The 72,089-nt window shown below is 41.7% G+C and overlaps 1 protein-coding gene across 3 annotated transcripts; it reads right to left on the bottom strand.

Moving 5' to 3' along the window:
* Positions 1-38,087: 38,087 nt before the first annotated feature.
* Positions 38,088-53,522, bottom strand: TDRD15 (tudor domain containing 15). Of its 3 annotated transcripts, none has more exons than XM_081856660.1 (4): positions 53,081-53,522; positions 48,134-48,204; positions 40,760-46,995; positions 38,088-39,799 (listed from the first exon to the last, which is right to left on the bottom strand). In XM_081856660.1, exons 2-3 carry the CDS (start codon positions 48,138-48,140, stop codon positions 40,784-40,786), a joined length of 6,219 nt encoding a protein of 2,072 aa, XP_081712786.1. In that variant the 5' UTR covers positions 48,141-48,204; positions 53,081-53,522; the 3' UTR covers positions 38,088-39,799; positions 40,760-40,783. The 3 variants fall into 3 exon arrangements, with proteins under 3 accessions (XP_081712786.1, XP_081712787.1, XP_081712785.1); XM_081856661.1 differs by lacking the exon at positions 53,081-53,522 and adding an exon at positions 52,726-53,013; XM_081856659.1 differs by lacking the exon at positions 53,081-53,522 and adding an exon at positions 52,523-52,600.
* Between the last annotated feature and the right edge of the window lie 18,567 nt (positions 53,523-72,089).

Raw genomic sequence — 72,089 nt, 5'->3', positions numbered from 1 at the left:
GATTATCCAAACGGTTCTTCCTCAGCAGGAAGATTCTAGAGCACATGCCGATTTAGTCTGCATGCAGCTGGCATCTGGATGTAGTCCTAATTATCTAAGGGCCTAACAACACATCACAAGAAATGTGCTTGTTGCCATTCCTGCTTGCACAAATAGGTGCAAATTCCACATAGAGAACTATGCAATTATAACTGAAATACCGTGAATAAGAAATCTTAGCATCCAAGTTACTAGGAAGGGAAGGGATTGGGTGGGTGTCGGTAATGGCTGCGAGGTGGTCTCATAAATAATCAAGATTTGTTTATCTATATTCTTATTTTTCTTAGGAGGAATAGTTTAAAATTAAATTATCCCAAAATAATAAATGCTCATTATTGAGGGTCAGTATGGTATAGCATTTAGAGCAGGGAAGAGGAATTTGTGGCCCTCCAACTGCCTTTGGACTGCAACTCACATTTTCCTTAACCGTTGGCCATCCTAGCAGGGGTTGATGGGACCTGGAGACCAATAACATCTCAAGATACAGGTAGGTACCCATGTTGGTCTGCCGTAGCCAAAACAAAATTTAAAAAATCCTTCCAGTAGCACCTTAGAGACCAACTAAGTTTGTTATTGGTATGAGCTTTCGTGTATCTGAAGAAGTATACATGCACATGAAAGCTCATACCAATAACAAACTTAGTTGGTCTCTAAGGTGCTACTGGAAGGAATTTTTTTATTTTGTTTCAACATCTCAAGAGTCACACTGAACCCAGCTGAGGAGGCCTGGATTCAAATCTCAATTTAAAACTCGAAGTTAATTGTGCCAGCCATCCTCTCGCAGCCTAACTTCACACAACTGTGAAGAGAAAATGGCAGGTGGGGATGTATGCTTCCATGAGCTTATATATGAAAAGTTGAGGTATAAATGAAATATATTATTGTTCTAACAACTACACTGCCTTGCTTAAGAGCAGTGCAAACTGTTGCTTGACCGCTGGCAACAGAAATGTGGCTTCCATCGTGGGTTGAGTGAGATCCCCAGCTGCTCAGCTCTCCTCATTCACCTCAGAGGGCAACACGAAGGGGTCTGGAAACCAAGTCTTATGAGGGGCAGTTGAGAAAGTTGGGTATGTTTAGCCTGGGGAAGAGGAAACTGAGGGGAGACATGATAGCCATCTTGAAATATCTAAAGAGCTGTTGCATGGAAAATGGAGCAAGCTTCTTTTCTCCTGCTCTAGAGGTTAGGATCCAAACCAATGGATTTAGCTTACAAGAAAGAAGAGTGCGACTAAACATCAGGAAGAACTTTCTGACAGTAAGTGCTGTTCAACAGTGGAATGGACTCCCTTGGGAAGTGGTGGACTCTCCTTCCTTGGAGGCTTTTAAGTAGAGGTTGGGTGGCCTTCTGTCACGGACGCTTTAGCTGAGATTCCTGCATTACAGGGTTTGGACCAGATGACTCTTGGGGATCTCTTCCAACTCTACAATTCTATGATTCTATTATACCAAAGAAGGCAAAGCTTGAAGGAAGAAAATGCCAGCTGAGTAACCACATCACCAAAGGGACATTTATTGGACATCTTTTTCATTGTGATAAATTTTTTTTTTTTTGCAAGCGGCTTTGAGATCCTCTCAGATTTATAAAGCTGGATACAAACCTTCAAAACAAACAAACAAAATAAATGTTGATGCAATAATAATTACTATGGATTAAGCCATTTTTCAGGAGGTTTTTAACACTTGATATTTTTATTATGTTTTTAGATATGCTGTTAAGCCGCACAGAATGGCTGGGGAAACCCAGGCAGATGGGCAGGGTATAAAGAATAAAATTATTATTTGCATTATTAACTGAACATAGTGAGAACCTTTCAAAGGTCAAAGTGCAAAATCTCAAAAGAAGAAGTTTTGAGCTATTTTTTTAGAAAATTCACCAAAACCGACACTACCGACGAGGGCCGAATCCAGACACATGGCAACTCTATGCCTGCCTGCATTGCAGGCCTAACATCAAGGTTCATAAAGCTAGCTTAGTGCATCACTCAATGCAGGGGTGTTCTAACAAATGTACTTCTTTATACAACAAATCTTAGAATTTCTCCAACAATTTTTAAAAATCAATTTAAACTTGCATCTGCTCATGCTTCCGTGAGGTTATTAAAACGAGAATTATGTGTCCTTCCTTAATGAGCTTTTTCAGCTGAAGCATCTCCAAGTGATTATATATGGCATGTTTCAAACGTTTTTCTTAGCGGAGAAAATAATGGTGATAAAAAATGGAAGTGATTCAGGAAAACTTCAACATTTATCCGTCCTCTTGCATAATCATTCTCCGTTTAGAGCTTTCTGCTTAAAGGGGGGGGTGCAAAGGGGGACGTGAAATTATGAATAGTGTTGAGAGAGTGTTAGAAAAGTTTCTGCTTCTCATATACAACTAGAATTCATGGCCTCTAAATAAAAAATCATGCCCAGTACATTCAGAATGAACAAGGGGACATTCTTCTTCATTCAGCAACACATAAGCAAGTTGTGGATTTTACTGCTGCCGCCTGAAGTGATGGCCACCAATTCTGAGCCATACCAAAGAGAGAACTATCCCAGGGTGAGCTGTGACTCCAGAGCAGCTTGGTCATTTGCATCACTGCACGGAGGTGTAAAGATAGTAAAAAATTTTAGCCACACATAAGCAGTTAACATATGGTAAAATGATTGTGTGTATAGATTCTTACAGAGTTTTAAAATGCATGGATCCTCTGTGGGTTTGTTTACCAGTGGGTATAAATATTCTGAGAACAAACGGGCAGCATGGCTTCTTTGTTTCTCCAACTAGAAAATGAGCGAGGAGTTCTGGAGGTCCGTTCTTAACCTGAAACTGTTCTTAACCTGAGGTACCACTTTAGCTAATGGGGGCTCCCACTGCCGCCGCACGATTTGTGTTCTCATCCTGAAGCAAAGTTCTTACCCTGAGGTACTATTTCTAGGTTAGCAGAGTCTGTAACCTGAAGCGTCTGTAACCTGAAGTGTCTGTGACCCGAGGTACCACTGTATATGCTAACACTTGAAACACTGGAAAGGTACCAGCCAATGTGGACAATATTGTTGTTTCCATAACACCTCTTAAAATCACGATCTAGTTTTGGCACGGAAGCTGATCTGATCACCCTGTACAATAACCTCGGTCAGAAGACAGGGGGAACGTGCCTCTGTTAATTTGCCTCTCAGTGACTTTCAATGCCACCAACCATGATATTCTTCTGGAGCGACCGTCTGAGTTAAGGATGGGTGGCAGCATCCTGGTTTTGATCCTATTTGGATGACTGTCCCCCATGGGTGGTGCTGGAGGAGGATTATTTGGCCCTGTAGAGCCTTCAATATGGGACGCCATAGGAATTTATTTTATCCCCGATGCTCTTTAACATCTAACATGAAACCACTGAATGGGGTCATCGAGGGTTTTTGAGAGAATTTAAGTTGCTGCAAGAGGCATTTGGAAACTTTTAAATTCACTTTGCGGATGCCAATTACCTTTTATACAGTAACAGAGGTTGCTCGGTCATTAAAAGCAAAATTATGGATCAGCAATTGTATTAGGTTATCAGCTGGCAATCAAAATAAAATATGTTATCTGTTTAAAGGCAGACTAGCCATTAATCAAGAACCTTGCAACCAAACTAAAGGATGAAAGTCCTAATAATTCATAGGAGGCATTAACGAGGACTATGACTTACTTTTAGAGGATATTAATGTATGATGTTGGAGGGAGAAACTAATAGCCCTGGGACAACGTCCAGTTCAATCCTTTGTCAAAACCATTTGTTACTGCCTTCTGTGGAGAAAAGTGTTTTTAGGTTCTTTTCCTTCACTGAACCTGAAGGATTATCCATGTATAATTATACATCCTGCTAAGAGAGAGACTTCATCCTTTAAGTATTTGCCAAAATTGTAAATTGCTTTTATTTATAGATGAGACAAAAGTTATTTAAAACGCATTGCGTACTTCTACCGCTGATCTTTATCATCAAGAATTACATCCACTTAAATTAGCATTCTTAATTACGCCCTTGAAATGGAAGAAGGCCACAAATCATTTTGATGTTGCAGGGGAGGGGAAGAGAGAGAGAGTAGCAGAAGGTGCCTAGGGTCATGTGAAATACATTTCAGCTCCAGAAAAACAAGTCCTAATTTACAGAAGGGTCCTCTATGCTGTTGAACCAGCATGACCTAGTTGAGTGGCGGGAATCATTTATTTCCTCTGTAACCTTGCAGAGGTAACACCTTTACAAACATGCAATTGAAAACTAACACCAGAAAACACCAACACACATTTTTATATCCAGGAACTAAGGTTTCTGAATGATGACAAAGTGATGATGAGCTAACATTGGGAAAGGGTGTAGGTCAGAGTTAGAGAATCTGCCTTGCATGCAGAAGGTTCCATGTTCAATCTAGGTATGGCTGGGAGGGACTGTTAAGAAAAGTGGGAAAGGGTTAATTCTTCCCCCTACAGCTGAAGACATCTTGTGACTCTCTTGTCTGAGTTGCTAGGCAAATTCGTATGTAGCACTGGGTAGATAAAGGCTCATGTTACAGCATTCATTATTGAGGAGCACAGGAGAATCTGTTGGAGGCATGGAAACTGTTAGGATGCTCCTGCAAACACATGGAAGACTTGGTGAAAAGATCCTCTGAGGGAAGTTGGACAACTTGCAAGACTTTGGGACTTGGAGAATTCTTGCAGTTGCCAGACTTTATTAGCAACTGGAATTTGCACTTGCTGTGTGGACATTATTTTGGCAGGGACTTTGTAAACTGGAACCCTCTCTGGGCTCAGCGAGTGCAGTGTCCTTGTAGCAACTGTATATAGTATGTATAGTGTGTGTGTTTGCCAAGTAAAAGCCACCTCTGCTACACAGTTGTTTCCTGTGAAGCCCCTATCCGCTTGACTGAACTTGCGTGATGCATACACAACACCCAAAAGGGACTGTCTGTGTGTAACTTGGGAAAGCTGCCAGCAGTTACTGTTGACAAAACTGAACCAGAGGAACCGATTGTCTGACTTAGTAGAATGCAGCTTCCTGTATCTTGATGACACAGACTGTGGTACAGTGGTACCTCAGGTTAAGAACTTAATTCATTCTGGAGGTCTGTTCTTAACCTGAAACTGTTCTTAACCTGAGGTACCACTTTAGCTAATGGGGCCTCCCACTGCTGCTGCGCCGCCACAGCACGATTTCTGTTCTCATCCTGAAGCAAGTTCTTAACCCAAGGTACTATTTCTGGGTTAGCAGAGTCTGTAACCTGAAGTGTCTGTAACCTGAAGTGTCTGTAACCCAGGGTAGCACTGTACTAGGCTCAGTGCCAAGAAGACCTACAACTGCTTAGAAGTCACAGCAGCCCTAGTTGTGTCCTGTACTTTTGCCTTAGACTGACAGATCTCAGGTCTGCCACAGAATGAGAAAATACAATATTGAGATGGACTGCAACACATCTAATTGCAGGGGGATTTTTATAATGCTTCCCCATCCTCCATGATTCAAGTTAAAAAACAAAAAACAAAGCTAACACATGTAGACAAGTCCTATTCAAGCTCACCCCCTGCTGTGCCAGCTTTCTGACTGCAGAGTATTTTTAACATGAAGAAACATTCAACAAATATGATTTCCTCCTATCAGCAGTCTGAAATGATGCAGTCTATTCAACCACCTCAGGACTCTTCCACCTTATTCTGCAACTTGCTTAGACCAGGTCTTAGCTACACCAGATACAGTGGTACCTCAGGTTACATATGCTTCAGGTTACATATGCTTCAGGTTACAGACTCCGCTAACCCAGAAATAGTGCTTCAGGTTAAGAACTTTGCTTCAGGATGAGAACAGAAATCAGGCTCCTGCAGTGCGGCAGCAGCCGGAGGCCCCATTAGCTAAAGTGGTGCTTCAGGTTAAGAACAGTTTCAGGTTAAGTACGGACGTCCGGAATAAATTAAAATAAATTAAAATAAATTAATAAATTAAAGTACTTAACCTGAGGTACCACTGTACTTGCCAGGGGGAAAAAAATATAAACCACACAATTGCAATGCATTTTAGAGCTAAAGCATTTTCCAAAAGGTGTTTATATCCCCCATCTATTGGTGAATCCAGCAAAAATGAGAAAAACCAAGCTCTTCACTCTATTTTTGAGGTGCTTCAAACAAAGAGATTTACAGTTTTGCACAATGTCTACTAAAAAGGTAAGAGCAGAGTATTGTTGTGGGCAGATTAAAAACGCACCAGGGAAATTTTTAAACATATTGTGTTGAAACTTATTGTTTTATTTTTAAAGTCTGTCATTCATCTGCTGTGCTATTTTACAGAACACCCATTTCTATTTACTCCTTTAATAATGTCTTAAGACATTTATCACCATGTGCTAAGCAGAACAAAAAGGCACTTTGCAGACTAAATGGGAAATAGGCCATCTTCGTTGTTACAATTCATTTTTTTTAAAAAATGCTCGGAAATGAAATTTTACTGTGAGAGTCTGATGATGTTCATGGCGTATGAGCAGACTTTGCTTTTATTAGTTGTAACCATGCTCATCCTCAACCTCCCTAATCAGAATTACAATAACCACTCAGATGAGAAAAGTAATGAAATCATTAAGGTATTCTTTGTTAAGGCTGGATGATTCTGTGCTTATATGTCATAATTGCTTAACTCCGCTCATAAGCTTCCATAAAAAGAAAATTCCTCAGGTTGTTTTTTTTTCTGACGAAATCTCTCACTATAGTGCAAGGCTTTTCTATGAGTGACCCCACCCCCAGATGGCTCCAGATTGCTGCAACATTGGGACAACTCAGCAACCCATAAACTGGGCAAATACAGACAGCCAAAAGCAACCTTGCTCTGTGTTTGTAGATAGTATTGATTTGTGATGAACAAAGGAAAAAATAACAAGGGTTTTTTTTTTTTGTAATTCAGCAAACCTTCAGGAGCATTAGCAAGAAGCAAACAAACACTTTTGTTTCCTTCTCTGCCACAAGCACCCCCATATATAAAAGCCCCTCATAACAAGAATACTGAAGGTGGCTGCTGATATTAAGGGTGCTGGCATTGTAAATGCACACCTTTCAAATAGTTATTTTCAGACCACTGTGCTTATACAGAGGCATTCTTTATCTTTCAGCCTTTGAGCAACATGAAGAGGAAAATTCAACTGCCTCCCTGCTCCCCAGTCTATTCACATTCTTTGACATAGGCTGGACATAAAATCAACAATTATTTACATTTACGCAATTGCATTCCTGATTATGTGTTGATTTTTGCTTTTAAGAGTCTTTTTAAATGCTACAGGGGCCAGTAGTGTGAGGCTCATATGTGTGTGACTGCCAAGGCCTACTATGGCACCTTGCAAAAGATCTCAGTAAATATCTCCTCAAAAATTCACAATGCACAATAGCCATTTTGCTCTTCCTACTCTGGTCCTGTTTGCACGGCTCAGTCTCTCCTCTATGGATCACCTTAAAAATGCCCACCTTTCATTGGACGCAAAGATAGGACAGCCACCCTCCCATTCATTCTCAACACAGGAGAGATATAAAATACTTCTCTCTTTGAGTAAGCATGTTGGCAACTGATGTAGGTCTTTTTCACCCATTAATGGCATAGCTGATTGGGAGAGGGGCGTGGTCATCGTATTTTGAGGTCCTATCTCTTTAGATGTGACAGCCATTTTGTGTTTTGCCATGCCCCCCCGGCTGCCATTTTGTTACACTACACCAGGCATCCCCAACCTGTGGCCTTCCAGATGTTTTGGCCTACAACTCCCATGATTCCTAGTGAACAGGACCAGTGGTCAGGAATGATGGGAATTGTAGTCCAAAACACCTGGAGGTCCGAGGGTTGGGGATGCCTGCACTACACCCTCATGGCAGCCATTTTGTAAAATACCATGACCCCCACATTTGGTGACTGGTGAAAATTCCACATGTGTCCACTGGCCCAAAAAGGTTGGTGGCCCTAGCTTTATAGAATAATGAACATTTCCACTATCTCCTTAAAGAATATAATCTTAATTGCCTGGCAGTTTCATTTAACTTGTTTCAATGTACACATTTATAATATTTTATCCTAAAGTATGCATTAGTATAAACGGCTTAATTCCAACTAGGCTGTTAATCTATTATAAAGTATAAAAGCCAGTTACCCAAGCATTAAAATATGAACACCGATAATTAAAAATCCAATTAAAACATTAAAATATAAACATCCATCATTAAAATATGCAATAATATTATGCATTTTGGTATCAGAGAATTCACAGAAGTGCAAAATCCAGTGGAAAACTCCATCCTGCTCCAGGAGGTAAAAATTAAGCATGCAGACCAAAGACAATTCTCCCCCATCCGTAAAGGTTGGCAGAAAAAGAGACGTAAGAACCACAATTTCAAAAGAATAAAGGATGTACGTAAAAACTTTAAGCAACACCTATTGCATGACCATTCTTCTTAAACCAATATTCTGCCAGTGACAGCGTCCATCTGCTCATGCCCTGCATAGAATAATAAGGTCATGCAGGTGCCTCTGATTCACTTTAGGGACGTACAAAAAATATGCCTGATTTTCTCATTTATGAAAACAGATGTTTCCAGAACCTTTGATATCTGAGGCAGTTTTTTGTTTTTTGTTTCCTTGGAGGCCCACTTCATCCTTACATTCAAAGAGACACACATTTTTTTCTCGGCCAGCTCCCCTGAAATGGATAAGCATGCAGGTATTCTCCTTACAACTGCAGAATAGTATATAAAAATATCCAAAATGCCTTGCTCAAGCAGAATATGGCCTATCTAACCCAGCATCCTTGGCAAGAATCCCAGCAGCCAGTTGATAGAAGATGGTAACATGAAAAAAACTCATACCCTCCCACATTTCTCCAATGAAAATAAAGGTAAAGGTAAAGGTGACCCCTGACCATTAGGTCCAGTTGTGACCGACTCTGGGATTGTGGCGCTCATCTCGCTTTATTGGCCGAGGGAGCCGACGTACAGCTTCCAGGTCATGTGGCCAGCATGACTAAGCCGCTTCTGGCGAACCAGAGCAGTGCACGGAAACGCCGTTTACCTTCCCACCAGAGCGGTACCTATTTATCTACTTGCACTCTGACGTGCTTTCGAACTGCTAGGTTGGCAGGATCTGGGACCGAGCAACGGGAGCTCACCCCGTTGCGGGGATTCGAACCACCGACCTTCTGATCGGCAAGTCCTAGGCTCTGTGGTTTAACCCACAGTGCCACCCGCGTCCCTCCAATGAAAACAGGGACATCCTGACAAAATGTGGGACATTCCGGGATCAAATCAGAAACTGGGACAGCTTCTGTAAATCCAGGACTGCGACTGGAAAATAGGGACATTTGGAGGATCTGGAAATTGGCCAGTGGTCCACCAGTGGAACATAATTTATCTTTGCATGTCTCAGTCCTAATTAAAAGGGTTCAGGCATAGGACATGCTCTCTAGGCAATAGGGATGCTTTAATAATCCCCCGAAAAATTGTTTTGGAAATTTAAACATTTATAAAATATTCATATTATACATATATATATATAGTTTCAGAAAGTGAGGATTAGGTAGGTTTGCCTTTAAATGTGAACTGAATCGAATTTCCTTATCCTTAGCCTCGAACGATGGCCATCAGCTACAACGCAACAAGGTTAATAGCCTAATGGCAGTATGTGTGTACACTATAATGAGCTACAAGTTAGAGCTTATTAGTTTCACATCTCAAAGAGACAAGAAATTGGTTTGACTTTGGGAAGTGTAATTTGTAGTCACTAGAGCTTTAGTTCTGCTATTAAAAGTTCTAGGGGTCTTTTTTAAACAGTCTAACAAAGTGAAATCAATATTTCACGAAGCTATGCCCTTCAAAGGTTAAAATCAAGGATACATTTTCAATATGTCATGGCTATAAAGACTGTTTTGGTAGTCCTTGTTGTGCCCATTGAATGGTCTGAGAGGACATGATGTTGTGTTTCTGACTTCATGGAGAAGCTCCATGTAAGCCTTATTGAGGGTGTGTGTGTGTGTGTGTGTGTGTGTGTGTGTGTAGATGAAATAATAGAAGTTTAAGAAGTATAGAAAAGTTTGGTTTGCTATCATTCACTTGTAATGTGCTGATTAACAGCAATGCCCTAAATCGCAATTCCAATCCCAATATTCTCCATGCCAGGACAAAGAGAGTATCGTATTGGAAAGACCTCATTCATGCAAAGGAAAGGTTCATCTAAAGTGCAATAATAAATAATATATGGCAAGCACATTTCTGAAAGGTTACTCTGTCACCAAGTTAATTTTGGCATAAGATGACTCAAACCATCTGCAGTTTGAGGGGAAAGAATTGAACATTATGACAAGCTCCAAACCTCATGCTTTGATTTTAGATTCCGCCCCGCTCCCCACGTCCTGTTTAATTGTACTTTGTTTTAAGAACAATTTGTTTTAAGAACAATACTTGCCATTATTTCCTAGCAAGGAAGACCCCCTGCTGTCTCAGACACTCTTCACTTCTTGAACGAGGGTTGAAAAGGTTATGCCAGTGCTGTGATCAGACAAGCTTACTGTTTCTTACTTGGTACATGTTAAATCCTTAGATGTCACCTTGCTGAGAAGAGATCCATAATGATTTGACAAGATGGTGTAACACAATGTTTCCCAAACTTGGGTTGGGTCTTCAGCTGTTTTTGGACTACAACTCCCATCATCTCTAGCTAGCAAGACCAGCGGTCAGGGATGATAGGAACTGTAGTCCAAAAACTGGAAACCCAAGTTTGGGAAAGATTAGTGTAGCATCACTCCCACCATTCTGTGCAATTGATAAACAAGTGCTTCAGAGATGGGGAAATCATAGGTCTTCAAATGTTGTTGGACTCCAGTTCCCATCAGCCCCTGTCTGCATGGCCAATGGGCAGGGATGATGGGAACTGAAGTTCTGCAATGTCTGGTGGGCCCACAGATTCTCAATCCCTGCTATGCTCCATGTTGACATTTTTTTGTTTTGAATCCAAGGAGAATGACATTTGCCATCTCAGGTCACAGAAAACTATTTCTACCTCTCACAGCAACATTTTAAACATTTCAGCTCATGATGAGTATTTTGAATTGAACTGTTGAATCAAAAGGTGCTTTAAAATAAATAATGATCCCCCGGTTTACAATTCCTCAACACCAACAGTGTGTACTTACAATTTGGGATAACAGTTCATACATGTGATTAGATGGAAAATTTACACCATCATAAATCTTCTAGTTACAGTGGTACCTCAGGTTACATACACTTCAGGTTACATACGCATCAGGTTACAGACTCCACTAACCCAGAAATAGTGCTTCAGGTTAAGAACTTTGCTTCAGGATGAGAACAGAAATTGAGCTCCGGCGGTGCGCCAGCAGCAGGAGGCCCCATTAGGTAAAGTGGTGCTTCAGGTTAAGAACAGTTTCAGGTTAAGTACGGACCTCCAGAACGAATTAAGTACTTAACCTGAGGTACCACTGTATTAAGGTGCTGTAAGACTCTTCATCATGTCTGCTGCAACAGACCAACACACACACCCTTTGAAAACTATTCTAAATAAATGTTTGCAATACTTGAAAAAAGGGCCCTGAAAAAGTTGCATTGAAACATTTGAATGCTTATCATAGGTGTGGGAAACCTTTGACCTTCCAGATGTTGCTGAACTACAAACCCCAGCAAGGACTGCCAATGGTGATAGAAGTTTAGTTTAGTTTAGTTTAGTACAGTGGTACCTCGGGTCACAGACGCTTCAGGTTACATACGCTTCAGGTTACAGACTCTGCTAACCCAGAAATAGTACCTCGGGTTAAGAACTTTGCTTCAGGATGAAAACAGAAATTGTGCTCCGGTGGTGCGGCAGCAGCAGGAGGCCCCATTAGCTAAAGTGGTGCTTCAGGTTAAGAACAGTTTCAGGTTAAGAACAGACCTCCTGAACAAATTAAGTACTTAACCCGAGGTACCACTGTATTTGGTTTAGTTTTTAGTTTAGTTTAGTTTAGTTTAGTTTAGTTTAGTTTAGTTTAGTTTAGTTTAGTTGTTGTTTTTTTAGTTTAACATCCTGAAAACCAAAGGTTCCACACTTCTGCTTTTTCTGTATTCTGCATGCTGCAGTCTAGATGTGCCTCAACCAGTCTCTGGCTGAACACAATAAAATACTGGACTGCTTTTGAAATTTATTCCTTTGACACTACAGGAAAAGAAATTATCCACTTGAAGATACTTTGGGGGCATATCACAGATTCCAGGGCAACCGCAGGAAAATTAATATGCAAACACCTCCTTTGTGTATTTCAATATTGTATACAGAGTCCAAGACAGGAGAAACCTCTCTGAAATATAATGTATGTACTAATCTATTAACCAGCATGAAAGCTATTAATGAGCAAAGCCTTTAATATTTGGTAATGTTAACAGATTCATTTTTAGTAAACACATTATATAGCCCGGTTTGCATTCCATCATTTACTAAGTAGCAAATAATTATTCGAAGATAATGAGAATTAGCTTTGAAATGGCTGGGAGAAATCAACACACACAATTAGTGTCACACTTTACTAAATAACTGGTACCTCATCCGCATCACTGCTTTGAGGATAGTGAGCAAAGAAGCAGAAGAATTATTAAATTTTGTTATACAGCTTGCCAAACACAGGGCACCATCCAGCCAAATGCATGCATCCGTAAGCCCCATTGATTTCAATGAGAAGAGTTGGGCAAATCACATGCTCAACTCTCTTCAATTACAATCAACAGGATTTTAAGCACTACTAACTTCAGCTAATTCATGCCCATGCTGTTGTACAACATTTAAGACCAGATAATTAACAATGACAGCAACGCATGTTCAGTCCTTATTAGAAAGATGCGCTATTCTAGTAAACTATGCATCGAGATTCAGAATAGTTTTTGGTATCAGTGAAAGCAAGGATTCAATTCTTCCTGGAATGACCGCTCCCCGCTTAAAACGGGGGGTGCCCTTTGCATGGACGCGCGCAGCCCCTAGATCTGAAGCGGCTCCAACAGCATAGGCTTGGCTTTGCCTCCCTCAGGTGGGATACCTAGAGGTCTCCGCCTACCTCAGTCAATTGTCCAATCCCACCTGGGGGAGGTGTTGCCAAGGAGACCAGGCCAGGTAGGGGAGGGATTACCTGCCCACACAATAGCCCTCATTTCTTCTCATAGTGGAGTTTGGTGGCTGAGTGCTAACAGGATCAGAGGCAAAGTGAGGTCACTGAGAAATTAGAGGAAGGTATCAGCTTCCTTGGGTAACTAAGCACTGGGCGCTTAGTCTGGATGTCATCTTTTAGCATCTTCTGGAAGATTGTACTGTTCACATCTTAAAGATGCAATTCTTTAGAAAAATGGGCCTGCTAAACTCTTTTTAAGCTAACGGCTCTAGCCAAGTCTGTTAAGTAACTGTGTGCATGCCTGAGCAGTACGGGTGACTGGTTGTCACAAAAGGTATTTGCCTGGAGATGCTTTCTAAATGAGGGCTGACGTGGGCAGGCCTTCCACACTTCCCTGGAGATGACTAGCCCCAGACCTGTTCTACTTTTACACATCAGTAAATGTAAAAGTAGAATAGGTCTGGGGCTAGTCTTTTCTAACACTAAGCTGGTAAGAGACAAAGAGGCTCGACTTGTTCTCTGTGCTAAAGAGAAGTATGGAAGTTTCAGCTAGCGCAGTTAGATTGGTGATGGGACAGGATTACAAACACACAAACACACCACACACACACACACACACACACACACACACACACACACATGACACTGGTGTTAAAGACTTGCACTGGCTTCTGGACAGAGTTCAAGGTTCTTGTAGTCGCATACAAAGCCCTGGATAGCTTACGCCCATGATACTTTAAGGACTACCTTAGCCTATACACAGAAAGTCTGTCATGCAATCATAAAGGGAACCACTATTAGTGGTTCCATATCGACCAGAAGCACGACTCTGGAGAAAGAGGTGTTGTTGTGCTGTCAAAGTTGTGAGCCCAACTCTATGGAACTTTGTCTCACAAGAAGTTAGACAGGCACCATCCCTACTGAATTTCAGACACCTGGTAAACACTTTTATTCAGTGCTATTTTTCTAGAAAAGAGGTACCACAACTCACCATGAACACCTCCCTTGTTCTTTTAGAATTGCAATGGCACCCATCTGAAAGGTACCGGAACTGAGTTCTGATGAGTTCTTGCTGAAAAAAAGCCCTGCTTTTATTCCAGGAGGTCTTCCTTGCTTCCTTCCTTCCATCCTTCCTTCCTTCCTTAAAAATTTTGGAGCTTCATGTGTTTTCATTTTATGTACAGTAGCACCTTGGTTCTCAAACGGCTTCGTTGTCGAACAAATTGGCTCCCAAATGCCGCAAACCTGGAAGTAAATGTTCCGGTTTGCAAGTGTTTTTCAGAAGCCGAACGTCCGACACATCTTCCACTTCAGTGCAGGAAGCTCCTGCAGCCAATTGGAAGCCGCACCTTGGTTTTCGAACGGTTTCAGCAGTCGAACGGACTCCCAGAACGGATTAAGTTCGAGAACCAAGGTTCCACTGTATCTTACATTTTGTTGTTGTAAGCCAGTTTGAGACCTACATGGTGAAAAGTGGGATATTAATCTTAAAACAAATTCAAACAATGAACATGCCAGAACACAAAGCTCACAGACCAATGGGAGATATTGACCTGTATCTCCTATGGGCCCCCAGGCTTTGCACCCTGCCACAGAGCTAACCAGCACACTAGCAAGATAAAGTATGTGGGCCCCCTCCTAACTCTACTCCCCCCCCCCATGCTGCCATTTCTGTTTCCGACCCTCACTTGGCAGCAGTGGGGTTTGGGGCTGATGGGGAACACTGGCAGAGCCGGTGTTATATCCTTCCTTCAACACTTGGATTACCATGTGTTTTTTCCCCCCAGAACAAAGATAATTTTCAAAATAATCCAAGGCAAGCCTGGGTGAGTTCACCAATCGCCAGGAGCCACTCTCTAAAAATGTCACTGGGAACACCAGAGGCCTTTGGGCTTTCTCACACACCATCCTAAACAGCTTTTGATCAGATGCAAATCCAGTCTTCAGCAGGCTGCACCAAAGCTGCATGCAAGACAGGGAATTAAAGATTCATCTCATATCCACCTCCGGGCACGTTTGGCATCATACAGCGTGAGAGATTTCCAGGTACACAAAAGGCACATGCCTGTATATCACAATTGATGGCTAGCACTTGTGTGAAAGGGGGAAACTGTCCAACTTTTCTAGTGACTAACATCCCTGCCTGAAATTATATATAATTTTGCAACAATTCTAAAACGGATAGCAGTGGAGCCAAGAGTGGTTGTTTACATTCACTACAGGCCTGTCAACGGAGTGGAGCCAAAATGCATCCCAAGGCCTCCGTAAGTACAAATAATTACATACAGCCCCAAAGCTAACTTTCAATAGCAGTGATTGGTTAGAACCACTGTGCTCTTTAATGCAAAGTACTAGAAAAGCATGCCTTTGTAGCAGCTGATCCACAGTGATGGTTGCTATGGGGAAACGGACCCCTATTTAGCCTGTATAAATGTGTAGCGTTCATTCCAAGGAACTACTTACAGCTAGCAATTGTCATACCCCAACTGGATAAGCACAGACATACAGATATGAGACCCAGAAATCAGGATAGCTGGACGCTTATTTGGCAAATTATTTTGAAACTGCTTCTCCCAATAACTTTGATCCCCCACCAAAAGAGAGTCTGTACTATTGCCTCTTACAAGGAACTAAATGTGAGAGGAGTAATATATTTATTTAGAAATATTTACAGGTAGCTTTCTCACTAAACTCTCTGTGGGGAGTACATAATAAAAATATCAATAAAACACAGCTAAAATCCCACAAATGGTTTAAAAGAAACAAATATACCTAATCTAATGATAGATGACTGAAATAATAATGAAAAGTTTTTAGTAATCTTCTGAAACATCAGTAAAGGTAAAGGGACCCCTGACTGTTAAGTCTAGTCGCAGATGACTCTGGGGTTGTGGCGCTCATCTTGCTTTACTAGCCGAGGGAGCCGATGTTTGTCCGGGGTCAAGTGGCCAGCATGACTAAGCCACTTCTGGCGAACCAGAGCAGTGCACGGAAACACCGTTTACCTTCACGCCAGAGCGGTACCTATTTATCTACTTGCGTGTGATGTGCTTTCGAACTGCTAGGTTGGCAGGAAAACATCAGTAGGGAGTCACAATTGCAGCAAGCCTACAAGGAAGGGTAGCAAGCAGCACACAAGCAACAGATGTACCTAAGATACCCAGAAACAACACAGCAGGGAGAGACCGGGGTCAGGCAGAGGGAAAGAAGAATACAGACCAGAATGGTTAGCTTCCTAAATGACCAAAGCTTGCATCTGTTTTTAATGTATATATAGCTTATGTGCCAAAATGTCTTCTAAGAGGTTTACAATAATAAACTCAATTATAAACTCAACAGTTTCATCAAAGTATTATAACATCCTTAATTGGAATTTACAATAAAAGTTAAAAGCCATAACAAATTTGTGTGAGTTCTGTTGTGGGTTAAACTTTAAATTAAATGCTTTAATGGGTTAAGTGCCTTAAATAATGGTTGCAATTTTGTTAGTTATAATTTTATTGCTTTATCCTTTTTTTTTTTTTGTAAGCCGCTTTGAGCTTTTTTTCTACAATCAAGCCGTAAAATAAAATAAAAACATTTAAATCGGTAAGATTATAAGGTAAGGTTCAGGGGAACACTTGGCTAAATGGGTGTGCCTTCGAGAGGTGGTGGAATGCCAATACTGATGGGAGCATCTCGTATTCCAGCAGGGAGGGTATTCCATAACACTGGTGCCACCAATGAAATAGCCTGCCTGCATGTTACCACAAGCCAACCATCATCAGGCCATGACAAAACTAACTGGGTTCCAGTTGCTGATCTTAATGCCCTTACTGGGTGATAGAGAGGAAGATGAGACAGGGATAGAGGGAAACTGAAAATGTTGCATGTCGTGAAAGCTGAATAATAAGACCCAGCCCTACTCAACTTTACCAACGCTGTTGGCACCAGCTACTAGAAGCAGAATGTTTAAGAGGTGGGTCAGTTCATCAGAATAAGCAAAAATAAGTGGATGGTGACATCCAATATTTGTAGCAACTGTTTCAGGGGAACCGTGTATTGCTGGCTATTTCCTATGCTCATATGTAAAATGCATGTGTGTGCTTGTGTGTGCATTAACTATTTTGGCTCTGTGTACAGATGGAGACGTTTGTAAAATCCAATACAGTGGTACCTCAGGTTACATACGCTTCAGGTTACATACGCTTCAGGTTACAGACTCCACTAACCCAGAAATATTACCTCAGGTTAAGAACTTTGCTTCAGGATGAGAACAGAAATCGTGCTCCAGCGGCGCGGCGGCAGCAGGAGGCCCCATTAGCTAAAATGGTCTTCAGGTTAAGAGCAGTTTCAGGTTAAGAACAGACCTCCGGAACGAATTACTTAACCCGAGGTAGCACTATTTTGTGACGACAGACAACATGATATATAACAGCACCTAGAAGGTGTAAATCAAAATGTAATGGGTCAGGTACTGGTTTTGCTCTTCAAGTTTAATAATATGTGATCATCTCATCCTATATGAAACAAGTCAAGGCAACTCCAGGATCAAAATACCTGTATCAGTGGGAAGCATTTTATTTTATTTTTTTGTCAGCCACATGAAATGCATCCATTTTAGCATTTTCGTATGTCATCTTGGCATCAATAGGACCAGCTGTCTGGGCAAATGGAAGAACGCAATCATCCTGATGAGTTCTGGAATAATCCAAGGGAGATGATGATGATGATGATGATGATGATTACCTCTGAGGCACCTGCCTTTAAAATGGCACAGGCCTTCTCTCTCTTCCCCCCTCCCCTGTAACAGCCTGCAATCTCTCTGAAGCGACTGCAAGGCTTCATTTGGAACTTTCATGTGTTAATATATTTATTTAGATGGCAGAATTTTAAGCTTGAAATGAAGCAATTTGTGACAGAAACGAGCAATAAGCAGCGGCTGTCGCATTTAGAACACTTTAGTTCTGGGTAGACACACAAATATGCAGTGTGTGTGTAGCTGGTATTTGGCTGTAAGGAAGCACAAAAAGTTTCTTCCTCAAAGTCTAATCACCAGTCACTTTTGCTTATGAAAACTCAACTCCAATAGGTTTCAAGAGTAGTGATATTTCTTTCTGATGATTTAACTTCCCAGATGAGAAATTTCTGTAAGAAAATACTGTATTTTGTGCTCTATAAGACTCACTTTTCCCCTCCTAAAAAGTAAGGGAAAATGTGTGTGCATCTTATGGAGCGAATGCAGGCTGCACAGCTATCACAGAAGCCAGAACAGCAAGAGGGATTGCTGCTTTCACTGCACAGCGATCCCTCTTGCTGTTCTGGCTTCTGAGATTCAGAATATTTTTTTTCTTGTTTTCCTCCTCCAAAAACTAGGTGCGTCTTGTGGTCTGGTGCGTCTTATAGAGCGAAAAATACGGTAGTTGCCCACAGGGGCAGCAATAGTTGCACCCACTCATAGATGCTGAAATGAAGGGCAAAACTGTATATTATTTTAAATGAGACTGGGCCACATTCCATCTGCCATTTGCACAGGGAATAAGGCATGGTGAAGTGGAGCTTGCAAACTGCAGCCAGCATGAGCAACTTGATTCAGAACTCAATGGCACACCACATGATAAATTTGAATTTGACCTAATTTGAATTAGATAGTGTCAGGGAATTGCCATCAGCTCAAAGGTGAGGAACAGAAGGGCAGTTGTGTTACAGGGAGCCTCCGAAAATCTTGCGAAAATCTGTCCTGGATTTCAACTTACCTCAGAGTAACTATAAGACACCATGTTCCAAAATTGTAAAAGTCCTTTGCCCCCACCTGAAAAAAAAAAACTTCTTCCCACTGGCACACTTTGTCAGACCTCCCTGAAAGCTGACTGAGGAATTATGCTGCTACCTGCCAATCAGCTTTGAAGATTTATGGTTGAATAGACAGACAGTATCAGAACATCTTGGGTCCTTCTGCAAGTTTTTTTATGGAGGCAGCAGCAAGATATGTTCAACAGGTACCAACGAATTAATTCCACCTAAAGAAAAACCGAGGGTGGTTTTGAGGCTCCTTCTTGGGCAAAACACCTGAGGAATTTTGAAGAACACAAAAACAAGTGTTCTAACTCTTGCAAAATCTGTACCCGTTTAGCTGAAATGCGTAGCTTTGGTAATCTACTTTGCAATCCTATACAGACTAAACTGGGAATAAAGTTCAGGTATAGGATTGCGCTGTCTATATAATTATTCCAGTTATTCCAATATAATGAAGGGGGAAACACCTAGCTGATTCATTGCTATGAGGAACCCCCTCTATTTGCTGTGGTTCTGGCCAACATAAAACACAATATATTTAAAACTTGTATTTTAAATTGGATACCAAATTCCAGTTACAGAAATGCAACTTCCAAATTTATTTCTACTAACTCCTCTCATAATCTTAACCATATTCTTAATTTTGGGTTTTATTTTATTGAATATTATTATTGTTCTCTTCAAATTAAAATGTTTAAACATTCACTGCTGTCAACAAGTTTCCTATCAGCCATTAACCTTTATGCTACTGTTAATGGTGTACTGAAAGATGGACGAAGAGTATTAATTTAGAGTTTTAAGAAGTGAACTCTAAATTAATACTCTTCGTCCATTTTTTTAAATTGCTACTGATCACGCTATTAGCTTGCTTTAATCATATTTTGAATGGTGAGATACTTTTTACTGTGGTGTCGCATGTCTGATAGTCTTTGCCTAAGAATCAATCAATCAATCAATCAACCTTTATTGGCATACAGTGGTACCTCAGGTTAAGTACTTAATTCGTTCTGGAGGTCCATACTTAACCTGAAACTGTTCTTAACCTGAAGCACCACTTTAGCTAATGGGGCCTCCTGCTGTCGCCGCCGGAGCACGATATCTGTTCTCATCCTGAAGCAAAGTTAATATTTCTGGGATAGCAGAGTCTGTAACCTGAAGTGTATGTAACCTGAAGCGTATGTAACCTGAGGTACCACTGTACAGTGAAGACAGGAATGACCGCTCCCCACTTAAAACGGGGGGCGCCTTTTGCGTGGACGCGTGCAGCCCTGGATCTGGAGTGGCCCCATCAGCATAGGCTTTGCCTTCCCTCAGGTGGGATACCTGGAGGTCCCCGCCTACCCCAGCGAGTTGTCCAATCCCACCTGGGGGAAGTGTTGCCAGGGAAACCAGGCCAGGTAAGGGGAGGGATTACCTGCCCACACAATAGAGGGTGGATCTTAATTGTTAATCCTCACTTGGCTCCAGAGCTTCTCCCACCCTACCCACCCTCAGTTAATGTCTTCTTTTGCAGGTTAACTTTTCTTCATAGGTTTTGCAGGTTAATCTGTCTCCACAGGTATGCGGGCACTGCTACGATAAGGTCGCTGTTAAAGGGCCAGAAAGGAATTTCCCTGCATTGGCAGGTTTCGCCTTTCCCGTAGCAAAACGTCACAACTTTGGCAGTATCAGGCCTTGGGCGGAATCCTTTAGTCCATCTTCCTCTTTGCGGCGGCGATACCAGGGTTCCCCGTTAAAGGGGTTTTTGAAGGGAGGCTTTGGCCGTACGCCGAAAGGTCGTCATTGCTCTCCCCTGCGGCGGCGTAACGGGGGCGGCTATCTCTGCTTGAACATATGTTCTCCAGAGCCGGCCCATCCCCCCCCCACACACTGGATAACCCTGATGCTCCCTAGGTCCCCGGCTGGGGACTAGGGAGGGAGAACGCCCAATGCCTGAGCCAAGGTCTACCCACATTTGAAATTTAATAAAGTTGTGGCCAATTTAATCCCATAGCACGTTGTCTAGAGTCGTTATTCCACATGACGGGGGGACCACTCGGGATCTGGGGACTCCGCCTGTCCACGCAATATATGAATCGGAACATAAAACTGACACTGCTGAAGAAGCAAAAAGTTGGATTTTAAAATTTATGTTACTAATAATGTGCTTAAAAAATGAGTCAATTAGCTCTTGAGGCACATTTCTTAACTTTTTGGTTGAAAATGTATCAGAGGCAAAAAGCACCCATACTTGTACTAATAACACTTTATAAGTAACCAAATACTCAACAAACAAGCTTGAATGGTTTAGGACAAATGTAGCAAATGTTCCCTCTGGGTGACTGCAGAAGTACATCACATTCCTTTCACCATTCAGTTCTTTTGTTTGTTGCCTCACACAAAACATTCACCTATGTTTTCCCCCACCCACCTTTCACTGCAATGTTTAAACCCCTCATTCATTTTTCAAAAGTTGCTGGGTGAACTTTGCACTGTATTATATTATCTTCAGTGTTTTCCTCCAAAGGATACAATCTGTCAAGTGCATGTATTTTTTTTTTATTTTTTACAACGAAGAATACTCGTCAGACTTCTACTTCTTTAGTGGGAAACATTCTTTTCTCTTTTCTAAACCAGCCAGACAGCCAGGGCAACAGCCACTTAAAATAACCGACATAACGGTTTGCTGACTCCTGAACATTAACACCCCCTATGCTTGTTAGCTGTGTTTATTGCTTGTGGGTTTTTTTATATATATATATATATATTTCTGTCAACATCTGCCATAGTAGATACGTAAGTTCGTCTCCTTGCAACAATTGAGATATTTACAACTGACCACCATTTTCTGTCTAGACTTCCAGTAACCACCAATTTGTGTGACGCTTATAGTTATTCTTTGCGTGGCAAGTTTCCTCCCCCAGATGAAATGAAGACACAGACACATTGTTTTAAGGTTAATGGGCGTGAAGGCCACAACTTTATTGATTACGGAATTGAAGGTATTGGCCTTAGGCATTGGCTTCTATCGACTACCCGGCATGGTGACCGGGAGGGGTTGAACACAAACCGCAGGAGTCCTGTTGAAGTACGCCAACTAGGATCCCACGGGTGTCACTGCTCGGGGGCGTGCCGGAGGCCCTACCTCTCCAGGCTTCGGACAAGGCCACGCCCCCCCGGGAGTCCTCTACCGGACTACCCCTTCTCATTGGGGGAAGGTGATGGCGCTCCCTTCCCCCCTCCTTTTTCCTAAAATTTGCCCCAAGCCAATGCCTAACCGCCAATACCGAGAAAGTTGTGACGATTGCTACGAGGTAGGCGAAAAAACCAAAAGGCAGGAAGTGCGCCAAATTGGAAAAATTCCTACCAGGCCCCTTGCGGCGACCAACCGAAGTCCATAGCAAGGCCAATTCTAGCTAAACCTCAGGGTGGGTGGGATGGGAAAACCACTCAGCTGCTGGGGTGAGGGGAAAAGAGGGCGGTCCCTGGGTGTGCCTGGCCTTAAGTAGCCCAGGCCGCGCCTCCCCTCGCCCGCCGATTGGCGAGCTGGGTTGCAGGCACACCCAGGGATTCCCCAGTTCTCGCGGGGGCGGGGGAAGCCCCCGCGAATGTGGGAGGTCCTGCCCGCAACACCCTCTCCTCTGCAGGCACAGAAAGGGCTTTGCCCTGGGAAAGTATTGTATCAGAGTCATTCTCCTGTCCTGTTATTCCATAGTTATTTTCAGGATGGCTGATCTTTAGGATTCCCTGTTGCCTTTTCTTTTCTTTTTTGAACCCTTGCATATCATCTTGTTTCTCTTCTAAGTATCTTACTCCGCAGTCCCACTTCATAGAATCATAGAATTGTAGATTTGGAAAGGACCCCAAAGTTCATATAGTCCAACCCCTGCAATGCAGGAGTCTCAGCTAAAGCATCCATGACAGATGGCCGTCCAATCCCTCTTAAAAACTTCCAAGGAAGGAGAGTCCACAACCTCCTGAGGGAGACTGTTCCACTGTCGAACAGCTCTTACTGTCGGAAAGTTCTTACTGGTGTTTAGTCAGAATCTCCTTTCTTGACTCACAACAGCAAAACTATTCTGCTCACGGGAGAAGCAAATGCTAGACTTTTCATTCTACTCTAGATTGATCCGTGTCCTTTTATTTTCATCCCTACACCTTTTAAACCAAGCTAAAATAGAAAAAAAAGTAGTTTTGGATTACAGCCCAGCTGAAGGAAATCTGATAATTCAATAAACTGAAGAGGAGAGGGAATAAAAAAAAAATGAAATGAAGAATTATCGTTTCTAGGAAAATTCATAATTTTTCAAATTGCAAAAATAGAAAAAAGTAATTTTGGATTACAGCCCAATTGAATGAAATCTGATGATTCAATAAAGTAAAGGGGGGAGTTAAAAATAAAAATAAAATGAAGAATAATCGTTTCTAGGAAAATTCATAATTTTGCAAATTGCATACATAATATAACCACAAAGGACACATTCAAAGATAACATAAGCATCTAGTTGCAATTTTTTCAAACCTCATCGGCAAAAAATAATATCTTCAACTGTGAATTAATCATAAAATGATCAGTTTATTGGTCATTTTCATGAAACCTGGACATATACCCAACAGATTCTTTATCAGAACTACCACCTTTTTTTCAGATAGTCAGCTACTCCTGACCACATACACTTGTGGAAGGTCTTAAAATCTACAGTACAGACACCAAGTCCAGTCTCTTGTTGTTTTCTTTTCTCACCGCAAGGTCTACTGCTCATGAAGAAGTATTGGAGGGTTCGCTCTTTGAAGAATATCGCAAAGTAGATCATTGTGACCTTTTGAAAATGAACTAACTGCTGAAATCCCTATTTTAACAAGTCTTCTATCTGGCAGTGAACTCTAGTGTACAACATGGGGTTAAAATGTGCAGATTAACAGCTTCTCGGATAACCAGAGTAACAGGAACATTTGTATTTTCTTCATATGTAAACTGCTCTAGGAATCATTATTGAAGATCAGTGTAGAAATATTTCTAATATGTGGTGCACACAATAACTTTCATACATTTGCAAGCATAAAGATATAGTACTGCCTTTGTGACATCAGGAGTCATCACCCATTTCCATGCTCATCTCAAACCTATTTCCACATCAAGCAACTTAACACACCTCACACTAAGAGGCAAATACTGTCGTTCTTAAGAAGCTGAAAACAGAGAGTCTGGGAGAAATATGGGGATACAAAGGTAAGCAGCTCTCAGCATTGCTGCTGGTTTATACATTTTTTTTGATACGTATTTTACCATTTAAGGGGTAGGGAGGTGAGGCAGGGCTGATGCAAAGGCAATCTGGATATTTTAAGAATGAAGCTCTGTTTTTCTTTTTTTGCTTAGCTGGTAGAGTGAAACAATCTTCCTAAATCACAGTTTCTATCATTATAAGGCTTATCTAAGCCACTGAGCCTCTTAAGCTTGCTGATCAGAAGATCGGTAGTTCGAATCCCCGCAACGGGGTGAACTCCCGTTGTTCTGTCCCAGCTCCTGCCAACCTCGAAAGAACACCAGTGCAAGTAGATAAATAGGTACCACTGCAGCAGGAAGATAAACGGTGTTTCCATGCGCTCTGGCTTCCATTACGGTTTCCCATTGCACCAGAAGTGGTTTAGTCATGCTGGACACATGACCCGGAAAGCTGTCTGTGGACAAACGCCAGCTCCCTTGGCCTGAAAATTGAGATGAGTGCCGTAACCCCAGTCACCTTTGACTGCATGGGGGTCCTTTACCTTTTATCTTTTAGAGTCTAAGTTAGGAAACTCAGACTTATTTAATTAGAATGAAGTTTGGAGTAGAACAGGGAAGTGGAACAGGTAAGATAAGTGAAAAAGGTTTGAGGGTCATCTAACAGTGTCTGGATGTCCTCCAAAGCAAAACCTGGGGCATTGAAAGCAGGGTCCAAAGTTTATGGCACAGCCTCAGAGATGCTTCTTAGGAACTCATTCAACGACAACTTCCTACAGGAAGACAATGTCCCATATACTCACTGCCAGCTTTATCACATTATAATATGGGCTTTGTTGGCAGTAGCAACAAATGCACAAACATGAACCAAGCAGCATGGCACCTCTGCAGCATCTGACTAGATGAATGAAATAACAAATGCAAGAGGCTGTGAAGAGTCAGCACAGCATGTTAATCTTTTTTGCCAGCCTATCAAGAGAAATAGCTCTAGGGAGCAGTAAACATTATCCAGTTAAAAGAGATTTTTGTATACCGTGTGAGTGTACATACTGGACTTCCTGTCTCTCTAGATTGCCATCCTCTCTCTTTTTTAAAAACTCCATCACCTTTGTGGTAGGGTATCTGTCAGTCTCCGTTATACCTGAAAGTTCCTATAAACAAAGAGTATTATGATAAATCTTTGGAGCTTCCCTGAGGCATTGTTCCGCAGCTCTTAGCCTGAGGTCACTGTGCAGTCAGTCCTGTAGCTATTCCCCTTGACTATCAACGAAGGAGCCACAAGCCTGCACATTGTGACATTGGGCCGATTTAATATGAAGCTCACACAACACAGCTTTCCTGGAAACTGATTTCAACTTTGTGAAATCTTCTCATTTCCTTCCGGGGACCAAGAGAGAAAGAATCTGAGATATCAAGCTGTCAGCGTGGAAATGTAATTGTCTCTGGGCATCTGCTGTTCAAGAACAAGACAGTTCTGACACAAAGCTCTGCCATTTTATAGAAATCCACTGACAAGCGGTACAAAAGTGCATGCCTTCTTGGAGAGCCGAATGCCATGAAATCAAGTGACCTGCTGAGGTTAATGAGAATTTGGGGGGGTGAGGGGAGCAGAATTTTTTTTAAATTCTATATCTGGACCTCAATGTGAACAAGTACAGAGGCACTGAAAACAGGAAAAACAGAAGAGTAATTAATCACCCAGAATTATCTACCTGAATTATTGTTTCATAAGATATGGCCCTGAGCCTGTGGATCTACCAGATCCTGGTGGATTAAAGCTACTATTACCATGCTGGCTGGGACTGGTGGAGGACATCATATTGGCTATCCCTGGGCTACTCCACACCCTAGGAGGTTGTTTGAAGAATTTCCCCATGCTTTACTCATCGAGGTTCTATGATCTTTCACTGCCTCCTTAAAGATCTAGCAGGAAAACTGGGAGAAAGCAGCTGGGAAGTCATGTACAATTCAGATAAATCTTAAGTCAAGCCTTACATTGACTGCTTTGGCAGGCTTATAGTGACATGTCCCCCTCAAAATTGCATTATACCAGTGCCTTCAAGTCTACCAAGTAGTACACAGTTCAATGATGGGAGGAAAATAGGATATTATCATAGAACTGTGGAGTTGGAAACGAACGCAAGGGTCATTTAGCCCAACCCCCTGCAATGCAGGAATATTTTGCCCAATGGGGGGCTCAAACCCACGACCCTGAGATGAAGAGTCTCATACTCTACCAACTGAGCTATGAATACGTACAGCACAACTGCCTCTTACACAGGTGTTTGGTTCCAAGGGTTCTATGCATACACAAAAATGCCTGTAGGTTGCCAGTGGTGGCCATGACCATTTCTCTGCTTTGCAAATGGTTGGTGGCCCCTGGACTTAGGGAAAAGCAGCTGACTGCTTCATTGGTACTCTACATACATATGCCATGTCCAGTGTTTCCTCAGGAGTGGATTTCTTTGATGTTCCATATACTGGATTTCTTCTTTACTTCAGGAAAACAAAGCTCGGGAACACCCTTTAGAGATCTAGTGATACAGGTGGTGACGTTTCTAGAGCCGATTCTTAAGCGGGTCCATGAATACCTTACTATGGATGTACACAGTTCTGTATCCAGGGCAGCTGTCTACCAGCTCCATCTGGTATGCAGGCTGAGACCCTACCTGCCCGCAGACTGTCTTGCCAGAGTGGTGCATGCTCTAGTTATCTCTCACTTGGACTACTGCAATGCGCTCTATGTGGGGCTACCTTTGAAGATGACCCAGAAACTACAACTAATCCAGAATGCAGCAGCTAGACTGGTGACTGGGGGCGGCTGCCGAGACCACATAACACCAGTCTTGAAAGACCAACATTGGCTCCCAGTACGTTTCCGAGCACAATTCAAAGTGTTGGTGTTGACCTTTAAAGCCCTAAACTGCCTCGGCCCAGTATATTTGAAGGAGAGTCTCCACCCCCATCGTTCTGCCCGGACACTGAGGTCCAGCACCGAGGGCCTTCTGGCAGTTCCCTCATTGCGAGAAGCAAAGCTACAGGAAACCAGGCAGAGGGCCTTCTCGGTAGTGGCGCCCACCCTGTGGAACACCTTCCCATCAGATGTCAAAGAGATAAACAACTACCTGACATTCAGAAGACATCTTAAGGCAGCCCTGTTCAGGGAAGTTTTTAATGTGTGACATTTTAGTGTATTTTTGGTCTTTGTGGAAGCCGCCCAGAGTGGCTGGGGAAACCCAGCCAGATGGGCGGGGTACAAATAAATTATTATTATTATTATTATTATTATTATTATTATTATTATTATTATTACAAGATGACACACATAGAATAACCCATCCAGAGGCATCATTCCCTATAACACATGCATGATAGTAATATTTTTGATATGTGATAGCTTTCAACTTCTCAACATTTTTTTGGGGGGGGGTGTCCTAGAAAGGCCTGCAGATTCCAGGTGTAGGTGAAATTCAACAGCAACTCTATATAAAACAAAGCTTGGGTGAAAATAGAGATGGATGTGTTGAAAGTACTTGAAGAGATGGGACAGGTTAAATTTATATAGTTTGTCAAAGAAAGTGGTGATAACCACAGAGTAAAAACACACTGAGATCGGATTTTTTTGATGGGAAAAGGTTATTACTTCCCAATAGTGTGGACAAGTGCCAAACACAGTCTTACAAGTATCAACTTTTAATTAAAAATATAATTGAGAGTTAAGATTCAAGAAAAAAAGTAGTTTTCAATATATTAACTTTTAGATTACTGTTTTCAGTGGTGTTCTGGTTTGGGTTTTTTGGTGGTTTTTTAATTGTTTAAGCTGTAGGTCAAATGTTCGGTTAAAATAAGTCCATGCAAATTTGCCTTTTGTTGTACACAGACTTATCTTTCACCTATTGTACTATTTCAGAGTTTTCTGTTTAAGGAATAAAGCTTCTAATCTTCTTTGCAGCAGTATCTACAGGCATAAGAACAATGGTGGAAGCACTCAGAATTAATAGTTCAGCAGCTTAGGGCAAACCAGACATTCATCACATAGAAATAACAACTGGATGCATGATTCCAATTTTAACATCTCAGATTGGGTTTTCAATAACAGTGGGATTACTTATTATTATTGTGCACCTAATGTCTTCTGGCTTAACTTCATTGTCCAATCATTACATAAAGTTACAATGCCCTCTAAGTCTGTTGAGGGGAAAACTTTCTTCTTAGGTAAGTTAAATGTTTCCATATAAGATATCGTTTCTTCCAGACCAAATTTACACAAGCCATTCTAGAACAGTCCAACTAAACTCAAGGGGATTAGCTTGAAATTGGAATTTAGTCAATTGAGGGTGTGGCAATCAAGATAGAAGTAAGGCCATAGCCACTGACCACTGAGACTGTGTTGCTGCAGATGCCTCCTCTGACGTCCAAAGTGGGCTGATGGAAGCCTCGTGGTTTTAGCATATATAACCAAGACATTTGCTGGTATGTTATTGTTACATACTCCTCTTGGTAACAGCCATTGGGTCACCTCAGCCAGCCCCGCCCTTTTCCCATATTCCATTCATAGCTGTCAACTGTCCCTTATTTGGCGGGAAAGTCCCTTATCCCAGCGCCGTGTCCCGCTGCTGACCCTTATTGATGATGTCCCTTAAATTTCCCGGGTTTCAAAGGAAGCAGCTCCTCTCCCTCCCTGCCGGCCAGGGAGGAGGGAGGCTCCAACTGTGTTGCTTGGCTGCGTTGCTCACCCAATAAGGAGTCTAAGAACGACTGGGGGGTGGAGCTTGCATGCCTTGTGCCGATCAAATCGGCTGCGTTGCCTGGGGACTCGCCTTTGCTCAGCGCTTCCCAGCGGAGAGGTGACAGTGGTTTTCCTTGCTGCATCCCCTTTGCTGGGTTGCTGCGCTGTGGGAACCACCGCTTGAGGCTTTGTTTGGCTGCTGGCTGGGCTTTCTGCCTTTGGCTCGGTGGGGCTCAGAAGTTGAACATACCTGTGCTCTGAAAATCCCTTATTTTGGCTGCTGATCCCTTGTTTTCGAGGCTGCTGGTCCCTTATTTTCAAATCTGTAAGTTGACAGCTATGATTCCATTGGCAGTGTGCATACACAGATGACGGGGTGGTGGCAGGGACACTGATGTAGACTAGAATGTCCCTGTTTTCATCTCAAGAGATTTTTTTTCCAAAAATTTTTATTCATTTTATAACACAAATAAAGAACACAAACAGAAAAACAAACAATACAAACAAATTCTTGTCATATCATTATTTTTCTAAACATTGTTAAGTGGGCTTCCCAAGTCCCACCTATCTGATTTTCATTTTACTTCATCTTTAGCAGTTTACATATATTATAGTTTCTAACCATCTTTTTTTTAATCACACTTAAAATAACTTCACATTTATCACTTACAAATAATACCATTTTAAAATACACTGTCTTCTACTTCTAATCCTACAGCCTATATCCACTTCCAAAGCTATTCTAAGATTTAAATATTAACATATTTTTTCAAATATTCCTTAAACTTCTTCCAGTCTTCTTCCACCGTCTCTTCTCTCTGGTCTCAGAGTCTCCCGGTCAGTTCGGCAAGTTCCATATAGTCCATCATCTTCATTTGCCATTCTTCGATAGTTGGTTTCTTCCAATTCTTCACTAGCAATATTCTCGCAGCTACATCTCAAGGGATGTTTGAGGGTGTGCACATACAGCACAAGCAGCACGTTCTCACTCTCACAAACATGCAGGCCTACACTCATATATACACTCCCAACACAGAGAGACATATGCAAACAAGTGCAACTAGCATTTCCAGCTCTCTCCACTCCTGTGCTGGGGTGCGGTAGCTGGAACACTGCATACCCCTGTTAACGGAGAAATCCGAGGGCTCCCTTGGACAAAAACAAAGATACCAACCAGGATAACTTGGAGCAAAACAGCAGCCTGTAGGCTTGGCCTTTATTGGATACTGTCGTGACAGGACTCCCACCCGCAACAAGATGAAGCAAAATGGAAGCACAGAACAAAAGAAGACCCCAACTTTTATTAGTTACTAATCCCCCAAACTACACCCCTAGAACTACATCACAACTATATCATTGACACATCACAAAAAGGAGGGGTTGAGGGAGGAGTTGTGGAGGTAACCTGAGTATCTTGTCACCTGGCTGGTTCCTCCTCTCCCCCTCCCCATGAGTCATTTCCAGAGGACAAAGGGGAGCTGGCAGTTTCCTGCCCCCAGAGGGAAGATCTGATCATTGTCCTTTGTTCCAGTCCGTGTTGAATACACTCCCATATGCAAGTCCTTTGTGACCTTGAAGGTCTTCTGTCTGGGACCATCAGGGTTGGCATAGCAACTGGGCAGGGCTCCTGTGTATGTGCTGGTATGCTCAAGGGATTATGGCTGCCCTGTATCAAACCTTCCCCATTTTGTAGTCCTTCCTTCATGGAGTAAAATAAAAGTGGAAGGGTGCAGATCCGATGTATGGTTGATTTACTATGAATTTATAACAGAAACGTCGCATATGTCGTGTGTGAGTGTGTGTGTGTGGTGTTTGTACAAACTGAATGATGGGGGGGGGGGTCCTGCAACACCCCAAAACAGATCATTATGGACACACACTATCACTGGAGTGGTGGTGGGAGGAAGAAATGCTGCCTTTCACTCTTAGAAAGTAGGCAGAGGACTTTATCTCCAACTTTAGTACTATGGTGCCTAGTGCTAAGATTGGAGATAAAAGCCCTCTGCCTGCTCTTTAGGCCTCCTCCTGATCAGGAGATAAAGCACTCTATCTCCTTTTTTAAGATCACCCTGTAAAAAGCAAGCAGGATGTTCTATCTCTTGATCAGTTCAGGGGCTGGCAGGCCATAAATCACCTGTTGCCACCCCTGTTCTAGAACAGGCCAAAATTTTAGAGAAGATCAGATCATTATATGCCACAGAAATTGGAACACAATTTAAGCATAATCCTATAAACTGTAGATTTATTTACTTCAAAACAGTAAATTCTAGTTGATTAATGATTTCTCAGCTAGATTGATTGCTCAAGGAGAGGTTCTTGGAAACATTTCTAGTTACTTAAAATAATGATGATGGTGATGATGATGATAATATAAACAAACTACTCTGCATCATCCATTATATCCCCTTCTTTACACTGGTATCAGTAGCCTTGTTAGAGGATTGTGGCCACATCAGGCTTACCCTGACAGCTAAATACACTTGAGAACATTGTAATTTTCATGAAGATTAATGCTGAAGGTCATTTATTTGGCACACAGAAGCAGCATCAAGTGGGCAGTTCTAAAAAAGGGATCAAAAGGCACATCTGTACTAAAACTGATTTAACTGTGCTGGTTTCCAAGAAACTCTGGAAACTGTCATTTTATGAATGAGCGGGCAGTTCCATTAGAATAACCTAGCCAAGCTAACAGAAGCAACATATCCATATTTGTTTAGGTGGCAGGAGAGGAAGAGGGCCCAAAATAAACCACCGTTTGTAATGAAATGCTTCCACAGAGGGAGGAGATAATGAATTCTCAAATTACAGATAGTTTACGCAACAGGAAAGGATGCCAAAGGCATCTTTAGAAAACAGCATAGTTTGCAGAGTGATAAAAATGAAAGAGAAAACCAAATCAGGCACTTCCAACATTTTGGGCAGTGAAATCCTCTATTTGCTCACTCAGAAATAAGACACCTTTACCAAGAGTAAGGGCTCATCCAACTTTCACTTCACCTGTATTTTGATTGTACTGTGTACCAATTAATTCCCCTGGGTTCAAGAACTTTCCCTGTTGTTCCGTGGCTGTACATTGCAAAACCCCGATTTTACCTGCTGAACTGAAGTCTGGTTCAGTAAAATCTCTCTTCTGATTTTCCATGCATCTGATAAGATCTGATTTATCAGGTACACAATACAATCAAAATATGGGTCAAGCGGAAGTAGTGGATGAGTCCTAAGATTGCTACCCTAATTTTACATGCTACATATTCACTGCTGGGCAACACTTTACAAAATAAGTAATCTACGGCACACTCAACATAACATCATTGGCATGTATAATGTAGCAGGGATCTGAGCACACACATAGAGTCTGCCAACTTAATCAGGAAAGGAGTGAAAGAAGAACATCAACAGCATAAAACTAAGAGGGAAGAGTAGTTCATAGACTTTCTCTGCAGAACATATAGCCTTATATAGAGAAAATGCTCATTTGCCTAAGAACTACCAATGGGGAAACACACAGAAAACCTGAATAGGCAGGCTTGAGTGTCATTGTGAACTCAACAAGCAGATCAATCTTCTCCCAGTTGTGAACTTGAGATTATTATTATTATTATTATTATTATTAAGAATAATTGTTCTAGTAGCAAAGAGAAAATCAGCAATTAGCACACATACTTGCCTACACAACTGACTAAAGACGATTTAGGAATGCTGCAGCCATGATGACTGAACAAGAATAAATCTACTATTTGTATAACAAATAAGGGCAAGAAAAAATATGTAATTAAAGGGATGGCAGTACTATAAAGTTTCAACTGCGCTTTGCCTGTCCGTACAGGACAGACTAAGGCTGCAACAACAAAACACACCATAAATTAAAAATTTTAAAAAATCATAGGATTACACTGTATTGCAAGAGATTATTTATGTCTCCTGGATTTGCCACAATGAATGAATTAACCCTGTGAAGGCAACCCTGATCTATCCACAGCTAGGTAGAATCTCAGGAGTGAGTTATCACTTGACTGAAAACAAGCTGGCATTTCTCTGCTGAGACTACACGATATCCCCATATAGGAGAAATATATTGAGGGAAGAGGCCTAGATCTTTATGCAATAGAAATGTAAAAACTTCTCATTTACTGTATTTACTGTAACCTCCTAGAAAGGAAAATTTGGTTGAATTTTAAAAAAACAAAACCAAAAAACCAAAAACAAGTTGTCCTATGTTTAGTATTCACATTTGTATAAAGCAGCACACATATACAAGTAACACAAAGAAATTAAGTATTCTGCATAATTCTCTCTTACAGGGACTGTCAAATATTTTTAAGCTTGCCTTTTCCCCACCTAGTTCACTCAGTTTATGAAAACTAATACAAAGTCTCCACCTAGTGGCCATGTATACATTTCACCAGCTTCCGAATGGTGATGTGGCTTTTTCACACCCACTGTTCTTATGTCTTCCATAATAAAACCTCATTTTCTCTTAAAATAGGCATTTATTTATTTATTTTCTATCCTGCTCAAACTTCCAAAGGATTCCAGACATAGTAAGAAAGCAATACTATTAACATAGAATAAAAGGGTATCTTATAATGTACATCAGCAACATACTTTGACACCTAGTAATTCCAGGGTTGCCAGCCGCTGAATGCCTCTGCGGACGTTTTAAAGGAAAGTTTGATACTTTTAAACTGTCAAAAGAACTTCACTGCAACGTTCAGAAAAGTATGAAATACAAGGGATGTCTACAGTTCAGCCTAGGCATCAAGACACGAGCATCAGGACATTTTGTGAGGGAATTGGGTGATATCAAATTCATCGGGCAAAATCTAGTCTTGGGTGCTGAAGGACAGTGTAAATATTTTCATTTATTTTATTGCGTTAATATACCACTTTTCCCCCCAAGCACGTTGTGGTTGTGTACATGGTTCTCTCACATTTCACCCTCACAACAGCTGAGTGGGAACTCTGGTCTCTCAGGTCCAAGTCCAACTCTACCCATTACATCACAGAGGCAGTTCTGTAGGACTAGGTCAACATTAGCCTACCACAGCTATAGCCAACCATGATCTTTGATGCCACAGTTGTCATTTTAACATGCCAAGGTGCATTTGCAGACTCATAGGAGTGTGTCAAGCTTACATTGAGAAGCAGGGACCTCTGCTGCCTCGAAGGGGGAGGCAGGAGGTAAGAGCGGCCAGAATCAACAGGCTCCTTCTCTTGATGTACAGGTGAAACTCGAAAAATTAGAATATCGTGGAAAAGTTCATTTATTTCAGTAATTCATCTTAAAAGGTGAAACTAATATATGAGTTAGACTCGTGACATGCAAAGCGAGATATGTCAAGCCTTTATTTGTTATAATTTTGATGATCATGGCATATAGCTGATGAAAACCACGTATCTCTTTTTCTGATGAGAGCAGCTTTTGCATCTCATTTGGAAACCAAGGACCCAGAGTCTGCAGGAAGAATGGGGAGGCATACAATGCCAGATGCTTGAAGTCCAGTGTGAAGTTTCCACAGTCTGCATTGATTTGGGGAGCCATGTCAACAGCTGGTGTTGGTCCACTGTGCTTCATTAAGTCCAGGGTCAATGCAGCCATCTACCAGGAGATTTTGGAGCACTTCATGCTTCCTTCCGCAGACGAGCTTTATGGGGATGCTGACTTCATTTTCCAGCAGGACTTTGGCACCTGCCCACACTGCCAAAAGTACCAAAAGCTGGTTCAATGCCCATGGAATTACTGTGCTTGATTGGCCAGCAACCTCGCCTGACCTGAACCCCATAGAAAATCTATGGGGCATTGCCAAGAGAAAGATGATAGACATGAGACCGAGCAATGCAGAAGAGCTGAAGGCTGCTATTGAAGCATCCTGGTCTTCCATAACACCTCAGCAGTGCCACAGGTTGATAGCATCTATGCCACGCCACATTGAGGCAGTAATTGATGCAAAAAGGGCCCAAACCAAGTACTGAGTACATATGCATGCTTCTACCTCTCAGAGATCCAATATTGCTCTATTTGCAATCCTTGTTTTGCTGATTTCATTTAATATTCTAATTTTCTGAGATTGTTAATTTGGGGTTTTCATCAGCTGTACGCCATGATCATCACAATTATAACAAATAAAGGCTTGACATATTTTGCTTTGCATGACATGAGTCTGTCTATCTGCTGACTGAGCTATAGGAATCATATCCATCTCTTGAACCCCCGACTCTCCAAGTGTCCCTATTTTCCAGGGACAGTTACCGCCTGAGCCTGCTCTGCTTATGCAGTTTCCCCATGCAACTTTGAATGCTTGGTCCTAATTGTACGGGGAGTCTAAATGATCAGATCAGGTTCCCTGCTGCATATGCTCAACCCCAATGCTGAGAGCTGCAGGCACAAAAAAATAGTGGAGTGGGGAGCAAGGACTATTAGAGTGATGTGAGCCGAATTCCCTGACCTGGACCTTGTGCCGAGTTATGAATCAATAAGCTCTGCACATCAAGAGAAGTGTTCCAAAGTTTTACGGCAAACTGTCTTTAAACTTGTTACAAAATAAATCCATTGTAAATACAAAACAACACATTGCTCTTAAACAACTAGCAATTTTTACAGCAAACTGTCTTTAAGCTTGTTACCAAAAAAAAGTCATTGTAAATACAAATCAACACATTGCATTGCTCTTAAAAAATTAGCAATGTAGTCCAGCTTTCTCTTAGTTCTTATTTGTTTCTCTGGTCCTAGACAGAGATTCAGATCAGCAAGTTGCTTCCTCAGTATGCTGTCAGCTTCCGAGAGAGGCTCAGATTCCCAGAGATTTGTCATAAACACTAAAACAAAGACTCCACCCTCATTTTGCAGCTACAGCTCCACAAGTACCTTCTGTGTTTGCTAGTTCTCTGCAAGCATTCTACAAATGCACACCTCCATATAATATTTTATACAGTGTTTAATGCACATTAAGCATATATTTTACAATAGCTATAACCCCCCCCCCCACACACACACACATACTGCAAATACAATGGATATCATGTAGTAGGAAGAATCCCTGAGCAGGGCTTTGTTATGATCAAATGGTATTCTCATTATATGTATCATTCTATGATGTAACTAATATTATTAACATTAATTGGGTTGATAAATAATGATGATGTTAGAGAAATAACCTATTGAAAAGCATTACCCTACCAATCACTGTAACGCTAAAACGAATTTAGCACCAAGCAAGAGATTTTCTGTGCTGTTTTAGGACCAAAATGTTCTCTCAAAGAGTGAACATCCTTCGTGTCTTCCTTCAGATATGCTCCCTCCAGCCCGGAACGATAAAGGCTGCTGCTGTGGGGAATAAGTTGAATCAGTCACACTATACCCTCAAATGCAAAAGCTCTTGCTGTGCCCTCGATAGTAGAGAGGGAAATATCACAGGAGTTAAAAAAATTACTTGCCAAGTAGAAGAAAAGGTTACATTAGCACCGGGCAGTTCAAATTAGTTCCTCTATAGCTGCCGCTACCTTGCTTCCCATTTAAAGTCTCAATTTCTAGAAAAGCAAGCTGGGAGGAAGCTCTTGTGAAAGAACAACTCAACAGTGAGTGGAGTTAAGCAAGTCAGGTAGTGGAGTGTGCTTCTATGGGCAACAACTGGACTGGTTCCTACAATGTACAGCAGCAGTTTCCAAAGCAAAGCTCCACCTCCCCCAAGCACTGCCTGTGCAAAACTGGTGTCCAACACTGGCCAGCTCCCAAGGGAGTTGCCCAGGTGGCAAGTTAGGGCATGCATTCCAATGGGCAAGGGTTGTCAGAATAGGAAACCAGATCCCTACCCAGCTGCCATGCCAACCCTGCTTCCTTGTTGTACTCCTAGAAAGCTGCAGCCCCTTTTCACCCCAAAATGTGTTTGGACTTACTTCCATCACTGCTAGGGGTGGGGCACACATCCTGCAACTGCCACATCAAGAGGTCCTCTGGAATTCCATTCAGCAGCAGGTGTCCAGCAGAGGATGCACATATGGAACGACCTCCAAGAAGTTTCTTGGGCCAGGCCACAAAATGACTCTAAGAAAAACTTTAGCTAACCCCACTGCATTGCTATGGATTTTTAAAGAAAATATTTAGACCATTGCTTACTGCTCGCAGAGAAAGCACGTCCCTTATGTGGCAAAGGTTATTCCAAGAATGTTTTATCATTTCAAACAAGAGGGCATACTCAAAAGGGACTCGTCTTCCTGCCAAGAGCTAGAGGGATATCTTGTATCAAAGGGAGAATAGCAGGCTGCCAAGTGGCCGCTGTAGCCTAGTGGATGGCTATGTTTGGGGAGGTATCAGGCTTTATGCTCAAAATCTAACGATGCTCAGAACCCATTAGGTGGTCAGTTAGTCGATATAAGCCAATCAGATGCCTATGGCAAGCCCACTCTCCACTGCTGAGGTTTCCAGCAACTGGTATTCAGAGACATTTCTGACTGTAGAAAGACTACATCCTCAGGTTCAATAGCCAGTGATAAACTTATCCTCCATGAATTTATCTTACCTTCTTTAAAAGCCACCTAAGGCAAAAGCCGTCAGCTTCTTTGACTCTGTTTGCTGGCATCTTCTTGGCCCTGGCGGTACCTTTCGCAATCTCTGGTATACACTCGGGTTGAGCTTCTAATGCTGTGGTCTTCAACATTTCCCAAGCATTTGGGAGAAATATGACCCTCCCGACTTGGCTTATCAACAACTTTTTGTAAAGCAATTTCCTCCTTTAAGGGATGCTTTTTTTTGCAGTCAATTTAATATAATGATATACTGTTGTACTTGACATTCAATTGTGAGAGTCATACTGGGCTTCTCATTAATAAAGAGAAAATGTGTATTTAAAATCTAAGCGTACCTTGCAGTGTTTCTTGTTTACTGCAGATTTACACTGGTTGCTGGTCCTTATACTCCCCCAGAAAAAGGTACAGCAGTACTTAAATACCAACAATGTCTTCACAACAAACCCTGGGAAAAAACCCCAATGCCAACTGCTTCCTGCTTTTAATACTGAAACAGCACCAAATGATTTCGAACAGCAGCAGCAGCTATATGATTCACTGTATATTATGATTGCTTTGCTTGGCATGAAAACACCCCTGTCCCTGATACCGTATGTAAAAGTAGCATTTATTTGATTGCAGCAGGACTTACTTCTATATTTGTTTCTACTAAGTAAGCTTTCAGCAAGTGCTAGGACAGTGTTGTACTAGAAAGCAATAGACAACCTAAACCTTTACCACAGATTTATTGCTGTTACCATCAGTTTAAATAAAAGAGCACTCTCATTTCAGTAAACAAAGTATGTACAGAGTTTACATATATCCTGCAAAACTTAAAATACAAATTTTAAAGGCCTGCTTTTTTCTAGTAAGTTCAATAAGAATGTGCATAATTTTTATGCTACATGCATATTTCCTAACATACAAGCTAAATTGGTGGCTGAATAAAATCTAGCAAATGGATTACTTTGAAAATTCTGACATATATGATAGTACATCAACACACAATTCTAGTTCCTATAGATGAAGATGCAGAAGCAACCAATCACCTGTTTGTCCCGTCAAAAGACTAATGTGGGAACAGTTTTAAATCCAATTGTGTTAAACAAATCACATAGGCACAAACAAGACAGATTCATTGGTTAAAATATACCAGCCATTTGTGGAAATTAACCAGCAGATTATAAGACATGCTGCAGATCAAGTATATTAGCAGACTGGAGAGGTGTACATGTGTCTCAGAATAAACTGAGCTACAGGCAGAACTTCCATTTCTCAATGGAACTCCACTAAGTTGGGAAACCTTCACAATTGGGATCCAGTGCAGCATGACTTTCAGCAGTAGAAATGTGAGATTCAGCGTGCCCTGGTACACGTATGAGGCTCCCTGAACACCTGATACACATACGTTTATACCTGTGTGATGTAAGCATCAGCGTTATGACTAATCAAATAACATACACAAAGAAAATTAAAATAGGAAAGCCAGCTAAAACACAAATCAATATTCAGCACTACTTTTCCTTATGACTTAATAACTTAATATTCATGTATTACAGCTTTTCCTATTACAATATGACACACATACAATAAAATGTATTGCGGAGTTTGCTCACACTGTTTTGCATGTAAACTTGTGTGTGTGTTGGGTCCTAATTAATGTGTGAGTTAAGCAGAGGATTGTAAAAAGAAACACTGAAAATGCCAAAACGTGTGGTAGTTTGCAACTATATTTGCATTCAGCAAATGCACTTACTTGGAAATATGTTCCACTGAAATCAAAAGACCAACTTCCTATGAAGTTTAGGTCGGATCAAGCTTTTTTGGTTGGTAAACATTAGACTGGCAGTCCTTGGTAGGCGCAGTTCCCATAATAGTGTGTTTAAAGAAAACACCCACAAAACTCAGCAAATGTTAGAACAAAAAGCTGTTGCTTCTCACACAACTTTCCCTTATGAAAACCAATACATGAGCAATTCCAGCTTGAGTATATCAATCAAACCATGTAGAACATTTATTGCAATGTCTCAGAATCCGGTTGGTTGATGCTGGTTATTTTTGATAGCCAGACAAAACTTACAAATGACTGTTATGTATTAGTATAAATTTCAATAATAAAATAAAATGGTGGTGAAACGTTATACTATGTAAGAGGACCATTGTGCACTTGTTGGCAAGGATACCACTCCCTTTTGATCATTACAAGAGCAAATATTAAATCAAGAGAAAATTAACAAAAAGCTGCAAGCTTTAGGTCAGCCTTGTAGACCTGTTACAAACGTTTCGGGTTCATGGATTGTTGTTATTCTTGTGATTATAGAAGTGTAATTCCTTTTAAATAATTCCTTTTAAAATTTCTCTCGTGAAAGTTGATGCGCTGACTGGCATCCAGATCCATTACTTGTTTCCAACTGTTGAAATTCTTCTTATCAGTTTTTAACCTGGAAAGCAAGTAATTATCAATACATGATTAGGGACAAAACAAACACAATAAACTGCCTAGGTTTAATGTAAAGTGATGCTCTATGTAGACAGCAAATGAAACATTTTCAAAAACAATAACTGACCTGAAATTCCTTGTGCATGACTTCAAAGACATGAATATGACAATGACTAAGACTTTTCCTGAACAAACATGCCCCTATTTCCTTCCCTAAAAAAAAATTTTTTCCTTCTAGTGGGCCTATTAAATTGCAAGTAAGCCCTATAGGGGGAAAAGCATATTTAAAAGGAAATTTGAAGAAAAGCAACTGTGGAGGAAGGATTCATGTCCCCTCCTAAATCCATGTTCTGCTTTAAATTTACACACAAACACCTTACAGAGGTTTGGTGAAAACCACATTGGATTAAACGGCATCAGTCCAATATATGTGAAGGAGTGTCTCCACCCTCATTGTTCAGTCTGGACACTGAGGTCCACCTTTGAGGGTCTTTTGGTAGTTCCCTCACTGAAATGTTACAGGGAACCAGGCAGAGGGCTTCTTAGCAGTGGTGCCCTCCCTGTGGAACGCTCTCCCATCAGATGTCGATATAAAGAACTACACAACTTTTAGAAGACATCTGAAGGCAGCCCTGTATTGGGAAGTTTTTAATGACATTTATCATATTTTTCTATGTGCTGGAAACTGCCCAGAGTGGCTGGTGAAACCAAGCCAGATGGCAAGGGCATAAGTAATAATAATAGTAATTACTACTACTACTACTACTACTACAACTACAACATAGGGCAACTGATCCCAGTGTTCATGGAAGCTCACAGTGCCCCCTCCTTGGGCATGGAAAACTAAGAACATGATTCTTTGGATCCCAGGCTTCATTGCATTTACATCTCGGTTTAATATATTTCTTATTAAATACATAGGAAAGAATAAAGGTAGTTTTAAAAGACGTTTGAAACTGACCTTTCTAGTGAAGCGTTCGTGTGATTAGCTCTCTTCATAAATTTGCATCCCATCGATCTTGGTGCTCAGTCCCATAAGATCATGCATTTCGTGGATTGATTCTGACAGTATGCCTGTACTACAGAGTCGCCTTTCTCTCTCACAAAATCTCTTGTCATACTTAAGCCGAGTTTCAGCCATTCTTCCATTAATGTGTAAGCAAGCTTTGTGCCACTCTTTTCTCTTTGAACACAGTCCCTTTGAGCTGTTCCCTCTCGAAACATTAACACAAGCACAACTGAGTGGCAAACTTGAATTTTGTGGCTTTCCCCCCTCAACTGACAGCAAAGCAATCTGTGCATCTAAATTCTTCTGGCCACATATTTGTGATGAATCACATAATATCTGTGAATTCAATGGATGAAGCTCTGCACTATTAATTGAACCAAAAGAATATGGAGTTTTTGAATACACAGCACATCTGGAAGCAACCAATATATCTGCTGCATTGTTCTTATCACATAACACAACAGCCTCTAGCTTCTGCCCACTGTGGCACTGTTTCAGCTTAAATGTGAGACCTTGTCTACTAAGAAATTCTTGAATTTTAAGCTTTGCCTCATCACTCCAGTGCTCCCCGTCAGCAGGTGACACTCCAAACAAAGAGCAAGGATAAGTTAATCGAGGTAATTTAGCAAGCTCTTCTGGGATAACTTTCAGCTTGTGACTATCAGAAATGGGGATGGGAACTGATAACCCATCATCAATAAAAGTAACTATTAAGAGATTAGAGAGTTTGGAGACTTCAGAAACTTCAACTCTGTTCCACTTTTCATTGGATCCAATCTTTATCAAACAGCTGGTACCAGGAACGACAAGCTCCTGTGGAACTGTAGGCAGGTTTTCTGGAAGGTCAGAGAGTAACTTGAACAAAGCGTTGAGAGACTTAAATGAGTCTTCTAACTGGATACAGAAGTTTGAAGGATCAGTGACAGACGTCACAAACCCAGGATAATACCGATCATTCTGGAATGGTGCCCAGGAAACAGAATTTGGTCTGAATGACAATTTAGGCATTGTTTTGCCCATTTTTATATTTTCTGGCGAGTTACATTTCTCCAGCATCCTTTGGTAAGATCTTTGATTCCAGTATTCCAAAAGCAGAATCCCATCTATTAAAATATCCACTTCCCACATAAAAGTAGATTCTAAGTATCTCAGAAACAAGATCTTGATCTCATGGCATTTTATAATCATCAACACGCTCTCAAGAGACATGTCCACTAGGTTTTCAGCCCAAGCCCATTTACAAGGCATTGCATTCCGGGGAATACTCCTGAACTTGTCACTAAGCATCTGTGTGTCATGAAATGACACCATTTCATATTCTCCCAAGTCCATGAAAAAAACTAACATGTGACCCTCATTCATATACCTTTTAATAACTTCAGATCGATACCATTTCAAGGTCTCTCTTGATTTTGTCAAGCATTCTAACCCTTCTTGAATATTTTCCACTGCAAGCAAGGAGTTCTTCTCAGCTTCTTGGGTAGTCATCACATTTAATTCTAAAAATATTTGTGCATCCTTCTTCAATTTTATATAGAAATGTCCATCTCTTGAAATGTGACCTATTTCAGCCAATTCTAGCTGTCCAGGCTTTATTTTTTGGCAGGGAATCTTAGGGTGGCTCACCCAAGGATGTCCAGCTTTTATTGATACTTCAGACACATTTCGGCTTTCTGATTTTTTACTTTGGTCATTACCATCAGTATCTACACCTGTTATTGGAAGATGTTTTACGACTTCATCAAGATGTAACAGACTCATATTCTGTAAACCTAACTCATTGATCATAGACATTTCATGGCAGAATACATCAACCTCCCACTGTTCACCATGCTGTTGTAAAAACTCTAACGCTAATAGTTGATTATTTACTTTACTGGCAATGCAGGCAGCCATATCGCTACTGCAACTTTTATCTGGAAATGCATATCTTGCTTTGCTAAGAAAACAGTATATGCTGAATCTTGGAAAATTTAAGAAAACCTTTTCCATCTTGTATATTTTTGATACATTCACAGTTGATGAGTTACCATAGTCAATGAACTCTACTTCAAAAGATGTTTCTGATTTAATACCTCTAATGACAGCTCTATATGTGCAGCAATCAGCTTCATACTCTGCTAAAACCATGTCACCTTCCTCGAGTTCAGCATGTGTTTCTGGCTCGAGAACCAGTGAGTCTCCATTCAGCTTCTCAGCAAGCTGCACAATTTCATTCTCATCCTTAGCACGATGAATATAGAAACTTGACATGCTAGTTATAGAAGAAATATAAACTAACATTTTGGAATTTGCCTGGATATGATGCTGCGGAAGGTTTGTGTACTTTTTCCTGGTACCACTACACCTTTCTTCTCCAAAATATTTCTGTTTCAAGATCTGCAACTCTTTATCTGGAGGCATCTTCTTCAAACCCCGAGGAGGGCTATCACACTCAGTCCAAGATTCACAATATGTATCTCTGCATCTCTGTCTCAGATTGCTTTGCAAGGCCAATTCTGTATTATCTGAGGCTGCTGGGAGCTTTACAGACCTTGTACTCTGTTTCTGCAGATCAATTGCAATTTCTTTTCCAGCACTCTGATTGCCAGGATTTGCTTCATTTTCTGCTTCTCTCTTCCAACCAACTACTTCATTTTTAATTTTTCTTTTAACTGCTTCTGACTTGACTTTATGCAACACGTTTTTGTCTCCAACAGTCTTTTCTGCAGGTGTGTTTAAAATTTTTGGGTCAACACCAAATTTTTGTGTGTGCTTCAATAATTCTTTAATCTTCCTATTTATCTGTAGATCTCCATCATACAACTCCACACCAAGCTGCCCATCAGATTCCTTAGATACGATTACTGCCTTCATTTCTTTCCCCAAGTAATTCTTCTCAAACCATGTATTTATTTCAGTTGTAATTTCAACATCTTTTAGATCTGAAAGGTAACACTTGATAGCTTGCATAGGAGTAAATAATAATTCTGAAGCATGATTTGGAATAGGAATCATTTCTCTTTTTGCTACTGATTGTTTATTCCCAAAGTCTACAAAGTATACTTGCAAGTAATCTGATGAGCCCATAGGAGATGCTAAAGCTCTGTAGAAGAGGCCATCTTCAAAATATTTTGCTAAGTATAAATTGCAAGTGTTTAGCTGGTCTGTATAGCCTGTCATTTGACTAACCTCTGCAATCTTTTCAAACAGTCTGTCTATAGCACCTACATTTCTATTTAGTTGGCAATAGAATTTTGTAGGGCTGTATATATGTGTTATACACACCCCTTCTTCATTTCCAATTTTCATGTTAAAAGATGAATAGTAAAATGTGTACAGAGAGAATGGTGGCACAAGGGACCTTGCGAATTCAAAAGAGCGAGACTGGGCATGACCACATTCTAAGAGAAACTGCTGCGAAGTAGTGAATGGAGTCTGTAAGTCAACAATATTATATAAATAGTTGGGGCTCCGAAGAATTAGGGCAGAAATCGTACAGGTCAGCAGATCATTAGAAGAGGAAACAAAGCGCTCAAAATCTCTACATGCCTCTGCAGTCCAACTGTACGGGTCAAACGTTAAGGATTCAGTAACCGTATTAAGACAACATCTGAATGTTTGACATTCTAAGACCAGATATTCTGGAAGAATAGCTTGGAGGTCTTTTGACAAAACTCTTTCCTGGTTACCATAGTCTACAAATACTACATCAACTTCTGTCTCGGACACATGTTGCTGTACAGCAGCTCTGTACCACTTCCCATCCTTAGAATGTTTCACAACACAGGCATGTTGTCCAAGTTCATATGGACTTTTTTGAGTGTTGTAATAATACTGAATTTGTTGCATCAAGTTAAATAGCTCTGGCAGTTTAGATCGCATCTGACAGAAAAAGTTACCTGGTGAAGTACTACGACAACATACAACATCAAATACAGTTCCTGGTTTAAACCGATACTCCTTATAAGGCTTCGGGGTATCACCTTTCCCAGATGTGTTTCCCAATTTATCTGAAAGAGTGTTTTCCCACCGCGGGAAGGTAACAGCATGCTCTTTGGGCAGAGGACTCCGCAATTTATTCTTCTTCTGCCAACTCTTTTTATGTATCTTTTGTTTTGAGCATTTCATTTTAGAATCCCCCACAACGTTCTGAAAGGGATCTTGCTTTACTTCCCAATATTCCGCATATCCAGCCTGAACCATGGACAAAACAACATCAGTTTGTTCTGAGTTATTCATATACTGCACACTGACAATATACTTATTGGTTTTTTGTGCAATTACATGCAGTGTGAGCGGTTTGTCGAACACAATGCTTTTAAAGAAGTCAGTTTCTTTTTTAATCCATATGTCCTCGATTGGAAATGCATTAGCAAGTGAACAACAAACAGCTAAAGCTGGTAATTCTAGAAACTCTGGAAGCAAAACTCTCACATTGAAGAGTGGTACAGTTTCAGTATTGCCAAAATCTAAAAAACAAACATCAATACTATTGTCCATCACTTCCCTGATAACAGCTCTATAGTAATGCATATCCTTACTATACCGGGCACAGCATAGTTTTCCAGGTTCTGGATTTTCTAGAATCTGATCAACAGTTTCACTTGTATCATACACAGCTGCAATTTTCTTCATCAAGGCTTCAAACTCATCTCGACAGTCAATAGTCTGAACCCAAAAATTTGATGGATTCAAGACATATACTACAAAAGCAACACAGACAGATCCGATTTGCATTTCTGCTTTCTTGCAAGGAATTCTTAAAGGAGAACACATTAAATGAGTGCCTTTTGAATCTGAATCATCTCCTGATTGTACAGTATTCCTATGAACAGAGTCGGCATAAACAGGATCTGTATCAGAGATTTTTATATCCTCACCTGTACAGGATTTTTTGGTCTTAAAGGATGGGTCATGTTTTGGAATCACTTCACTCCCCTGTGGTAGATGTTCATAATGCATTGCAGACTCTTGTTTAAGAAGTGTAACATAATACAAATGTTCATCAGCATTGAATAAATCAATGCGGGCATGAACAACACTTTGTCTTAACAAGGCCTCCTTGAATTCTTTTAGTTGATCATTTCTTACAGTTTCATCCTGAGAACTAAGACAGGAAAGTGCACAAGGAACTGAAAACCTAGGTACTGACATGAATTCTGGTTGAAGCTTTAAAACACAACTGGAAGGCACAGCTTCATAGCTGCCAAAATCCATAAACCAAATATTCACTTTGTTATCAGAAAGCAGCTGTTGTATCACTCCTCTATGCCACTGGCCATTTCTCCGTCTTGCTGCACAGAGGACTCCTAGATTCTCACAGGATGGAACATTTTCTGTACTAGTTTCGTAACAGGAAGACATGTTTGCTGTCAACTCATCCATCTCCACCTGGTATTGCAGCAGTTGACAATAAAATTTACTTGGACTGACTGCCACTGATATTTTCACTTTCTCTATCCCACCAACAGATAAAAGCGGCTGAAGGTTATTCATAATTGGTTGAACTTCTGATTGAATTCGATCATTACATAATACAGAATCCGGCCTTGTATATTTTTGTTGCAGTAAATCTGGCATCTGTTTACAAAGCAGCTCTTGTGGCAATTCAGTTAACATTTCTACAATAAGACAGAATGTATCTCCATCAACAAGTTTGCCTAATTTTAATTCAACCACATCACTAGTGATTTTTGGCACATCAAGCAGAAATGTTTGGTGCGGCAGAATGGCTTGTATTTGGCCTTTAATCTGCAAATCTATTAATGATGAAAAGTAATTCAGAGCTTTTGGAGTCCATTTTTCTTCAATTGGAAGTATATTTCCAAAAATTCCACAAACCATCTTGGGAGGAAGTTGAAACAACTCATCAATAGCAGAAGCAATATGTGTCTCATCAACTGCCAGGATTTTCCCACTATCCATAAGAAATACTTCATATATGTAGTTCTTCTTTTGTACTACTCTTCCTCTGTACCATTCTCCACAAGCAGAGTCTTCTACTAAACAAAACTCGCCAATCCCAACACTGTCTTTCACTTTGGATACCTGCTGTATTTCATTTTGCAATATATGGTAATCAAACTCACAATCTGTGTTATATCTGCCTTGAAATTTCACAAGAACTTCTTTTGGATGGTAGTTTACGTCAGTAATCTTCAAGTCTACATCTAGAAATTTTGTTGACAAAGATGAAACTCTCCTACCTGGAAAACCAAAATAAAGTTTGACATAATCAGGTAATATATGACTTTAACTGACAGTTCTGTCACCAGGTTTGATACCATTCCAGTTTTCAGATTTCCCTGCCAATAGTGCACACCAACTCAAAGTCTCAAGTATATTATATTTATCTTCTAATACATCAAATGAAATATCATATTTGAATACCATGCTTCTCTTTATATATTACTGGAAATTGTGTAACAGTTTATTTTTATGCACACAGAGCCTAGGGCTTGCCGATCAGAAGGTCGGCAGTTCAAATCCCCGCAACGGGGTGAGCTCACATTGCTCGGTCCCTGCTCCTGCCAACCTAGCAGTTCGAAAGCACGTCAAAGTGCAAGTAGATAAATAGGTACCGCTCTGGCGTGAAGGTAAACTGCTCCGTGCGCTGCTCTGGTTCGCCAGAAGCAGCTTAGTCATGCTATCCACATGACCCGGAAGCTGTACACCAGCTCCCTCGGCCAATAAAGCGAGATGAGCGCCACAACGTCAGAGTCATCCGCGACTGGACCTAATGGTTAGGGGTCCCTTTACCTTACCTAAATCTTTCTAATATAAAAATATAACCAAATCTATACTGTAAGTTTAAGTGATACCCAAAGCCTAAACTACTGAGCCTCAAAAGATCAGTCAGACAGTGCCTATTTCTACACATAACTAACAGTCCAATATTCTGAGTCATCTAAATAATCAAATGATTTCTTTTATCACATAGTGGGGAAATGCATTCTTCAGTTCTAGTACAGTTGGCAATAATACAGGTAAGGAAACTAGAGAAAACTGGAAGGAGACTAAAAAGTTAAGCAATTTAGAGGAAAGAATGGACTGAGATGAGAGGTGCAATTTATGAAATTAACAAGAAGTAGTAAGAAATGAAAGATGTTCACAATGTTTTGCAAAGTCATCTCTATGTTTTACAGTTAGCATTAAAAAGGAAGATCTCAGCTGCATGCAAACCATGAGACAGTGCTGTATAACCGTGGGTTTTTTTTAACATCACCCAAAAGTAGACTAATAGGTAAACAAACTAAAGGGACAAGATGTATGCAAAGTGCAGAAAGAAACTGGTGTTCTTGCTTCATCTTCTCTCCAAAACATTTTTCAAAAATCTTATCTCACCTGCCATATCTCAAAATATTCACAGCTTTTCATCTGTCCAGAAACAGCTGGGGCAGGAGGAGTAAAAAAATCTGTAAAGCATTGAAGAAAACATGGAAAACTCATGTAGTTTAAAATCTTAAGTGTGTGTGTTTTTGTGCTTTAATCGATTTTTTTTTTTTTTTTGCATCCCATTAACACTTGACCAAACCGTCTTTTCCCTCTCTTCCCCTGCACTCATTTATCAGAGTGGAGAAAAACAATTAAAAATAGAAACTGTATTGTTTCTATTGTTTTAAATTCAAACACAAAGTTTATTTTAAATAATGACTAACAACATCTAGGCAAATATTAAATAATCTAGATATCCCTACAGTGCATCTCTAAACTGAATCAGTGCTTTTACCAGATACATCAAGTAAAAGGTTTTTCTGTGTGATTGAAGAACATTTTAATAAGTCTCAGATATGAATACTTGCACTGAAAGCAGGTTTTTCATTTTCACTTTATAAAAATAAAACTGCTATAGCAGGCATAGGCAAACTCGGCTCTAAATGTTTTGCGACTACAACTCCCATCATCCCCAACTAACAGGACCAGCACTGGAGGGCCGAGTTTGCCTATGCCTGTGCCTACCCAGGAACTATCAAACCTTGTTTCAACCTCTGGTAAAGTGGCCAGGTTTTTGAAAGAGGACAGTGCTTCTGTACATTTAACAGAATCACAGAATTGTAGTTGGTAGGGACCATGAGAGTCATCTAGTCCAACCCCCTGCAATATAGGAATCTTTTGCCCAACGTAGGGCTCAAAATCCCCCTACTGAACAATTACACTGGGCAACAATTTTTTACTTTTTGAATGTTGTCTAGATTTCTACAACTGATTTAGGGTATTTTTGCACTGCTGAATCAGGAAATGGCATCCGTTTCTCTCCATCAGGTCAGGTTTACTGTAAACTGAATGGTGGGCATTGATAAATGTAAGTACACATAAATTGCATGTTGCTTCACCATTTTTCAAACTTCAGGGCTTTAACTTCCGTTTCTTGGAACTCCTGGAATGCTCAGCGGCAGGGAGGTCTCTCTTCAGAGTCCAACAGTAGTCAGCCATCATGACTGCGTCCCAGCGACCCTGATACCTGGTCTCCATCTCTTTCATGTCCTGATGGAATCTCACCCCTGCTCATCACTCATTGAAGCCAGGTTCTCAGGAAACCGGTCCATATGTGAAAATAGGTAGTGCATCTTGACGCTCATGTTGCAGCCCAGGTTTCTGAAAGCAGTCAGCATGTTGTTGACAAGTTCTGCGTAGTTTCTGGCCTTATTGTTGCCAAGAAAGTTCTTCACTACCAGAACAAATGCCTTCCACGTTTCCAGTTCCACTTCGTTCATTGAGTTTCTGAACTCTGGATCTCTGATGAGCTGACGGATCTGACGACCGTCAAAGATGCCAGCTTTCAACTTCTCCATGGTCAATCCTGGAAAAGCCTGGCACAAGTAAGTGAAGCAGTCACCATCCTTGTCCAGAGCCTTGGTGAACTGCTTGATGTGCAGCGGTGGGAAGAGTATTCTGTCTCTGTCCACCAGAGGGTTGCTGATGACGTTCCTTTCTTTGCAAGGCACCAATTCCTCCCACACAGGCCAGTCCGTCTTCGTGTAATGCTGAGCACGGTCCCTACTATCCCACATGCACAGAAAACATGGGTACTTGGTGAAGCCAGACTGTTGTCCCAACAAAAAGTTCACCATCTTCAGGTCAACACAAATAAACCACTTTATGCTGATCATAACCAATTTTCTCCAGCACATACTTCACCGCTTCATAGTTCTCCTTCAGTGTAGTCGAGTGAGCCAGGGGTATAGAGGCAAACTGGTTGCTGTTGTGTAGCAGAACACATTTCAGTGATCGCTTGCTGCTGTCAATGAACAGTCTCCAATCTTTGGGTTCGTACTGTGGCACTCCAAGCTTGAGCAGAAGCTGCGCAATATCTGCACAGTACACCAAGTCTTCTTCCGAGAAAAAACTGAGGTACTCTTGATGCCTGTTGCGGAAGATGCTGATGTAAGCACTGTCAGAGAGGAGGTTTCTTTCCTTCAATCTGGATGCCAAAAGTTCGGCAGAGTCCTTTGACAAGCTGAGGTCACGAACTAGATAATTCAACTCCTTTTGGGAAAATGGATGTAGAGCATCATCTTCAAGAACCACTTCTTCTTCATGTCCTTCAAAACTGGAGGCATCTTCGTCACTAATGTCAGGAAGTTCTCCAAAGATAGGCAGTGGAATTTCATCACAATGAGCTACAGGACGACGTGCTGATTGAAGATCAGGATACTTGAGGCTGCTCCAGTTCTTTCTGTTGATCCCACCAATTTATGGAGCCGCACCAATTTATGGAATATTTCGAGGTTTTATGACTTCAAACTGATCCCTTTTCGACATAATCACCCAGAACTATCGGACCTGAATACTTCTTGTCATTAAAATAATCATTTCCAATCAAAACAATTATTCAACATGGCATTTTACCCCCACCAACTTCTTCTAAAATGCTCCACACAAGCGTACATGTGAACAAAAATGTAAAAAAAGACATGTGCCCATAGCTCAAAAACTTGAGCTGCTTGAGCAAAACCAATGTGATTTTTGGATTCAGCGCATCAGATTCATCCTAAATCAACTGAAAAAACGCAGACAACAAATTTGTTGTTGACCAGTGTTATTAAAGATGCAGGAACACTATCGTCTTCTCTTTTTTTAAATCTGACCAACCTGGATAATAATGGGCATAGCAATTTTAATATTTTGTTTTTGTGAGGGTGCAGCTGGGCGAAGGTGAAGTGAAGCAGAAATGAACAACACAGGAAGGAAGAGAACTGTCCAGTGTGCATATTCCTCTGTTCCCTGTTTCTGCTAAAGTCCTCCACTCACTTGCCAAAGTCCCACTTGAAGTCAATGGAGCTTACTTCTGAGTAGACCTGTGCAGGACTGGACTATTATCCTCACAAACGGTAAATATGCTGGTCCTAAGAAAGGCTCTTTTAAATACGGTACATTCCATCTATAGATAAAAGGATAGCAAGCAAAACATAGAGATACAAAGCTTCCTTGTAGAGATACAAAGCTTGCTTGTAAAAATGAGGAAATGTAAACAACAATCATACTAACATGCAGCAGAGCCTGAGACTCTTAACCTCAGGGTCGCGGGTTCAAGTACCACGTTAGGCAAAAGATTCCTACATTGTTGGACCAGATGACCCTTGTGGTCCCTTCCAACTCTACTATGTTGTGATTCTGGAGTCACATTCGCATGACTGCGTCCAGGAAATGTGCAAAGCAGCACCACTGGGAAACCGGACTGAGATCAGCCGAGCCTAAATCAGGATACAAATGGCCACATTTTAAACCCATCTACCCTGCTTATGAATACTAAACTGCAAATATGTACACATGTACTGGGTAGACTAGAGAAAGCTTATTTGTTTGCTCTTTAAGGTGCTGCATGGAGGTTATTTTGCTGCAACAGACAAACGGGGCTACCACTCTGGTATTTCATAGATAGATAGATACAGGGGTGTCAACTTAGAATAAAATATGGGGGGGGGGTATCCCCACTCTGCACAATCAGTCACATGATGTGGTGTGCAACATGCACCATTTGAATGGCAATGCCCATCGACTTTGTTTATTTGTGCGTGTGTGCATTTAAATTTTTATTAAATTTTCTGTTTTACCATTTAAAATACTAATTTTATATCCTTAAGATATCAATGACTTCCCTTTTTCTCTTTCCATGGTTCATTTTACATATCACAAATCCCTGCATATTTAACAAAAACTATACCATTCAGTATTTCGTGATTATTGCATCCATCAAAACTTATTTACACTGCTGAATTTATCTTAATGCTGCCTGCTTTTTCAGCTATACACAATTATTTCCCAGATATTCCGTAAAGGTTTTCCAACCTTCTTTAAAATGCCCATCAACTGTGGGGAGACCTGGCCTTCTCAAATATTTTATTGGGGTCCCCAAAGACCCCTCAGTATGCATATATATATATATACACACACACACACACACACACACACACACACACACGATGGTTTTTATGGGGGGGGGGGCTGCAGAACATGGCAGCGCCTTTCACTTCCGGGTAACTAAAATACCGCCTTTCTTGGAAAGTCAAGCAGGGCATAATAAAAGATGAGGAAGCAAGAAAATACCGTGTATTTTTTTAAGGGGGGGGGGGAGCGAAAAAAGGCTGATTTCAAGCCTCGACTCCCCAAAGCTCTTCGAAAGCAGGATGGGAAATGGGGGCGAAACCCTTTCCTTTCGCCCTTTTTAAATTTCGCAGTTTCTCCCCTCTGCGCCCCCCAGGTTTCGGGGTGCAACCCCACAATCCCGTTTACCTGGGACTGAATCCGAGGAGGGGGGTGGGCTTCCCCCTCTGAGGAGACGCACGAAGCAGCGTCGGCCTTTCCAAGCACAGCCGCCGGCTTCGGGGCCGGGAAGGCGAGAGAGCAGCAACAGCCCAGGCAGAAGGGGCCTGAGGGAGGAGGAAAGCGGTGCGGCGGCGTTTTCCGAAGGGGAGAAGCAACCAGAAGCGCCTCACACTGAGAGGGAAAAAGGGCCCCCGCGAGGAGGCGGCCTGAGGGGAAAGCGCGCCAGGCCGCCCAAGGGCCGCGTGCGCCTCGCGAGGAGGCAGCAGCCGGGCGCGAGGCGGGGAGTCGTTCAACGGCGCCGGAGGAAGCCGGCCTGAGGGACCAAGCGCCGCCGCCGCCGCCTGGACTCCGAAGGAAGGTTAAGAGGCGCGTCAGCGGCAAAGGAAGGGGAGGTTAGGCCCGAGGGAGCCGTTGGCTCTGCTCTGTCCGGAACGGTTGGCTTTGGGGGAGGGCGGGCGAAGGTGGGCGCCTCCACGGTTGGCACCTTTCTTTGCGGTGGGGCGGGGGCGGCTTTCACCTTTTCACCTGGGGCTGAAGTGGGGGCGTTTCCAAGCAAGCCGTCGCCACGTTTTCTCCGGTGGAAATAGGGACGTCCCCTTCCGTCATGGTGGTGGTGGTGGTGTTTTCTTTACGATTTATATTCCCACCCGTCTGACTGGTGGGTCAGTCTGGGCGGCTCCCGGCATATATTAAAACATAATAAAACGTGAAACATTTTTTTTTAAAAAAAAGCACTTCCCTATGTAGGATTGCCTTCAGATGGCTCGGGGGTCGGAGAGCGTCCTGTCTTCCAACGTTTCTCCGATGAAAAAATGGACGTCCGATCATACCCTCCAACATTTTCCCAATGAAAATTGGGACGTCCTACTATAGCCTCCAACATTTCCCCATTAAAAATAGGGACATCCTACCATGCCCAACATTTCCCCAATGAACATAGGGACGTCCTAGCATAACCCTCCAGCATTTCCCCAATGAAAATAGGGACAACCTATCATACCCTCCAACTTTTCCCCAATGAAAATAGGGACAACCTATCATACCCTCCAACTTTTCCCCAATGAAAATAGGGACAACCTATCATACCCTCCAACTTTTCCCCAATGAAAATAGGGACAACCTATCATACCCTCCAACTTTTCCCCAATGAAAATAGGGACAACCTATCATACCCTCCAACTTTTCCCCAATGAAAATAGGGACAACCTATCATACCCTCCAACTTTCCCCCAATGAAAATACAGACGGCCTACCATACCATCCAACTGTAAAGTATAGCTATGGCAAAGAGATCCTTCCTATGTATCTCTAAACTGGAAAACCATGGGACTGGTTGTACTGCCTGAAATTCAGCCCTACTACACTCCGTACCACGTTTTGAAGCCTATCCAGCACAACCACTATAGCAGATAGGGAGAAGCAGTGCTTTTTTTCCTTTTTAAAAAAATGTTTAGGAGCACGTACTCTCATTTTCCTACTCATATTGAAATACAGTGGTGCCTCGCAAGACGAAATTAATCCGTTCCGCGATTCTCTTCGTCTAGCGGTTTTTTCGTCTTGCGAAGCAAGCCCATTGACGGCTTAGCGGATTAGCGCTATTAGCGATCTAGCGGCTTTTAGCGATCAGCTGAGAGGCGGCTTATCAGCGGAACAGCTGATAAGCGGCTTAGAGGCTTAGGAAAGGGGGGGAGCGAAAAAAACCCGCAGGAACTCGCAAGATTTTTTCGTCTTGCGAAGCAACCCCATAGAGAAATTCGTTTAGCGAAGCGCCTCCAAAACGGAAAACCCTTTCGTCTAGCGGGTTTTCCGTCTTGCGAGGCGTTCATCTTGCGGGGCACCACTGTACTACCCCTCAAGGAGGCCAAACTTAGATTCACAAAATGTTTAGGGTATGCGTACCCCCGCGTACCCCCAGAAAAAAAGCACTGGGGAGGAGGCATGTGCTGCTTCAAGAACAGCCCCATATGGTAGCACAGTGTTAGCCTGTATCAGAATCATATTGGTTTTGAGCATGCTCTGAGCTGATGGCCACACCTAGCCAGCCAGGCTTTAGGATTGTGCTTGTTCCCTGGGAAGCCTTGCTGATTGCTTCTCTCCCCCCCCCCCCACTGCCGTTCTGTGTAAGTGTGAAGCACTGTGCACAAAGTGAGTCTCTTGTTTGTAAAATAAACGGGCTCTGTTTTTTTACTTGCACTGTTTTTCTTTCATGTACTTAATTTGCTATTTTTAAAATGTGTTTTTCAATCCTGCATCAGTTTAGCCTCATCAGAATGACTGTGATTAAAAATGTCTTATAATGCTAAAATGGGACAGGGGTGGTGCTGTGGGTTAAACCACAGAGCCTAGGGCTTGCTGATCAAAAGGTCAGCAGTTTGAATCCCCGCGATGGGGTGAGCTCCCGTTGCTCGGTCCCTGCTCCTGCCAACCTAGCAGTTTGAAAGAATGTCAAAGCCCAAGTAGATAAATAGGTACCGCTCCGGCAGGAAGGTAAACGGCGTTTCCGTGCGCTGCTCTGGTTCACCAGAAGCAGCTTAGTCATGCTGGCCACATGACCCGGAAGCTGTACGTCGGCTCCCTCAGCCAATAAAGCGAGATGAGCACCACAACCCCAGAGTCGTCTGCGAGTGGACCTAATGGTCAGGGGTGCTTGGAGGAAAGGTGCACAGAAGGTGTTGGGTCTCTTCAATCCAATAATGCCAGAATCTCATGCTGCCTGTCACATGTTGCACATGTGCCATGGCTTCCAAATACCATACATGCAAAGCAATGCCGTTCCCCCCAAGAATCCTGGGAACTGTAGTTTGCCCCTCACAGAGCTACAATTCCCAGCACCCTTAACAAACGACAGCTCCAGCATGCTTTGAAGCCATGCACTTTAATTGCCTAGAGTGGATGTGACGTATAGCTGATATAACATACCCATTAAACAGAGCTGCTGTGGGAATAAAAGGGAAAATACAAAGATGTAATACTGTATTAGTTGCAAACAATCAGCACATCTAATGGCAATTCACCACACAAAGCTTTATTGGGAGAACATTTTATGAAACCAAGATTGTTGCCACAACATTTTCAAATAATTTTAAAAAACATTTTCCCTTTAGGACGGCTTACCGAAGAAACAATCACATTGAAATAAATGTGTGTTTCTTCAGCGACAAAAGTGTTAATCAAAACTACTTTTTTGAGCCACTAGATGGCAGGCAAATATTTAGAAAAAACATCTGCTAAGAGACAGTTACAGATAGGTAGCCGTGTTGGTCTGCCATGGTCAAAACAAAATAAAAAAAATTCCTTCCAGTAGCACCTTAAAGACCAACTGAGTTAGTTCTAGGTATGAGCTTTCGTGTGCATGCACGAAATAGATACTTCAGATACTTCGTGTGTATCTGAAGAAGTGTGCATGCACACGAAAGCTCATACCTAGAACTAACTCAGTTGGTCTTTAAGGTGCTACTGGAAGGAATTTTTTTTATTTTGATCTGCTAAGAGAATTAGAGAGCGGTTTTTTCATGTATTGCATTTTGATTGAACATTCCATACTCATCATCACACAGAATCAGCCAACCATTATCAGAGCCAATGGGTGAAAATAAGGAAGCAGATTTCAGCATACACACTAAGAGAAGCTTCCAAAAAGTAAGAGATTATTGAGAGGTAGTGGCTGCTCCTTCACCTGAGCTGTTAAAGCAGAAGGTGGACAGCCATCCGTCAGGGATGCATCCTCCTACACTGCCATTCCTACACTGAGCAGGAGTTTGGACTTGATAAATGCTTAGGTCCCACCCAACACTGATGGATTCTGATAAAATGGGTTGCAGCCAATTCTAGTCCTACTCAGAGTAGATGAAGCTCATTGGCATCACTAACTGCGGTTCATTCATCTCAATGGGTCTCCTCTGAGTAACACTTAGTTGGTTGCATCCCGATATGAAGTGCTTCTGAAGTACCGTGCCTTCTCGCATCTCAGGTGGGAAGCGTTTAGCCTGAATGTCGGCAACACGTTCAGAAATCTGCATGATGCTTTCACATTACAGAATATTGAGAACTACTGCTGTGAAATGAAAGCAAGGAAAAGCTTTTACAACTGTGTGCCACATTGTAAATGTCAATTACCACCTTATATCAGCCCTATGAAGTAAGGAATTACTTGCATTCCCATTCCATTAAATCCAGAGAAGTTAAGTGACTTATCCCTGGGAGTCAGTGGCACTAGAAGATTTGCAATTTAATAACAGTCATTATATTTCTGTGTGCTCCCTTGAGCTACATGACAGCGCTATCAGTGAACTGATACACACAACTGAACTTTTGTCATTGTGGATTTTAAAATGACAGTTTGATTGAATATGGTAGAGTGGTTGTGCATGCAGAAGTATAAAGCACAGGCTACAAGCCTGGAAGTCCTAGGTTCAAATTTTAGCTCAGCCATGAATTCAGTGGTGGCCTCAGATAACGTTATTTCTCTAAGCCTCAGTGCTTATCTGTGATGAAGGAAGCATAATTCAACCTACAAGAATCAATAGGATAGTAAATGTGAAGAGCATGGAGCCACTTTTTATTTATTTCTTATATTTAGCCCCCACCTGAAGATTTAAATATTCTGAAAGAATCCCAAATCATCTGGGCGTGCGTATTGCAGTTCTTGCTAAGCCTTTGTTAGTCTTTTAAATGTAATCATTTGGATATATATCTGCTGCCTGCTATTAGGGAAAACATGTGTGGCTCCTCAAACTTGCTATGGCTTTTAAAGATGCTTGCTTGCTAAGAAGGCTACCTTGTCCATCTTTGGTTGTGGTTTCCAGACCAGTTTTCCCAACTGCAGAGCAGAATTCAAAACCATAGTCCTAGACTGCAACTCTTTGTATTTACTTTGTCCCTCAGAACTCAAGGGAGGAGCCACTGAGAACCAAAGTACTGTAACTAATTCCTGCATTGCTGTAGTCACATGTGCTTCACCTGCTAAGCTCCACCCTATGTTCTAGCTCTTGGCTATGCTAGAATGTGACAAAAGAAAGAATCAAGGAAATGATTTGAAATCACAAATACAAAATATATCAGAACTGAAAACAACACATTGCCTGATAATTGCCATTTATCAAATCCATTTTTTTTTTAATTTTGGAATGCCTTGAAACAGAATTGCTCTTATTATCTGTCAAAGTACCTAAAGAAACTATTACCATTGTAAGAACATTTACTTTAAAAAACAACAACCCATACAATTTCAGATTAAGTCCAGCAATGAAGGGCAGTGTGTTAATCATTATATCTGTCTTGTTAAACATTTTACATTTCCCCCTCTGTTTATAAACAGAGTTGATGACCTAGAACTGCCTCTTTTCTGACATTTCCCATTTGTCAATAACAAATTACCTGTGCAGTGATCATGTTTTCCTGGTTTCTTTGAAACCAATAGACTTCCACTGGAAATCTTCAGATGTGCAGGTAGCATTTTTATAATTTTAGAGCTCATTTGTATAGAATAGGCATAATCAACAAAGTCGCTCAAATTGTCTATTTAGCTTAGTATCCTCTGTCTTGATTGGCAGTGACACACTAGAGATTCAGAGAGGGGACATTCCCAGTCACACCTGGACCTCAGGCCTGCATGCAAAGCGGATGCTCTGTCTCTGAGCTATGACCAACAGGAAACTGCCTTATGCTGACTCAGACCACTGGTCCATCTACACTTCTCTTGGGAATCCCTTGAACTCTCTTCTTGAAGGTGTTTCTCTGACAGGTGGTCTTTATTTTAGAAGGTTGGACCTACAGCTAGGGCTGTGAGAGAATTTTGAGAACAACGGAAAAGGAAGTAGAAATTGCTGCCCTTTGCGTGTCTTGTCTGTGGTCAGGAATGGAAATCAGTCGAGCGAGTGCAATCAGAAATCATTCACATCATCATCGGTTTTTTAAGTCGGTTTTTTAAGATTATGATACATAATCATAGAAGAAGGGACCTAAGAGTCATTTAGTCCAACCCCCTGCAATGCATGAATCTCAACCAAAGCATTCATACAGATGGCCATCCAACCTCTGCTTAAAAACCTCCAAGGAAGGAAGAGTCCATCACCTCCCGAGGGAGTCCATTCCACTGTTAAAACAGCTCACCGTCAGAGAGTTCTTCCTGATGTTTAGTTGGAATCTCCTTTCTTGTAATTTAAATCCATTGGTTTGGGTCCTATACTCCAGAGCAGGAGAAAAAACCTTGCTCCATCTTCCATGTGGTAGCTCTTTAGATATTTGAAGATGGATATCATATCTCTTCTCAAGTCTCTGCTTTTCAATGCTAAGCATACCCAACTCCCTCAAACATTCCTCATAAGGCATGGTTTCCAGACCTTTGATCATCTTGGTCACTACACACATTCTAGCTTGTTAATATTCTTAAAATGTGGTGCTCAGAACTAGACACAGTACTCCAGGAATGGTCTGACCAAGACAGAATAGAGCAGTACTTTTACTTCCCTTGATCAGGATACTATACATCTGTTGATACAGCCTGGAATAGCATTAGCTCTTTTTTTTGCTGTTGCATCACACTGTTGACTCATGTTAAGCTTTATGGTCTAAGACCCCTAGATCCTTTTCACATGCACTACTGGGAAGCTAGGTGTACCCCATCTTATAATTGTGCATCTGATTATACCTGCCTAAACTTTTAAAGGGCCTTTTTGTTAGCCAGTCATACATTCAATGGCTGCTTTTCTGTTGGACAGTTGGAGTTTTGCATTATTTTAGAGGCAGGCAGTTTCCTAGAGGCACTGATTGTTTCATGATCATTTTACTGATTTGGATGCTGCTTGTGACCAAACTTTTGACTAATAACTCACTTAAATATCCAAAAATAAGTGCATGGACTTCCTCAGATATGAAAGTAAAAGGGACAGCCTTTTTGCACAGAACTCCATGCATTCACTAGAGTGGCTATGGAATTTTGAGTCTGTGCTGCAGGTGTAGGGATGAACATTTAATTTAATCATGGAATAGGTTGTGCAATTCTTCTTAAAGCTAGCAATCATTTTTCATTTATACCCAGTAGATTTTAGACATGCTGATATGCAACATAACCTAGCAGTTCGAAAGCACGTCAAAGTGCAAGTAGATAAATAGGTACCGCTCCGGCGGGAAGGTAAACGGCGTTTCCGTGCGCTGCTCTGGTTTGCCAGAAGCGGCTTTGTCATGGTGGCCACATGACACGGAAGCTGTACGCCGGCTCCCTTGGCCAATGAAGCAAGATGAGCGCCGCAACCCCAGAATCGGCCACGACTGGACCTAATGGTCAGCGGTCCCTTTATCATTTATATTAACATTAATGTTCTGGCAGTATGCTATCACCATCCAAAATAAACCTCAGAGCTCAATAATCATGTTCCTGAAAATGTGCATCAGGTAATGGCAGCAGTGGCTGCAAGCATGACACAGTGGTGTTGGGTCTGCCACGCTTACCTTGCATCGGATGTTGCAGCCCTGAACAACCATTAGAAGAACAGTGCATTGTAACCACTGTTCAGGGCTGCAACATCCGATGCAAGGTAAGTGGCAGACCCATCATCCGTGGCCCTAGACTTCCTTCTACCTGGGTGGAGTCGAGTTTTCTGTTGCCATTCTCTTCTTGTCTAGCTTCCTGCCTGGTGTGTGGTTGTATGGGGTCTCAGGAGTATCAGCTGTGCAAATAACAGCCATAGTACCTCTATTATTCTAAGCAGGAAAAGAAAGTAAAAGAACACACCCTTATTCTTGATCAGCCAGCATGAAGAGACTTCGGCCTATGAGGCAGGCCTCAGCCTGTGTCAAGAAGTCCATATGAGGATTGTTTGTTATATGTATTTTCAAAAACTGAAAAGTAAAGTTAGGAAAGGGAAGGAGAGAGAGAAATCCATGCACTGCATGACTTCATAATTTTCTTGTCACCACTATAAGATATAATATTTACATGGGGACCAAAACATGTTATTCAGATCAAAGTCAAATGTGCATTAGGCATGGAAAAGGTTTACCAGAATCTTTCTTTTTAACCGCCCCTGGGTCTAGTCTCTGGAGCTTTGTGTAAAAACCTAAACTGAAATGCACTAGGCTCTGATAAACTAGAACACATAAAACCCCGATGGGATTTCCTACAGAGAAATAAGAGTGAAGCAAATTGTTCAGGACCCAACAAATGTGCATTCAAGGGTCAAACCACTTCCATCATTCTTTTACCCTGTCACTGGAAGGAAGCTTCCTTGGTTGATGAGACTGGTGTCCTTTCAGAAAACCTCCTTTGGTAGGATCTCAGTATTTGTAGGACACAGGTTGTATCACCAAATGAGATGCTCAGTTGAAGACTTGCAATGCAATTAAACCTTGGCACAGAGGTAGATTTATAATCCTAATGAAGGAGCCAAACATAGATACATACAGATCCATAGTCAAAAATTAAATCCTATTTGTTTAAGTGAAAGTATTAACCACACTTTTTTTTGTTTGACCATTGACTCTACTGGGGCTGATGTAAGTTGGCATCCAACAATTAATCAGAAGGGCTACAGGTTCCCTACATTAAAATATTAATCGTTCCCAGCCCTCACAGAGGCAAAGTCTTTTAAACTTCATTAACTGTTGGCAGCTCATCTGACATATCTGTGTCCTTTAAGAGATTACAAACGGGGTCAAATAGTACATCTTGTGTTGTTTTGTTTTGAACACGACCTTGTCAGGCTGATCTTTTTGCTGATCACCTGCTGGACAGCTATCTAAAAATGTTCATTCTGAACAAGTCTACTTACATACTTCTGTTAAGGAATGATGCAAGATATATGATCATTTTAATGTATGCAGTATTATCACACATAGCTGTAAAACATCAGTACTGATTTTACTGCAAATCAGTAAATCGAGACAGCGTGAATTAACTTGCAAATTGAAACATGAGTCAGGGAAATTCTGTCGTGATCTTCCAGATCAGATGGGAACTGGATGTACTCTTTTGTTAACCAACAGCAAGTCCCCGTGGGGAATCATTTATTAATTATTGTGCTGCATTAAATACTTGTTGAAGTGGTTCAGAGCCATACATATTAGCACCATTTGCTGCTGAAAACAATGTTTTTATGCATATTGCTAGCATATTCCAAATGCATCCATCTTGCCATTCCTACCCATCACGTTACCCAAAATTGGAGAGAAAAAACCAAAAGCAGAAGGCATCCACTCTTTACTGCTGCTCAGAACACGCAAACTGAGGTCTTCAACAGGACAACTATTATTAAAGACCTACTGATTTACCAAGAGACCTACCAGTAGTCTTCTAGGATTTATGAGAGAAGCACTCTTTTGCAGTTGTACCTGCAGATGCCAGAGAATGAACCTGATCAATCTGGTACCCATTGTATGCAACTGTACCACTGACATATCTCTCTTCCCATAAATGTTAGGTAAATATATGGTATGGAGAAATTGTTAACAGAGATGTTAAAAGTCCCTGCTTAAAAATCCCAAAATAGATTCAAATACATCATTTTGATACTTAGGGAATTAGCAACTTGTGTATCAATTCAACATGTGCACCAGCATTAAACACAGTGCTTGAATTCCCCTGAGAAGGGCATAAGCAGTTTGGGTGCAGGATTGAATCTGAAGCTGGAATTCTGAGCTACTAAAATCACAAGAGAGTTTGCCATTGAGTTCAGTAAGATGTGCTGTCAAATAGAGCAGTGAAAAAATGGTCCCAAGGGGAGCCTTTTGAGCATTTTATAGAGTTCTTTTTTTAAGGAAACCAGATTGTGCACAGATAACAGGCTTCAAGGGAGATTTCTGATACAAATCCATCTGGAAGAAGCATGCCCTGTGGAAGAGCCCAAGATCTATAGAGGCCTTAGCTGTGCTGACTCTGCCATTATTTATCAGCATTGTGGATGTGAGTTAGACCTGGTGTCAGTACTGAACCAAACTGAGATTGAAACCAGCGTCCGCCTGCTCTGCCTGTTTTTCTCAGTCCTTATCAAGAAAGTTATAAAGAAGCTGCTTTATCTGAAGTCTGAAGATTGTAGCAAAGCAGCAAGAAATGCCTTGCCTTAGTTTATTATAAAGATTCGGGATCCCAGACTTTGCACCAGCATATTTGTTGGCTGCAACCTTTGCACGGTGTAATAAATATGTTTGCTGCGTGGCAGTGAGCTCATCAAGTCAGTAACAGAACAAAGACCATTTTGTAGCTAGTCATGCAAAAAAGGAGGAAAGGAAACTTCTCCAGCAGGAAAGAAAACAATCATTTTCATTATTGGAGGCCTATTTCAGTTTGCATGAAAAGTCAGGGAAACAGTCTCCAATATAGTATTAGGTTGACATGTCTAATAGCTTGAAGTTGTCCTGTAGATAAGGTAACTTATCTATTAGTTACTAAAGGTAACTAATAGCCTTGGTAGTGCTATTTAGCAATGAGTTCCAGCTAGCTCTCCCTAGTTCACAAATACGATGCAGAGACACTTTTAAGTACTCTGAGGGTGCAACTCTATGCCCACTTACCTGGGAAGAAATCCCATTGAACTCAGTGTTGGGCCTACATCTGAAACAAAACATGCAAAGGGTTGTTCTGTAATAATGCCAGAGTTCACTGGGAACAGGAACTGACAGTTAAAGCCACTTTGGAAATTGTAGCTCTGTTGAAGAGAATAGGGTTTTCCTGACAACTCTCAGCACCCTTAAAAACTACAGTTCCCATGTTTCTTTGGGGGAACCACAACTAAGTACAATGGTACTGCTTTAAATGTATAGTGCAGATGAGTTTCTAGACCTATTGCTGTGGGGCTGTGGACATGTGCCCTACCCTGGTGGTGCTGGAAAAACAGTGAACATGCCAAATTTATGAAAGCTTCATAGTTAACTAACACTCAGGTTCTGGTGTGTGGACCTCTGTGATTCTAGGCTTTGATGTTTTATTGAGCATGGTAATACCTGGACAATCTGATCATTAACAAATGTGCTGCAGAGAAGTTCAACATGGCAGCCTATCAGTGACACAACCCACTCTGATTTACATCTGTAACAACTAGGTTCTTGCCCATTTACTACATCCCAATATAGGCTAACAGGGCAATCAAGAAGTCCCACTGTGTTCAGTGGAGCTTACATCCAAGTAAATGGGCATAGGAGTTCAGCCTAAATTGAACTGATGCTACATACCTTTAAGCACTATAAATAAAAATAAAGAATAGCTAATTATTTAAGAAATCATAATTTATGGGTTTGTTTGAAAAAGAACTACAAACATTGTCCCAGTCGACTTTGAAATGTGGATTTCTTTATTAAAACAGCTGGGTGTCCTGATAATCTTATTTTATTCTAGGTTAGACTGTCTTGAACTGGAAAGATGAGTAGTTTCACAACTACCCAAACATTGGGCAATGGGCTGAGGTGCCAGGTAGGGAAAAAATTGGATTGTATATTAATAATGGTATTTAGGGCTCACCTAGTTTTGAATAGGGATTGTTTAGTTAAAGTTTAACTTGTCATTTAAAATAGCTTTCTTTTAGAAGTGCAACTATCTCCCTACAGCTCCCTGCCAGCCAACTAATTTCTTTGTGAATTATTAATATTAATTGACATATGCATTGACTTAAGAATGAAAGGATTGCATATGCTAATTAATATTAAGGATCTTTCTTTGCAGCCTGGCTTCACTTCAAGCTGGTCTGCCAAGGAAGAAAGGAAAGAATCACACACACCCAGTTTCTTTCCTCTGAAGTTGGGTCAACTGACGTCTTGGTGATGCCGGGTGATTGACAAGTGAATGGCCTCACTCACCTGTCAAAACAGCACATGATTTAAGTAAATATGGAAGGAGGCAAGGAGATCATATTAATCACTGAAACAGCAGTACAAACATCTTTGTACTTAATGCATAGTCAGTCCAAAATTGCATTTTATTCTGGGCCAAACTACACATTACATACAGTTGCATGTCCTTTCCCCCAATTTTTGTTGTTGCAGAAAAGGCTGGGAGTGGAAGAGCTGTGTGGGAAATACCGTATCTTTTGCACCACAACACTCACTTTTTTCCTCCTAGAAAGTAAGGGGAAATGTCAGTGCGTGTTATGGAGCGAATGCCTATGGATGGCGGGGGGATCTGCTGCAGTCGTGAGCAGAGGATCCATGGTTCCCCTTCCTTCCGTCCTCCGTGGCTCGCTTTGAAACAGCAAAGTGGGAGAAGAGCCACTGAGTGGGGAGGAGAGAGGGACAGAGAGCCTGCTTGCTTTAAAGGAGCAAAGCGGGAGAGGAGAGGGGCCGCTTACACGAGTGTAAGTGGCTCCTGTCCGGTTGGCTCCTTTAAAGCAAGCAGGCTCTCTGTCCCACTCTCCTCCCCACTCAGCTGGCTAAATAGCAGCAAAGTTTTTCAGCGAGCCGGGGAGGAGGGAGAGAAGCAGAGCCCCCTCTTCTGCATTATTAACAGCATCCTTCTCCCCCCACCCCATGTGTGTTCCTTGTCCCTTGAGTGCTTTTACTTCCCTCCCCACTTAAAACGTGGTTACAAAGCACGGATCCACATGGATCCTCAGGATTTTTGCATTGGGCTACCTCAAACTCACCGTCAGATCACATGTCTGTGGCCACAGCATGAACCACAAAAATCATACATCCACTGTTTCGTTTAGAATAATTTTTTTTTCTTGTTTTCCTCCTCTAAAAACTATGTGCATGTTATGGTCTGGTGCGTGTTATAGAGCGAAAAATACGGTACCTCCTCAGCCTCCCCCCCCCCGCAGCATTCTTCTTCTTCTTCTTCTTCTTCTTCTTCTTCTTCTTCTTCTTCTTCTTCTTTCCTTCATCCGTGGCTCTCATGTGGTTCACAGCTTAAAAACACAATATGCTCCTAGCATCCAAAGCTTGTTAGGAGTGATAATGGACCTCAGTTCCTTCTTCTTATGACATCGGAATTCCAGAGGTTTGCAAAAGAATATGGCACTTCTCAGCACTTCTAGCCCCATGTTCCCTCAAAGCAATGGGTTGTGGAAGCAGTTAAAGTAGTACAGATGCAGTTAAAGAAGAAGGTAGATTCATATAAGGCACTAATGGAATATAGGGCCTTTCCAGTCCAACAGAGTAGATTATGGCCTGCCACATCAGAACAATGTTGCCAATGGCCCCCCAAGAATTCCCGCTCCAACAGCTGAATATGGAGGAACTGACTAACTGGGGAAATCACAGAAGACGGAGACAAAAGAGGAACTATGATCACCACATGGAGTCCAACTCTATAATAAACTGGAGCCACAAGAAGTAGTTGGGTATGTGATAAAATAATTTTGGGGACAGTAGCTGAAAAGGCTTCCACTCCTAGCATGTATTTGGTAGTTACCTCAAAGGCTTAGAAAGAATAGGTTTCTGTTTGCCAAAATACTATAGAAACAATCCCCAAGAGTTTCATGAAGTTGAGCTACAGCAAAGTTCACTGTCAGACAATTCAAGGACCAAAGAAAACTAAAGGAGGAAGAACCACAGAGAAGGACTCTTGATCATCATCATACCAACCATGAGTGGTCAGGAAGTTAGGCCACCAGATGGACTTCAGATGGACTTGTAAATCTGAAAAATATGGGCGGGGGGGGGGGAGTTGAACATACAGGAGTGAAAATGAAAAGTGGGAGGTGTATATATAGATAGATCCTGTATCAAGAGGAAGTACTTGAAGAGGGAACTTCCTGTGGAGGTGAATAGATCAAAGACCCCAATGTGGGCCTGGAGACCAAGGAGCAAGCAGGGCTCCCAGTCTGCTGTTCTGTTTGAGTTTAGCTAAGTGCATATTTTTACCTTAGGAGTCTATTTTTAAGGAAGGTAACCCTGCTGGGCAATAACACAGAGTGAAATGATGCCGTTTTTCTGTTGAAACAGAGCATCCTAGTTTTCTGGCAATGTGCACTAGGATAGAACTAATGGTTAATCTATTCTATTCCTCTGAGAAAGAGCCAATGCAAACCTCTTGTGTTGCAACACCATTTCACATTCAAAACCAACAAAGTAAAGCAAACATACAAGAATGACAAAGTACCAAGAATTATAAAAAAAATTCTGAAAGAGAGAAGTAAAAAGAAAATGAAAGATTATGTCTTACTAGCCACCAAGGCCTCCAACCTTACCCTCTTTAGGTTGCCTCTTATGCTCCAAAACATGCCCCTGTCCTGGGTTGTTAAGAGTGAGCCTGAAGACAGATATATTTTAAATAAATCAAAAGTGGCATAACTGAAGCATTACTACATTTGATGTACTCTGTGTGTGTGTTGTCTTACTGCTACATCGCTGGAGGTTCTAGAAACAATCCAAAACCTCGTCAAAGTTGTTTACTAGGTGTTAGATGAGTGTGCAAACCATGGGCACTGATGCCACTCTTATGCAGGGGTGCCAACTTGAATAAAATATTGTTGGGGGCACGGGTAAGCCCTGCCCCACATAATCGATCACATGACACGGTGCACACACAACATTTGAATGGCAATGCCCATCAACTTTGTGGGGACCCAGCCCCCTCAAGTATTTTATTGTGAGGACTAAAGCCTAGGAGTTGGCTCCTACTGTATGTTCTCATTCCACCTTCAATTGTCTGTGGTTGGGAAACAGTCTATCTAAAACTTGACTATCTTCCTTTCGATCCAGAAGAAATACAGTGAGTATGCAAGCTATACAAGTTGAGCCTCACCACACTTACTAGGAAATCCCACTGGTTTTAGAATATGCTTCCTGTTAAGCTTGCTTAAGACTGCAACCTTAAAGTTTCACAAAACTCCTCCAGTTGGGATCTTCATTGGGGATTTCCAGCTCACAAAGAGATTTGTGGAGGCAAATGTTTGCTGTTTGCATGGACTTTCATCCGACTGAAGCAAACCCAGAAAAGCCATCACCTTTCCAGAGGCGTATCTTTCATTCTCTATGCCAGAAGTGCTAAATCTTTCCAGCAAGTTCTCTCTTTTAGCTTCAGATTTGGTTGTTTCCTTTGAATTTATCCAATGTCCCTTCATGTATTAGTCACAATGAAAATCCAGTATGTGCAAAATAAATAAAAAAATGAGTGTATTGACTTACTAATAATTTTATTGTTTGTACCCCACCCACCTGACTCGGTTGTTGCAGCCACTCTGGGCGGCTTCCAACGTATATAAAACATAATAAAACATTTTACATTAAAAGGCTCCCGTATACAGGGCTGCCTTGAGACTTTATATAGGTGGTTTAGGGTGACCCTCTGGAGTGCTGCTTTCTATGAAGAATGCTTTCTTCTCGACCTGCCCCCCTCCCTGAGGAATGATGCACGTGGAAATTCAGCTGCTATGATGCAAGTATAAGCTTGCTTTACTGTAAGTTAGGCAGGGCAGGGTGGCTTGGTTTGACTTTCTGGTTACACTCTTTCAAAGTCTCCTTGATCCCCTTACAAACCAAAATTGCCAATGTCAAGTTGTTGCGGCACCTGGAAATGACAGGTCACGTAGACAGTTCTTCAAATGCTTTGCAAGAGGCTGATGAAAAAAAGAATTGGGCCCAGGAAATCAGGCTCGTGTTTATCACGATGAAGCAGACGTCTGTTGCAGATTTCATAGGGGGCACCGTTTTCATGTCTGTGCCCATGTATTTTTCACTTGCAGCACCAATAAATTCCAGATGAGCACTGCCTGATCTTAAAAACAACAATAGTGGCTGTTATTATTATATTTTAAAAAATAAACTGTAAAATGATCAGATGATAGGACTAGAAATTGATGAGCAGCTGTGAAGATAGGATGTTTTGCACAATATCAGAGGCATAGTGGAGGGGGGGACCATCACCCCGGGCACAGGTTTTTTGGGGGGGAGTATTCCTCATGATGCACTGCCCTGTTGCATCCTTCTGCATCCTGCCCTCCAGCTGGAGAGTGCTGTGAGAAGGACGTAACAGCTCACGGCACCCTGCAAGCCCCGTGCCACTTTGTGCCCTGCCTTGTTGCGTCCTTCTATCTCGCCCTCCAGCTGGAGGGCAACTTGAGAAGGATGCAACAGGCATGCACCCTGCCAGCCCTGTGCCACTTTTGCAAGTGTCGCAAGTAGCGCTGGGATCGCAGGGCGCCATGAGTGTGACCCTCAAAGCAGGACGGTGTCGACCACATCAGGTGGCCAGGTCCCTGGCTGCCCGGCTGGGCTTAGCTCCAGTGGCGCACAGTGCACAGCCTGGAGTGTACTTATGTGCCCCGGGTGCCAGCAATAAATGCTCTGCCACTGTACACTGCAGCTTCAGAAACGCTTATAGTAGTAATTTTATATATATATACTATTAATAAGGTCCGAAGATAAGTTACAAAAATTAAAATTAAAATTAAACACAGCATTAAAAAGGTAAAGGGACCCCTGACCATTAGGTCCAGTTGTAGCCGACTCTGGGGTTGCAGCGCTCATCTCTCTTTATTGGCCAAGGGAGCCGGAGTACAGCTTCCGGGTCATGTGGCCAGCATGACAAAACTGCTTCTGGCAAACCAGAGCAGCGCATGGAAACACCATTTACCTTCCCGCCAGAGCGGTACCTATTTATCTACTTGCACTTTGACGTGCTTTCGAACTGCTGGGTTGGCAGGAGCAGGGACTGAGCAACGGGAGCTCACCCCGTCGTGGGGATTCGAACCGCCGACCTTCTGATCAGCAAGTCTAGGCTCTGTGGTTTAACCCACAGTGCCACCTGCATCCCAACACAGCATTAAAAGCAGTTTAAAACAAATCACAATCAGAAAAGTAAGGTGGGTCCTAAAAATATACATCAAAAGCCAAGGCAAAGAGGTGTGTCTTCAGCATTTGCCAAAACCTGTAGCAATGGGGCCAGACACACCTCTGTGGGGAGGAAGTTCTGCTATCTAGCGTCTGGCACAGATCATTCTTTCTTGGGACACCACCACTCCAAGCTTCTCAAGGTTGCAGAACTATCAAGAAGGCCCCTTCTGCTGATCTTAACCCAAGAGGGTCTGTAGGGAAAGGGGGCAGTCTTTCAGCAGTTACCATGAAGCTGTTACCAATGGAGCTAAGTCCATGTATCCTTTTCTGCCGCCATTATTTGTACTTTATTTGATAGGCTTTATCTGACGGGTGTTGCTACCAACACAGATTTCATCCATATGGCAGACTGATGGGGTGCTGTTAGACTCTTCAATAAACATCTCATGAAAGTGTGACTTTCTGCCAGCCCATTTCTTTCCAAGAATAAGTAGAGGCCGCAGGTTGAGGAAGGTGGCTCTACTTTGTTAGCTTTCAGAGGGGAAAAAGCAAATTATAGCAGCAGATCACTCCTGGCATGGTTGAGGAGTTGCCACAAGTCAGAAGAGAACACCACTGTCAGCTGGCCGTAGGATTATTAATGCAAAAAGTGTTGTTTAGCCTTGTCATGCCAGAAACATTGGCAAAATGCACAGTTTATGCCCAGAAGCCCACAGAATGGTTGAGCTGCAGATGTACACGTTAAGGAAAACAAGTAGTTAATGATGAATGCAGCAGATCCCTCACTGTGCAAACAGTGTCCACTAAATTAATGTTCAACTAAAATAAATTTGTTCTGGGTTCCCTTCACAGAATTTCCAGGACAGTGAAATGTGCACAGAGGTCTTCCCAGTATTCTGTGGTCCCGACATGCTAAACTGAAACTCATGATAATTATACACAAGACCCCATAGCTCCTTGATAAGATTTGTGGTATTGTTTTGGTTGTGGGATGTAAGGTCGCAATGTTTACTAATGATATACCTTCACAGAAAGATGGATTAAAAGAGTTGTGATCAACCACCTGTTAGATCCCTTAAACAAGGGACAGGGTTGTCAGAGAACAGGAGTAGAAATTACTTATATTCATTTATGCACCTCATGTCCAGAATGGAAATCAATCCTGTGAATGCAATCTGCATTTGCTGTCGTCGTTTTCTGTCCACGAAAGATACAAAAATGATTATGTCCTATCCCCCCCACTAATTTGCATTGCATTTCCTTTGCATTGCAATGAATGGTTTGGAATTGTAATGCTGATTCAATTGTTGTTGTTGTTTACTGAATTTATATACCGCCCTATACCCGGGGGTCTCAGGGCGGTTCACAGAATAAAATCAAGATATAAAACCACAAAATACCTAATAAAAATAAAAACAACAACCCAATAGCCCCAATATTTACATAATTAATTACATAACATTCTGAAATCCCAGACGATGCGACCAATAACATAATTTTTGTTGGAAGCGAGACAGCAGAATGGAAACAGTACTGCAAGCAACAAACATGGAGTTGAAACAGAAGCAGATACCTTCTTAAATGCCTGACCAAAGATGGAGAAACTGTGCTGTTGGAGATTCTGTTGGAGCACATCCCTGTTTTAAGCAAATAATGAATTTGGCCTTTAATCAGGTTTGCCGTACTTTGCTAAGCCGTCTCTGCAGGAAGCACAAAGTGTAGGAAATTTGTCAATGTGTGGGGAAGACATTTCAGTGTAGGGCGTTGTGAACAGCAAGGTGTGATTGCCCTGACAAAAGTAGATCCTGCTACTTAGGCTCAAAGGTCCAGCACACATACAGAGCTCCTCCAGGAACTGGTTCCTCCATTGACTTCAGAATGAGGACACAACTTTTGTACTTGGCATAAGGTCTGTATACACTCTACAGCCATGATGTACACAGGTGCATGGTGAAGGAGTTAAGGTCACCATCTTGTGTTTCCATCCTTTATTTAATGTATTTATAATCTTTGGTTGGAAGCCGCCCAGAGTGGCTGGGGAAACCCAGCCAGGTGGGCGGGGTATAAATAATAAATTGTTGTTGTTGTTTGTTCACTTGAATGTATGCATGGAAAAGCAGGGTCTTGGGAGAAGCCAGTGCACTTCTTTGTGCATAGATTCCATGCAAACCTTCAACTGAGCGCAAGTACCCCCAACCTTCCTTCTGCTCACCACCATATGTTCACTCACCATGGTTATCATGCCATGTGATTAAGGCTACAGGAAATGGAAAATCAAAGAATCAAAGAAGTGTAGAGTTGAAATGGACCTCAAGGATCATCTAGTCCAACTCATTGCAATGGAGGAATCTTTTGCCCAACATGGGGCTCAAACTCACAACCCTGAGATTAGGAGTTTCATGCTCTACTCACTGAGCTCCTCTGATGGGGTGGTTCTGTGGTTCTGAAGTTCAGCTGGCCATCACTAAGGATCAACCTTTTAGTGTGGTGCACCCTGCCCTATGGAGTTTCCTACCAACGGAAACACTCCCTGTCATCTTGCAGATGCCTCTTGGATTTTTTGTTTTATTTTTGCTTAGACGAGTCTTTACAACAGGAATATTCTTTGTACAAGCAACAACTGTCCTGCACAGGCGTTAAATTCCTGACCCCCCTGTGCGTTGCAGAATGCATAAGCCTGCCCCACCTCGCCTGCCCCCTTTTTTGGCCACTTCTGGGTTACAGCGATGCATGTATGGCTACACATCAACTAAAGATAAAGGGACCCCTGACCATTAGGTCCAGTCATGGCCAACTCTGGGGTTGCGGCACTTATCTCGCTTTATTGGCCGAG

The sequence above is a fragment of the Podarcis erhardii genome (genome assembly GCF_964252035.2).
Source record: "Podarcis erhardii genome assembly, chromosome: 3".
Lineage (NCBI taxonomy): Eukaryota > Metazoa > Chordata > Lepidosauria > Squamata > Lacertidae > Podarcis > Podarcis erhardii.
The sequence above is the reverse complement of the archived record's forward strand: the minus strand, read 5'-3'. Positions and strand labels throughout refer to the sequence as shown.